This window comes from Gopherus evgoodei, chromosome 1 (assembly GCF_007399415.2).
Source record: "Gopherus evgoodei ecotype Sinaloan lineage chromosome 1, rGopEvg1_v1.p, whole genome shotgun sequence".
Lineage (NCBI taxonomy): Eukaryota > Metazoa > Chordata > Testudines > Testudinidae > Gopherus > Gopherus evgoodei.
In genome coordinates, this window is record NC_044322.1 from 203765640 (window position 1) to 203826587 (window position 60948).

The 60948-nt window shown below is 43.2% G+C and overlaps 2 protein-coding genes across 2 annotated transcripts; both read left to right on the forward strand.

Annotated features, from left to right (window-relative positions):
• Nucleotides 1-18765: 18765 nt before the first annotated feature.
• Nucleotides 18766-34312, forward strand: TIPRL (TOR signaling pathway regulator). The gene is made up of 7 exons (XM_030583379.1): nucleotides 18766-18953; nucleotides 21085-21264; nucleotides 22111-22210; nucleotides 25075-25206; nucleotides 26976-27071; nucleotides 29153-29215; nucleotides 31182-34312. The coding sequence occupies exons 1-7, from the start codon at nucleotides 18853-18855 to the stop codon at nucleotides 31329-31331; spliced, it is 822 nt and encodes a 273-aa protein (XP_030439239.1). The 5' UTR covers nucleotides 18766-18852; the 3' UTR covers nucleotides 31332-34312.
• Nucleotides 34313-37868: 3556 nt separating this feature from the next.
• Nucleotides 37869-55658, forward strand: SFT2D2 (SFT2 domain containing 2). The gene is made up of 8 exons (XM_030583393.1): nucleotides 37869-37997; nucleotides 40554-40640; nucleotides 42041-42126; nucleotides 44061-44142; nucleotides 45920-45955; nucleotides 46045-46103; nucleotides 47637-47666; nucleotides 49230-55658. The coding sequence occupies exons 1-8, from the start codon at nucleotides 37935-37937 to the stop codon at nucleotides 49267-49269; spliced, it is 483 nt and encodes a 160-aa protein (XP_030439253.1). The 5' UTR covers nucleotides 37869-37934; the 3' UTR covers nucleotides 49270-55658.
• Nucleotides 55659-60948: the final 5290 nt, after the last annotated feature.

A 60948-nucleotide genomic window follows, 5' to 3' on the forward strand; every position in this document is an offset into this window, starting at 1 on the left:
TACATACAGTAATGGCAAAGTTCTTAGTTCAGGCTTGTAGCAATGATGGAGTAAACTGCAGGTTTAAATCATGTCTCTGGAGAACATCCCCCGCTGGGATGGGTCATTCAGTCCTTTGTGCAGAGCTTCTGTTCGTAGCAAAGTCCCTCCAGAGGTAAGAAGCAGGATTGAAGACCAAATGGAGATGAGGCCTCCGCCTTATATAGGCTTTTCCAGGTGTAAGAACACTCCTTTGTTCCTGCTATGGAAAGTTACAGCAAAATGGAGTTTGCAGTCACATGGGCCAGTTTCTGCACACCCTGCTGAGTCACAGGGCGTAACTGCCTTCTCTTGATGGGACAATTGTGTAGGTGATGGTCCTTAATGGGCCATCAAGCAGGCTAAACAGAGCTGACATCAACTTGTCTGGGATCTTTCCCAGTAACACAACACAAGTTTGAAATACAGACAGCATACAGCCAATATTTATAACTTCAACTACCAAAATGATACAGACATACAGACAGCATAATCATAACCAGTAATCCGTAACCTGGTCTTAGACACCTTATATGACCCCCTTTACATAAGATTTGGTGCCACTACAGAACCTTGGTTGCAAACCATGTTCTATATGGTCCCAGTTTATATCAATAATGTCACACCCCCAACACAAAATTGATGCAGGAAGGGATGACACAGACATCACTGACTGCATCCCAAGAGATCCCCATCCCTGGGTCTGTCTCACTACAGCTAGTGTTGGGCTAGAGGCCGTACCAGTGTATAACAGAAATGGTTTATCAAAGTCATGTTCAATAACATGACTGAATCTCTTTACACACTCAAGGTAAAACTTAGTTTGAACAACAGTGGACTGGATCTGCTCTTGCCGCAGGATTCCTATATGTCTCATGTGATCTTGCCAAGAGCTGAAGAACATAGCTACTTTATCAGTACATACTCTGGCAAATGTTTGGAACCCAATTAACATTAAATCAACATAGATATTAATGTTGTTCACAGTAGAGGAATTCTGGCATTTAGCCATGAAAGCAATATGGTAGTGTGCCTCAGTTTCCCTTTTCCTAGTGCACGTTAGGTCTGGACTGTCTTTTCTCCAGTGAAAAGTTTCAGTACTGTTTACAGGCACTAGTCGTGAAACATCAGTATAACAAGGCCTTTTAACATAAAGTGTGTTCTCATGTACTGCTTTCAACACGTTCAAGGGACTTTCCAAAGGATTGGGCACATTGTACATTCTTACAATTCTTGGTAATAGCAACACATTAGTTACAAAAATCACCATTAGCAATAACAACGAATTCATTGCAGGTGTCCATGTACAATTCTGTTTGTCATGCCACACCCTTGGATTAATACCATTGGAGTTTGGGCATTTTAGGGTTAACCTGTTGCTTCTCTTTGCAAAATTCAGTTTTCTCTTTTCTCCTTGTCCTGCAGGATCAAAACCTGATTCCTCTTGCTTAACCAAATTTACTGGCTGATAGGGTGGGCTCTCTGTGCTAACAGCTATTAGCAAGTTCTTCTCCCTGCCAGCCAGGTAATTTGCATTAACACAAACACCAGCTTTTAACTTCTTAGCTGCCACCAATTCCAAGGCTGGACTCTGTCTTACAGAGATATCACACAAATCCAAAGGGTTTGAGAGTGAGAGTTTGTTTGCTCTCCCCTGCATCCTCAAGCCTTTATCCATAAAACCATTCTGCTTTGAAATACCAGTAACTCAATCTGTTCTCAGATTCTGAAGCACAGACTGCTCACTCACAGAATCAGCATGGAGACATTCCTGTTCCAACACCATTGTCTTCCCAACCAGCTAGTCAAACGCGGTTATATGGCTGCGCAGCTTCCTTAACAGCTTCTACTTCATCTGAGATCTTTTCAAAGCTACCCATATTGGATCTTTCAAAAGGAAAGTCAGTGGATCCATTCACAACAGAAAATTTCTGGCTATTAGGAACTGAAACTTCATTGATTAAATTACTTTTACACCCTTCCGTTACAGCGAACTGCTTGCACAGGCTACCATGAGGATTTCTTTCCTTAGCAGCTTCTCCAAGCAACAATTCACCCCTTACAGACATTCTGCTCTTATCTTCTTCACCTAGGGCTTGCTCTAAAGGAACACTTCTCTGAGCCCCCACAGATTCTTTCTGGGTCTCACTTACATCCAGAATTACCTCTGGTTCATCAGGCAGATTCCTACACAATCCCCTTTCAGGCAAACCTATAGACTCACTAGATAAAAGGTTAGAGGTAGTCTCCTTCCCTCTGCAACTTTCCTTATAGTCACTGGCAACTTGCAAGTTGTCAGGCTCAACACACACAAGTTTAGGAATCATTTCCTCCTTGTTACCAGTTGTTAAACTGTCAGTAGGTAACACAATTAAATCACCTTTCTGCTCTCCTTGTGCCCTGGTTAGGGTATTACCCTGATCAGACAGAGTTGCTACACCCTTTTCCAACCACACATTAGCAACTGGCAAATTACAGGCACCAGAATTGTCTGGTCTCTGGGATTTTGCTACGACACTAACTGGATGCAACGTAGTTACAGTGCCATTCTCCCCAGCAGACACAAACTTAGGACCATTCCCTTCCTGGGCTTTAGCTGTATTTACAGCCAACTCAGAGACAACTGAATTACCCTCAACCATCACAGGCTGAAAGGCACCTTCTGTCTGCTGCACAGATACAGAAGAGTCGGAGACACATTCTCCTTTACCAGACACACAGCTTGGGATCTCACTTCCCTTGTCCCAGCACACAGGCCTGTTCACAGACAACTGCTTGGAGACTGGGGCAGCTTCCTCCTTAGGCAAGTCAATACCCCTGACAGACACAGGCACATTCCCTTCTCTGTCACATTTCTCCACACAGGAAACAGGTAAGGGATAGGGACACTCATCTTCCACTATCCTTGTTTTCCCACACTGCTGACTAGACAAAGCCATCAGCTCACAAGGCTGCCTAGGCTTATTCAGACTTTCCCTACCAGGCACATTGCCACGTCCAACAGATAAGCTGCTGCTTTTTTCACCACACTGAACTACTTCCAGCAAATCACAGTTACCCATTTCAGGTTCACTTTTACAAGGGCACTAGCCACCAATCCATCACCAATCACAAATTTACCCTTTCCTCCCTCAGTTAGGGCTTCCACCTGACCATCTACTTTAATCTGCTCCTGAGAAACATTTTCCTCCCCAATGAGATCTTTTTGCTCTTGATCTAACTCCAGATTCACTTCTGAGACATTAGACAGACATTCAGAAACTCCATTCATAGACACATTGCTTTCTTGCACAGACAAACCTTTGGAGCAACCCTCCTCAGGCAAACCATTGCCCACAATAGACACAGGTGTAAGATCATTCCTGTCCTGTGACTGGCTACCTGAACTGAACAAAGCTTTAACATTTTCCCCAGTTAAAAGATCTTTAGGCAATAACTTCCTTACCCCAGCTATAACTTCATGCTTAGCCCCATTCCATTCGAGGTGGATTTTGGCTAAAGGCACACAGACAGTAAACTCATAGAGGATCACAACATTCACACTCTGATTTGGTAAATAATCTTCCTCTTTGACCAGATCTGCTTTAACAAGAGTGATGTTAGATGCCATCATTAGCCCTAAACAGCTTTTACCATTGACTTTTACACACACTCTGTGAATTTTTCATTACCCTTCTCATACATAGCATTGGCACAATTTATGGACCCACCTTCTACTGAACCCACCGTAACAGCATTGACATAAAAGGTGGCAGTGTTGGGATACATTTGGTTACACCCAGACAACTGCTCAGAGTTATACAACATACCAACATTGTTATAAACTGGACTTTCAAGAGGATACAGTTTCTGCTGCTCTTCCCTTTCTTTTTTGACTTGGAGCTGAAGTCTGGCAGTTTCTTGTTCCATCTTCTGTTGCCTCTGTCGAGCTTTCTCCTCAGCAGCCAGCAGTTCCAGACGCCCCTTACGAACTCTTTCTTCTCTCTCATCAGCTTCTTTCTCTCGTTCAGCAGCTTCTCTCTCTCGTTCAGCAGCCTCTTCCTCCAGCTGGGCCAAGGCTAGCTTCTCTCTCATTCGAATTTCTGCCAGTTTTCGCTCATATTCAAACTGCAGTCTGTCCATCAGGGCTTGCAGTTTCATTGCTTTTGCTGATGCTTTCTGGCTCATTGTCACTGATCTTTAACCAACCAAACTCTCAATTCCAAAATTCAAATTTGGATAGCGTGGGGTTCTGACCCAAAGCTTAATTGACCTGGTTCTGTGGATCCTGCCGACTACGCCACTGTGACGATGTGGTACTGGTGGGACCCAACTGAGAGTGCCAATTCAGGACCAATTGCTCAAACAGGGCAGTTACAGCCCTAGGCTGGGGTTTTTCCACCTCTAAGGCAAGCCAAACCAGCCAGACAAAAAGGACTTTGGTTTTACCCCACTGGCTAACCACAAGTCACACAAGCAATTTCCTTAGACACTCCAGTCTCCCAGTGTCACCACCAGTGCCACCCATCCTGGGGATGAATGGTTATGAAAACCAACACCCCAGTAAAAGAAAAAGGTTCTCTCGATCCCAAAGGATCAAGCCCCAGACCCAGCTCAATATACACATCAGATCTTACCCACAAATCACGCTGTTGCCAATCCTTTAGAATCTAAAATCTAAAGGTTTATTCATAAAGGAAAAAAGGTAGAGATGAGAGCTAGAATTGGTTAAATGGAATCAATTACATACAGTAATGGAAAAGTTCTTAGTTCAGGCTTGTAGCAGTGATGGAGTAAACTGCAGGTTTAAATCAAGTCTCTGGAGAACATCCCCCGCTGGGATGGGTCATTCAGTCCTTTGTGCAGAGCTTCTGTTCGTAGCAAAGTCCCTCCAGAGGTAAGAAGCAGGATTGAAGACCAAATGGAGATGAGGCCTCCGCCTTATATAGGCTTTTCCAGGTGTAAGAACACTCCTTTGTTCCTGCTATGGAAAGTTACAGCAAAATGGAGTTTGCAGTCACATGGGCCAGTTTCTGCACACCCTGCTGAGTCACAGGGCGTAACTGCCTTCTCTTGATGGGACAATTGTGTAGGTGATGGTCCTTAATGGGCCATCAAGCAGGCTAAACAGAGCTGACATCAACTTGTCTGGGATCTTTCCCAGTAACACAACACAAGTTTGAAATACAGACAGCGTACAGCCAATATTTATAACTTCAACTACCAAAATGATACAGACATACAGACAGCATAATCATAAGCAGTAATCCGTAACCTGGTCTTAGACACCTTATATGACCCCCTTTACATAAGATTTGGTGCCACTACAGAACCTTGGTTGCAAACCATGTTCTATATGGTCCCAGTTTATATCAATAACGTCACACCATCCAAGAACTGTTCCATTTGTATGAGGAGGTGCAGTTCGTTTATGGATTTAACATTGGTTCCTGATATCCAGGCCTCATAATTTTTCCCAACGTAGTAGGCATGTCTGGGGAATGACACATCTGGTTTCCACTTTTGGGTTCTGAAACGCCGACAGACATGATCCGGGGTTATCCCCCTTCTTAATCTGGCCTTGTTTTGAAACAGTTTATAATTGTTCATTCGGTCCTTTGGCATTTCAGCCGCCACATCTGCTAAAGGTCCACTGAGCTGTGGCCTCAGTACTACCATGTACTGGTCTTCACGGATGCTGTACCCAAGGCAGGCCCTTTCAAAATTTTCTAAGAAGGCCTCAGTGTCATCACCTGCCTTGTAGGTGGAAAATTTCTTGGGATGTGGAACCATAATTGGCAAAGGGTTGTTAGGATTGGCTGGAGCATGCTGCCCAGCCTGCGCTAACTCCAGTTCATGTTTTCTCTGTTTTTCCCTCTCTTCCCTTTCTTGTTGTTGTTTTTCCATTTCTGGGCAGTAGGCTGCCTCTTCTTCTTGTAGTTTTCTGTGGTGGGCTGCATTTTTGGCGTCTTCTTATTTTTGTAGCCTTTCCATCTCTTGTTTGTGAGTTGCCTCATCTCTGGCCATTTGTGTTCTTAGTAGCTCTATCTGTTTTTCCATTGCTTCCAGCTGTACTGCTTCTGGTTTTCGTGTCATTCTGGTTCCCGTTTTCTTGTGTTGGGGTGCCCTCCGGTGTTTATTGTCTGAACTGCTGGCTCTGTTGTCTCCTGGGGTCTGCCTAGCAACAGTGCCTTTTTTTTTCTTCCTCTAGCTAATCTTTTAAATGTAAAGTAAACTAGAAAAAACACTTTGTTTGCATGTGTATTGTGCTGGGTACTTGACTCTCAATCGGAGTGCTACTGTATAACAAAAGACCCTTTGTCACAGCTTGATAGTTTCTTGCTTAATATGCAAGCTACTGCCAGGAGAGAACAGAAAAAAAAATTTCTCTCTGGTTCCTTTTAAAACCAAACCCTCTCTGCTCAAAAACCCCTAGCAGAGAAAAGAAAAATATAATATTCCGACTGGCTTCTGGATTCTATCTTTCCCACAACACTGCACACCATGTCATAACATTTCTTCCCAGATCTGGACCTTAGCGTCTAAAATATGGGTGTTAGCATGAAAACCTCTGAGCTTAGTTACCAGCTTGGACCTGGTATCACTGCCACCAGCTAGGAATTATACAGTGCCTAGCTCACTGTGGTCTCCCCAAAACCTTCCCTGGGGGACCCCCAGACTCAGATGCCTTGAGTCTTACAACAAAGAGAAATAACCCCCTCCCCTTGTTTCCTGGTTACTTCCTCCCAGACTCCCCTCCCTGGACGACCCTAGGAGATTCCCTGCTTCCAGTCCTGGAAACACAAGTACCGAGAGATCTAATCTCTCTTCCCCCTCACCCAGAGGGTATGCAAAGTCAGGCTTAGTAAATCTAACACAAAGAGATTTTCCCCCGACTTCTTCCTCCCACCAATTCCCTGGTGAGCTGCAGACTCAATTCCCTGGAGTCCCCACTAAAGAAAAACTCCAACAGGTCTTAAAAAGAAAGCTTTATATAAAAAAGAGAGAAAAGACATTAAAAATAGTCTCTTTATTAAGGTGACAATATACAGGGTCAATTGCTTAAGAAAAAAGTGAATAAACAGCCTTATTCCAAAAGAATACAATTTAACACATTCCGGCAACTACACACATGTAAATACAAAAGAAAAACAATATAAACCTATTGTCTTACTATCCTTGTACTTACAACTTGGAAACAGAAGATTAGAAAGCCAGGAGATAGAAAGATCACTCTCAGAGACGAGAAAAGGAACAGACCAAGAACAAAGGACCCACACCCAAAACTTCCCTCCCCCCAGATTTGAAAAAGTCTTGTTTCCTGATTGGTCCTCTGGTCAGGTGTTTCAGGTTACTGATGTTACCCCTTTACAGGTAAAAGAATATTAACCCTTAGCTATCTGTTTATGACAGGATCTCATCCCAGAATTCCAATAGGCAGGGGAGATTGCAGAAACTATGGGATAGCTACGGGATAGCTACTCACAGTGCAACACTCCGGAAATCAACGCTAGCCTCGGTCCATGGACGCACACCACTGAATTAATGTGCTTAGTGTGGCCGTGTGCACTCGACTTTATACAATCTGTTTTACAAAACCGGTTTATGTAAAATCAGAATAATCCTATAGTGTAGACGTACCCTAAGGTTGGTGCACAACTGGTTGGAAAACCATTCCCAGAAAGTAGTTATCAGTGGTTCACAGTCATGCTGGAAGGGCATAACAAGTGGGTACCCGCAAGGATCAGTTCTGGGTCCGGTTCTGTTCAATATCTTCATCAATGATTCAGATAATGGCATAGAGTACACTTATAAAGTTTGCGGACAATACCAAGCTCGGAGGGGTCGCAAGTGCTTTAGAGGATAGGATTAAAATTCAAAATGATCTGGACAAACTGGAGAAATGGTCTGAAGTAAATAGTATTAAATTCAATAAGGACAAATGCAAAGTATTCCACTTAGGAATGAACTATCAGTTGTACACATACAAAATAGGAAATGACTGCCTAGGAAGGAGTACTGCGAAAAGGGATCTAGGGCGGTCATAGTGGACCACAGGCTAAATATAAGTCAACACTGTAACGCTGTTGCAAAAAAAACCAAACATCTTTCTGGGATGTATTAGCAGGAGTGTTGTAAGCAAGACCCGAGAAGTAATTCTTCCGCTCTACTCCGTGCTGATTAGGCCTCAACTGGTGTATTGTGTCCAGTTCTGGACACCACATTTTAGGAAGGATATGGACAAATTGGAGAGTGTCCAGAGAATAGCAAAAAAAAATGATTAAAGGTCTAGAAAACATGACCTAGGAGGGAAGATTGAAAAAAATTGGGTTTGTTTAGTCTGGAAAAGAGAAGACTGAGAGGGGATATGATAGCAGTTTTCATGTACGTAAAAGATTATTATAAGGAGGAGGGAGAAAATTTGTTTTTCTTAACCTCTGAGGGTAGGACAAGAAGCAATGGGCTTAAATTGCAGCAAGGGAGGTTTAGGTTGGACATTAAGAAAAACTTCCTAACTGTTAGAGTGGTTAAGCACTGGAATAAATTGCTCAGAGAGCTTGTGGAGTCTCTATCATTAGAGATTTTTAAGGGCAGGTTAGACAAACAACTGTCAGGGATGGTCTAGATAATACTAAGCCCTGGTCTACACTATGAGTTTAGATCGAATTTTGCAGCATTAGATCGATTTAACCCTGTACCCGTCCACATGACAACGCCATTTTTGTAATCTTAAAGGGCTCCTAAAATTGATTTCTGTACTCCTCCCTGACAAGGGGATTAGCGCTGAAATCGATCCTGATGGGTCAAATTTGGGGTAGTGTGGACGCAATTCGACGGTATTGGCCTCCGGGAACTAGCACAGAGTGCTCCATTGTGACTGCTCTGGACAGCACTCCCAACTCAGATGCACTGGCCAGATAGACAGGAAAAGCCCCACAAACTTTTCAATTTCATTTCCTGTTTGGCCAGCGTAGCGAGCTGATCAGCACAGGTGACCATAGAGTCCCAGAATCACAAAAGAGCTCCAGCATGGACCGAATGGGAGGTCCTGCATCTAATTGCTGTATGGGAAGACAAATCCGTGCTATCTGAACTCTGATCCAAAAGACAAAAGCCAGAATATTTGAAAAAATCTCCAAGGGCACGAAGGACAGGGGTTATAACAGGGACCTTCAGCAATGCCATGTGAAGCCTACCAAAGAATCAGAGAGGCAAACGGCTGCTCCGGGTCAGAGCCGCAGACATGCCGCTTCTATGATGAGCTGCATGCCATTCTAGGGGGTGCCCCTACAACTATCCCACCCCTGAGCTTCCGTCCTCCCCCATCTCTCCCAGGCTACCTTGGCAGTTATCCCCCCCTTTGGGTGACGAATTAATAAAGACTGCATGAATTTGAAACAACACTGACTTTATTGTCTCTGCAAGCAGAGATCAAAGGGGGGAGAGGAGGGCGGTTGGCTTACAGGGAAGTAGAGTGAACCAAGGGGATGGGTTTTTGTCAAGGAGAAACAAACAGAACTTTCACACCATAGCCTGGCCAGTCATTAAACTGGTTTTCAAAGCTTCTCTGATGCACAGCATGCCCTGCTGTGCTCTTCTAACTGCCCTGGTGTCTGGCTGTGCGTAATCAGCGGCCAGGTGATTTGCCTCAACCTCCCACTCTACCATAGACATCTCCCCCTTACTCTCACAGATATTACGGCACACACAGCAAGCAGTTATAATGATGGGAATATTGGTTTTGCTGAGGTCTAACCGAGTCAGTAAACTGTGCCAGCGCACTTTTAAATGTACAAAGGCACATTCTACTACCATTATGCACTTGCTCAGCCTACAGTTGAACTGCTCCTTACCACTGTCCAGGCTTCATGAGCCATGGGAGCAAAGGGTAGTCTAGGGTAGGTGTGACCGCGCAGTGCTGCCGACTGGGAGAGCAGCCTAAGGCAGGAGCCTCCATCTGGCATGATATTCCAGGCAGGACTGAATCTCCATTAGACAAAACTTAAGAAGTGAATGACCTGGAGTCATTCCCATTTTTGTCCAGGCATCCCCGACAGACCGCATCGAGGCCAGCCAGGAGCACCCATGTCTGTCCAGGCATCCCCGACCAACCTAACCAAGGTTGGCCAGGAGCACCCACGGGGGGACGACTACAGCTAGCAGTCGTATTGCACCGTCTGCTGTCTGCAAGACAAGGGGATGCTTCTGTGTAGCACTGCAGTACCATGTCTGACAGCAGCACCCAGGAGACATACAGTGACAGTGAGCTGAGCAGGCTCCATGCTTGCCATGGTATGTCGTCTGCACAGGTAACCCAGGAAAAAAGGCGAAAAAAGATTTTTTTGCCATTGCTTTCACAGAGGCAGCGAAGGGGGGCATGACGACACGTACCCAGGACCACCCATGACAATGTGTTTGTCCCATCAGGCATTGGGAGCTCAACCCAGAAGTCAAATGGGGGGGTGGAGACTGTGGGAACTGTGGGATAGCTACCCACAGTGCAACGCTCCGAAAGTCAATGCTAGCCTAGGTACTGTGGATGCACTCCCCCGACTTAATGCGCTTAGTGGGGACACACACAATCAACTGTATCAAATCGATTTCTAAAAAATCAACTTTTATTAAATCAACCTAATTTCATAGTGTAGACATACCCTTAGGCCTGCCTTGAGTGCAGAAGACTGGACTAGATGACCTCGTGAGGTCCCCTCCGGTTCTATGATTCTATGGAGCAAAGGGGAGCTGGGAACTTCTGTAATGCTGCAAGCAGAGCAGTGAAGCCCAGGTGCGAAAGCAGGGCGGCTGCTGAGCTAACCCTGCAGCGTAGGTCTGAGCCCGGCCCCGGGAGCCGAGGGACCTGGGATGCAGGCTCCTGCTGCAGGCCGATCAGCCGGGGAAGACCAGCACGGAGTGGCAGAGGAGCTGCGAGCCTCCTGGCACAGGCCCATTGTCCCATCAGAATAACACTTCCCTCCTTTCCTTCGCCTGCTGCTCTAGTCGGGCCCCCTGGCGTCCGAGTGAGGCACAAGCTCAGGTCCCGCGTGGCCCGAGCCTGCTGCAGCGAGCTCCGCTCCTGCCCCAGCTCGCCCGCGCCGCACGGAGGCACGGAGGCAAGGGAAATCGCAGCGCCTGTCCCGGGCCCAGCGGCCCCGATCGGGACCTGGCCAGCTCGCAGGGCTCGCGAGCAGCAGGAGACGCCCCCCCCCCCCGCAGCTGGCTGCCCCCCCCCCCCCGGCTCTGCCATCAGGGATGCAGCGCTCTGCTGCTTCTCTGCCCTAAAATCCAGCCTCCCTCCCGGCATGGGCTTGTCCCTCCTCCGCACACAAAGGCTGGTGCGGGAGGCAAAGTCTCGGGAAAGGGTGGGGCCCGGGAGGCCGCAGGAGCTGGGGGCAGCGAGAGCCCACCCGGGGCCGGGAGAGCTCCGCAAAGGAGGCACAACATACACCCCCTGCAGCTGCCATAAGCGCCAGTGAACAAACCGGAGCGCTCCCCCCTTGGTGTGGGACACACTCACCGCCGGGCCGGGCCGGGCCGGGCCGAGCCGAGCCGCTTCCTCCTTCCTCAGCTGCACTCAGGGGCGGGAGGTTTCGGGTTACAGCGCCCGGGACCCCCCACAGCTGCCGCCAAGAGAGAGGCCCGGAGCAACTGCCCCACCCACCTCCCTCCATCCCTCCTCCTAACCTCCTCTCTCCATCCCCCTCAATCCCTCCTCCTAACCTCTTTCCTCCCTCCATCCTCCTTCACATTCCTCCACCTAACCTCCTTCCTCCATCCCCCTTTCCTCCTCTCTCCGTTCACATCCCTTCTCCCCTCCTCCCTCTATGCCCCTTCCACACATTCCTCTTCCTCCCTCCATCCACCCTTTCCTCCTTCCACATTCCTCCTCTGCCTAGCCTAGTCCCTCTATGGGCTTGTCTACATCAGAAAGTTGCAGCGCTGGTGAGGGAGTTACAGCGCTGCAACTTTGAAGGTATACACATCTGCAGGGCATCACCAGCGCTGCAACTCCCTGTTTGCAGCGCTGGCCGTACTCCCGTTTTGTCTCGGGTGTAGAGGATCCAGCGCTGGTGATCCAGCGCTGGTAATCCAATGTAGACACTTACCAGCGCTTTTCTTGACCTCCGTGGAAGGAGGAAGCCTCTGGTAATCAAGCTGGTCTCCTTTCCCGGTTTGCTCTCTCGTTCCCGGAACCCCGAGCAAGCAGGTCTCCTTCCCTGCGGTTTGCAGGGTGGCTCCGGGAACGAGAGAGCAAACCGCGGCGAAGCTGGTCTCCTTTCCCGGTTTGCTCTCTCGTTCCCCGAACCGCCGAGCAAGCGGTTCTCCTTCCCTGCGGTTTGCAGGGTGGCTCCGGGAACGCGAGAGCAAACCGTGGCGAAGCTGGTCTCCTTTCCCGGTTTGCTCTCTCGTTCCCGGAGCCACCCTGCAAACCACAGGGAAGGAGAACCGCTTGCTCGGCGGTTCGGGGAACGAGAGAGCAAACCGGGAAAGGAGACCAGCTTCGCCGCGGTTTGCTCTCTCGTTCCCCGAACCGCCGAGCAAGCGGTTCTCCTTCCCTGCGGTTTGCAGGGTGGCTCCGGGAACGAGAGAGCAAACCGCGGCGAAGCTGGTCTCCTTTCCCGGTTTGCTCTCTCGTTCCCGGAGCCACCCTGCAAACCGCAGGGAAGGAGAACCGCTTGCTCGGCGGTTCGGGGAACGAGAGAGCAAACCGGGAAAGGAGACCAGCTTCGCCGCGGTTTGCTCTCGCGTTCCCGGAGCCACCCTGCAAACCGCAGGGAAGGAGACCTGCTTGCTCGGGGTTCCGGGAACGAGAGAGCAAACCGCGGCGAAGCTGGTCTCCTTTCCCGGTTTGCTCTCTCGTTCCCGGAACCCCGAGCAAGCAGGTCTCCTTCCCTGCAGTTTGCAGGGTGGCTCCGGGAACGAGAGAGCAAACCGCGGCGAAGCTGGTCTCCTTTCCCGGTTTGCTCTCTCGTTCCGGAACCCCGAGCAAGCAGGTCTCCTTCCCTGCGGTTTGCAGGGTGGCTCCGGGAACGCGAGAGCAAACCGCGGCGAAGCTGGTCTCCTTCCCCGGTTTGCTCTCGCGTTCCCGGAACCCCCCTTGAATCCGCCCAACAGCGCTGCAGTGTGGCCACATCTAACACCACTTGCAGCGCTGGTTGCTGTAAGTGTGGCCGCTCTGCAGCGCTGGCCCTATACAGCTGTACTAATACAGCTGTAACAACCAGCGCTGCAAAATTTTAGATGTAGACATGGCCTATGTCAGTGATTCTCAAACTTTTGTACTGGTGACCCCTTTCACATAGCAAGCCTCTGAGTGTGACCCCCCCCTTAAACATATTAAAAAGTGTTTTTAATTAATAACACCATTATAAATGCTGGAGGCAAAGCGGGGTTTGGGGTGGAGGCTGACAGCTCACGACCCCCCATGTAATAACCTCATGACCCCCTGAGGGGTCCCGACCTCTGTGTCAACTTTCACAACCCTCCTCCTAACCTTCTCCTTCTAGCCCCCTTTCCATATCTCCTCCTAATCTCCACCATCCATTTCCCTTTCACATTTTTTCCATCCAGCCTCCTGTCCACATCCTTCTTTTTCCACCACCTCTATTCATCTCTTTCCATCCCCTTCCTCTTCTATCCCTCTTCCCAGATCTTCTCCTCAACATCCTGTTTTCCACGCCCTCGTTCCTCCATTTCTTTTGCGTCCCTCCCTTCTCTTTCCCACCTTCCCTTCTCTCCTCTATCAGTTTCCAATTCTCTTCCCATGTTTCTCCAATCAGCCATCCCCCTGTTCACTTTCTTTCCTGACAGGTATCTTTTCTTTCCACCTCCCCATCTGCCACAACCCCTTTCCTCCTATTCCTTTGACCCTCTGTCTACCCTCTCACCTTCTCTGCGATTCTTTTCTCCCTGTTCCCCTTCATAATCACAGGTCCAAATTCAGAGGAGATATGTAACTTAGATTCCAGTACCCTAATTTAGACTCTTGTAGACATTGGTATAAGTAACTTTAAGTGTGTGTGGGGGGAAGGGGGTATCTATATGAGCATAAAGGAGTCTTGCTGTATGAAAGGGGCTGCCAGTATAAAAAGTTTGAGAACTACTGAATTACAGCACCCCCGCAGGCTGCTCTCACATACTACAGCAGAGGTGGGCAAACTACAGCCTGCGGGCCACATTTGGCCCACAGGACCATCCTGCCCGGCCCCTGAGCTCCCAGCTGGGGAGGCTAGCCTCTGGCCCCTCCCCCGCTGTCTCCCCTCCCCTGCAGCCATGCTCCCGCATAGGCAGCATTCTGGATGTTAGGGTTTCGTGCTCCTGCAGAGCAGCGCGGCAGCGTGTCTGGCTCTGGCTAGGTGATGCAGCTGCCAGACATGCTGCTCTGAGCGGCATGGTAAGGGGGCCAGGCCCGTGGGGTTGGATAAGGGGCAGAGATTTGGTAGGGTGTCAGGGGATGGGAAACTGGGGGGGGGGGAGGTTGGAGAAGCATGGGAGTTCCAAGTGGCCTATGAGGAGGCGGGGGTGTGGATAGGGGTTGGGGGTAGTCAGGGGACTAGGAGAAGGGGGATTGGATAGGGGGTGGGGTTTTGGGGGGCAGTTAAAGGTGGGGGGTCCTGGGAGGGGGCAGTTAGGGGACAAAGAGCAGTGGGGGTTGGATGGGTCAGGGGTCCTGAGGGGGCAGTCAGGAGGCGGGAAGTGAGAGGGGGTGGATGGGGGCAGGGGCCAAGCTATTTGAGGAGGCATAGCCTTTGCTACCCGGCCCTCCATACAGTTTTGCAACCCCACTGTGGCCCTCAGGTCAAAAAGTTTGCCCACCCCTGTACTACAGCCTCATGAAACTATTAGCTGATCTACAGTTTAGAACAGATAGAGCCCTTTGCATTTGGCCACTGCTCCTCTCCCCAAGATGTGCTTTCACCTGTCTCACCCCTACACTATAGTTTGTATGGAAGGACATACAAGGCTGTGCAAACTCTATGCTTCCCTTGTGCTGGAGAATTTCCAGGACGATTCTGGCCCATTTATGCTACAGAGCAGCCTAGAGTGGCCACATTTTGATCCAGCATCTAATCATCTCATTTTATTCAGTTGACGATCTAACATTTTCATCTAATCTTACCAATCCTATCAATCAATATGTTGGCACTGCATATTTTAGGTTCACTACACTATCATAGATATTTTGCTCAACCTTCAAAACAATGTCAGCTTGGGACAGAGTCCAAGTGCCAGATTCTCTGCTGCTGAGATCCATTCAGTGCGTGTGTGTGTGTGTGTGTGTGTGTGTGTGTTTGAGTGAGACAGAGAGAGAGAGAGAGAGTGTGCAAACTGATTAAAGGTTAAATTTGGTTAAAGCTTCCTATGGGGATAGCTATACCAGTATAAGCACTTTTGTACTGGTACAACTTCATCCATTCTAGTCTAGAGGATGTATATTGCTTAATCTATACTGTTATAATTATAGTTAAGGCTATGATTTTAGTGCAGAGGTCACAGTGTTCATGATAATTGTGAACTTGAATCAAGTCGGTGAACCTGCAGCCATGGCTCCTGTCCCATGGACCTGGGCCTCCCCACCCTGGGCATTGTGACATGGCCTGTGTGGTTGCAGCTGTTACAGCTCAGAGCAACTGCACCTTTATTCCCTGCTGTAGAACAGCATGGGCACCTCCTCTAGGCTTCTGGTTCCCCAGCCATTGCCTCTGTTAAGTGGAGACACCCGTCCCTCTCCTTTCTGACTGGAGTATTTCCTGGCTGCACAATCCTGTGATTCTCCTGTGATTTTCTCAGCAAAAGACAGGCTGCTTAAGCAGGCTTCTTTTGCCTTGTCTTTGGAGGTGGGTAACAGTGTACTTGCCACAGTTCTAAGTTACCACACAGCTCTTTCTAAGGAAGTACATTTGTAGAAGCAAGAAGTGTGTGAGGCAAGTGGAAAAGAACTGTGTAAAAAGTTGTTGCAACCTTGTGTAAATAAATATGAAATGTAGACTAAAGTCTAAATAAGTAAGAAAAATAAAATATCAAAATAACCTATGTAAAAACAAAATGCAGCTGTTGCCTATTATTGTATGTAACAAAAGGTATAAATGCTTGCTGTAATTGTTTACCTGAGAGACCTGCCTAGAAGGGGGAAACCCTGTGTTCTAGTGCACTCTCTCCCTCTATGCAATTGCTTGAAAATAAAGTATCTGACTTTGCTGCACCCAACCACAGAGTTGAGAACTATGTTTTTCTCCGACAACATGGAAAAAATATTAAAACAATAAAAGAAACTTTATGCATGCTAATAAATTTACCAAAGATTACGCCAACTCCAACATGGGCTCTGGGAGATGAGCAATCCTTCAGACTCCCACACAGGAATTTACAAGTTTATAACATCCTTTTGCCCAGAACAAAAACATTCATGAATTTGTGAGGCACTCATTTATCCAGTTTGGGCCTTTGAAGAAACCATGAATAGGTAATCTGCCAGACAGAGTTTAAGAGGTGGGTCATTTACATTCCCTCACCCAGGGCTTAAATTCTCAAAAGTTATTTCCCGGAGCTCCCCTCCCCCATTCCAAACTCCAGGCTTTAGCCCCATGGTGCCTCCTGTGGGGCTGAAGCCCTGAACTGCAGTGCATGCCAATGCTGAAGCCCTGAGCCACAGCGCCTCCCGTAGTGGGAAAGCCCTGAGCCCTGGTGCCTCTTGTGGGGCTGAAGCTCTGAGCCCTGGCACACGCCATGGGGCTGACCCTGATGCCATCAATGGGTTTGAAAATATTTAACGGAGCTCTGCTCTGGTGGGCTCCAGCTGAATTTAAGCCCTGCCCTCACCCCTCATGCATTTCCTAGGAAACCTGATCAATTAACAGTTTACACTGTTGCAAAAAGTTCTTTAAAGTTCCTAACCATGATAATCACGGTCCAGACACCCCAAGGGGAGAACACAGGGTTCCCAGCCGCTGGGTGACACAGCAGCTGCGTGGAAATTGTTCAGCTCTGCACTTCTGCGGCAGCCACCTACCGCACCTATAGCCACAAGTATTTTTCAAGTCTCCTCATTACAGTCACAGTTAAAATCATAGCAAAAGGAAAAAGACAGGAGGCCAGCCTAATCCCTGTCTGCTTTTTTCTCTTTCTTGCCCCTTGACCAGCTGCCACTCCATTAGGCTGGGTGATTGTCCTCATGTCCCTGGTCAGAGTATTTCCTTCTATGACTCTGAAATGGGCAGGTCTTGAAGCTGGGCCCAGTGGCAGAAGGTGATGTACAGGCTTTTGCTAGGGCAAGCAGGTGCGGGTGTTGTAGGCTTCTTGTTTCTCTAGAGGTGAAAATCAGCAGTGCGGGGTGTAAATGGAAGTTGCCATAGAGGGAAGAAATGAGCTGGCTGAGTAAAGTATTTTTTTCCTCCCCCCTTTAGAAGGCATTACCCTCCCCACTGGGGAATCAAACCTCAATCTCCTGCGTGATATGTACGGATACTAACCACAATAGCAACAAGGAAGGGGGCATAGTCTTGAACAAGACACCAGCTACAGGCAGCTTACACCACACAGGCCCCACCAAGCAACACCACCCCAGCTCTCTTTTCATTCCTAAAGGCTTTGGCTGCAGCAACAGCCCTGGGAAAAGACCTGGCCCTTCTTACATGCTCTTGCCCAACAGGCCTTTGGGGGCTATACAGCTCCTCCCACAACACCTGTCTCGGACTTTGTCCTCACTGACAAGCTACTCAGCACCTTCTTCCTCTCACAACTGTTTCTTTCTTCCCTCACATAAAAACATGGATTTTTTTATCAGAAAATTTGGGTTTTTTTTACCATAGAAAACTAGGATCCCTGGTTATAAGTTTATTTTACATGTAACCATTAATTTCTGATACTTTGACTTGCTACTTCTACACCAAGGGTTCTCAAACTGGGGGTTGGGACCCCTCAGGGGGTCACAAGGTTCTTACACGGGGGGGGGGTAGTGAGCTGTCAGCCTGCACCCCAAATCCCCCTTTTCCTCCAGTATTTATAATGGTATTAAATATATAAAAAATGTGTTTTTTATTTATAAGGAGGGGTCACACTTAGAGGCTTTCTATGTGAAAGGGGTCACCGGAACAAACGTTTGAGAACCACCACTCTACACTTGTTTTCACAACAGAGAAGTGCCATGTGTGAAACAGAGCGGGCATCTGAAGTGGAACTGGTAAGCTAGCGTGTGCTGCTTCTTTGGGTGCAGCAGATCTATGAATTCTGGATGTCCAGCGGAAGACGGGCTGGTCAGTCCAGGGGGAGGCTGGAGGGTTGAAGCACATGTGATGCCAATGGAGATGGGGAGCTGACCCCTGCCAGCAGGTACAGACAGCGCTAAGGGCAGGTGGTGGCGAGGTGCCTCAGCCTTGGGGACCCCAGGAAGCGCTGCAGTCCCCAGGGAGGGAGGGATGTGCCAACCCGGGGCGGAGCTGCAAGCACCTTGGCCAGGTCACAACACCCGGAGCAGGACCCAGCCCCGCAGGACCGCCCCCGCCTCCCTGCTCTGAGGGTTGGTTGGCACCGCAGAGCCTCGCACCGCCCATAGCGCGCGCGGCTGGGGCAGGGCCCCACCCAGCAGCACAGATTCCCAGCGCGCGCCCAGGTCGCTGGGAGACGTTAGTTCCCGGCTCCCCTGGGCCTTTGTCACGTGACCCGCCCTCTCCCCGCCTCTTTTTCATCTTCCCATCTCCCTTGCTCCGTCCGCGGTGCGAGTTTTCCTGGCACGCAGCCAGGTGAGTGACCCCGGAAGCGGAAGTGCAGGGGGTGGGTTCCGGTTCCGGTGGTGCTGTTGCTGCGGAGAGGCCGGCAACCGCCTTTTCCTTCTCCTCCCGCCCCTTCCCCGGCCCCGCCATGTACCCCGTGTTCCAAAGCACCAGCCGCGACTTCGCCTTCGGGCCCTGGAGACTCAACGCCGCTCGGACCCACATCATGAAATCGGCCCAGGCCGAGAGGTGGGGTCGCGGGGCGGGGGGTCGTGGCCGGTGATTGCGTTTCTGGGCGGGAAGGGGGTTACAGACCCGGCTCGGGTTTCACCAATCGGGCCCTCCCTGGATGGGGACCAGGTCCTGCCTGTGCTCAGTCAGCGGGTCCGGTGGGGCCGGGGAGCGCCTCCGACAGGTCTGCCTTGTAAACCTGGGCTCAGGCTGTGATTTGAGCCCAAATCCCCCTGCTGCCCACACACAAGGAGAGAGCTCGCCCGTTGGTATAATTATACCACTCTCAACCAGCGGCGGTAGCAATGTTGGCGGGAGAGCGTCTCCCGAGGACATAGCGCTGTCCACACTGGCGCTTTTGTTGGTAAAACTTATGTCCGTCATCAGTTCGGATTTTTTTTTATACCTCTGACCGACAAAAGTGCTAATGTACACATAGCCTGAGTCCCCAAGCATGGGTCCTACAAACCTGGGTTTATAATGCTGCGTAGGCTTATCATTACTGAGCAAGAGCTGAGTTTCTGCGAAGGTAATCTCCTAAAGAGGCACTGCAGAAAGAATTATTATTAAAAAAGAACTCCAATAAATGTAAGTCCCAAATGGCCATCAGCTGGGATCAAGAGTTTCTTTTGCATCCCTTGTGTGATACTGTGGAACATCTTTTGGTTTGAGAGGCAGGGATGTTTTTGCTTTCCTCTTCCTAAGGCATTCAGGGCTCTTGTGGACTCCTCAACTCAGGTTTTCTTATAAATGAACCGCTCGCCTGTTCACACGTGGCGACAGTTTCTGTTTCTATAAAGCGATGGGGGAAACTGCTTCCTTCAAACCTAACATTTGGGTTTCAAACAAACTTTAAAGTAAATATAAATATTTCAGACACATCAAGAGCAGATAGAATGAGCAAGGTGCCATTTTTGCAGTCACTCTTCAAAGTAGAAGTGCATTGCATTTGTACGGTGCCCTGCACAATGGGTCTGTACCATGATGCGGTAAATTCTGAGCTTGTTTAGCAGCAGCTGTCTTTGATAGGAGTTGAGATCCACAGATATCAAACTATGGTAAATTAAATGTCAGACTTACTTCAGCTCTTTTCAGTCTCTCGCCAATACGTGACTTTCAGTTTGTGTTGCATTTATTTTTGTGTGATTCATTTGTTTGTCATAAACTTATTTCTTAAAAAGCTCTTTTATATAAGACTGTCATGTTGAAAAAATGTTTGTTTTTTTGTGAAGTCCTGAATGGACTGTTTTGTTTTATTTAAATTTTGTAGCAAAGTGTATATTAAATACAGGCAGATGAAATCATAAAGTTTGGACACTATTTATCATAGTACCTAGGAGCCCTAGTCATAAAGCTGGACCCCATTGTGCAGGGCACTGTACAAATGCAATACCCCTGTACTTTGAAAAGTTACTGCAAAAATGGCACCTGGCTCATTCTATCTGCTCCTGATCTGTCTTAACTTATGGCTGCTTGCTTTAGTGACTAAAATAACTTTTACTGCATTTTTCACCTGATAGCTCTGCTCAATGATCACAATTACAGAAGAGAGAGAGAGATGAATTCTTGTCTTTCTAATCCTTTTGTCTGCAGAGCAGATTCACCAGAGATAGTAGTAGCTTGTCAGCTTGAGTGCTTCAATGTAGACACTTACTAAGGTGACAGGAGGGGTTCTCCAGCCACTATAGTAACCTAAACTGAAAGGCAGTAGTGGTGTCAGTGGAATAATACTTCTGTTGATCTAGCTCTTTCTACACGGGGACTTAGATCAGCTTAAATACGTTGCTCAGGGGTGATGATCTAATTAGATCCAGGGCTTTGGAGCTGTGCTCTGGCTCTGCTCTAGCTCCAGGCAAAAACCTGCAGTTCCACTGCTCCAGAGCTGCTCTGCGCTCCAGGTGCTGCTCCAAAGCCCTGATTAGGCCAATCAGAAGTCGACAGCTATGGCTGGTCTACTGTAGAAAATTTGAACTTCTCCATGTTTAAGAGATCTTCTGACAGTGTTGAGGAAGAGAGGAAACTATTGGAATGTTCTGTAGTGTGAAGGGACAATGATCACTCAAATTAAACTATGCTTTTGGGCACAGTTACAAAGTCCTGCAAATGTACATTGCAACCTTATTGATTTAACTTCTTTGTTCACATGCAGATTAGCTGATGAATTGCACATGCCTTCCCTCCCAGAAATGATGTTTGGAGACAACATCCTAAGAATTCAGCATGATTATGGCTTTGGAATTGAGTTCAATGCAACAGATGCTTTAAAATGTGTAAATAACTATCAAGGTATGATTAAAGTGGCATGTGCAGAGGAATGGCAAGAGAGCAGGTGAGCACTGCAGTATTACCACAATACCAGGGTGAGCATTAATGTGATGGGGGATGGAGTGTGATATGGTGGCTAATACAGAAGACTGGCAGTCAAGGCTCGGTCACTTAAGTTTTCTGTGCTTCAGTCTCCCCATCTGTAAAAGTGGGATAGTTATACTTTCCTGCTTCTCAGGAGTATAGTGGTTTACTTAACACTTGTAAAGGACTTGAGTTTGATTCTGCTTCCATTATAGTCAACAGAAAAATTCCTGTTGTGATTTGAATGTTGCGAGATCATGCCCTTTGACATCTTAAGGTGAAAGGTGCTGTGCAAGTACAAAATGTTGCTATTGGAGGTTCCTTTTTGTAGTGCATTTAGTCTTGAAACAGAATTCTACTGTATATTTAGCAGGTTAGCAGTGATGCTGGCAGTATATGAAGCGAGGCACAGAAGAATCAAAACTGTCCAAATGCCTAAGATGAAGTGGAGTATCGGTTTAATATCAGATATATTCTGCTAGCAGAATCCTTGGGCTGAGTAGGCAAACTTAAACTGTACAACACTTGACAACATTAAACTAAAGACTTCTGTCTAAAATCATATGAACGAAGCACTTATGCTGTGAGAGTTGATGCTTGGAATGGTCTTCAAAATTACTAGATAAGCATGGATATTGTCAACGAGAAGCAGTACTATATCGATGTGGCCTAACACTAGAGTCTTTGCACAGGCAAAACACTATTTCTGGGAAGTTTTGGCTGTTTAAGGACTTCAGTGTTGAGACCAGGGTATATGTCTCTTGTATGTAGTATTGTAATGTTAAACACTTGTTAAAAGTGTGGTGTTTTGTCTTCCTTTGTTGAGGACTGAGGCTGAACACACGAAAGAAGTCGTTAAACCATATGATTGGACCTATACGACAGACTACAAAGGAACACTATTAGGAGATACTGTAAAGTTAAAAGTGAGTCTTATTTCATGAAATGCTCATTGCATCACATTGTGTATAGATTTACTGAAAAACAAAGCATGCCTTCCAAAATAAGATTGCATAATTTTGAAGAAATCTGCTTTCAAAGTATAATTGGGGTTTATTGAGTCTTCAGTATTTTTTTAAGCAAATCACAGTTCACTTTGAGTGATGTAATGTTGAGATTTTCTTTTTTACATTTCTGAATTACATATAAAAATGCCCCCAAAGTCCCTTGTATTTGGAATATACTGCTGTGTGTGGGGGTTCTTAATGCTTATTGGGTTGCCACTGAAGTCCTGAACTCCGCAGATACATGAGGACCGAAGGTCTCATGTAATTCTGTAGTACCCTAAGCATGCAGCGTGCCGGTTGGCTGTGATGTTGTACCCCAGATTTGGCTGTTAATCAGTGGTGCTGTGTTTACATACAGTAATAACTGTGTTCATACCTCATTTGTGACAACCTCTCCCCAGTCATAACTAGCCATTTTAAAGTAGCCCTGAAATATCCAGTGCATCTGCTTGATGTTAACAATTTAAAAAAAAAAATCCCTCAACCCCCTACCTCTACTAGGCAGATGAATTCTAGTTAATCCCCTAGCATTACTATAGTTATTTAAAAACCCTCAAACTCTTAGGTCCCTTTGAAATGAATTGTGCTATATAAATATAAAACTTCTCTTGTTGGCCAAATGGCACTTGGCTGATACCTTTTCAGAGAGGGTAAGAATGATAGCTTTGAGTGTGTTCCTAGAATGAGAGGACCTGGGAAGTGAGAAGGATGCCCAAGTTTTCTGTGCCGTTAAGAAGGAGAAGCATTTTTTATTATCTGTCTATAAAAGATATTGGTGTTCCATATAAATTATGGAAGCTAACAATATTTATAACCAAAATACTATTCAGAAATATTGATTAATACATGTCCCACTATTTGGCCTGGCTATGATTGTGAATGCCAACCTCAGGGCAGACTGACAAAAACAGACCACCATTTTGGGATGTGTGTCATGTTTTATAAATAGATTTCACCAAGCCAGTGACAAGTATGAACTCCTAGATAACTATACCAGTCTTACAATGGAGTCACAGACAGTCCTCTTGGACTCTTCAGTCTATCTTGCCATCCAGTTAAGCTGGACTTAGTGATACATGGTCATTTACACCAAAAATCACAAAATATTCAGTTTGCTTCCAGTCCCAAGAGGCCAGTCATTTACCACAGATCAATTGGTGCCCTAGATCTTACACCAAAGACTAGGCGTGTAGCCAATCCTGTAAAAACTATCTAAAGGTTTAAAAAAAATGAGTTAGTTACAGGTTAAAGCAAGGAAACATACACGCATAAATAAGTTGCAATAAAAATCCCAAGAGTGACAGAGTTGTGATCTGTCAATTCAAAACAGGGCTTTGGAGCGGAGCACGGATCTGGAGCGCGGAGCAGCTCCAGAACAGTGGAGCTGCAGGTTTTTACCTGGAGCTGGAGCGGAGCCGGAGCACAGCTCCAAAGCCCTGGTTCAAAATGTGTTTCAGGGCAGATCTAGAGGTAACCCCTGGTGATCTCTGGCTTCAGTTTAGTGTCCCTGACCCTGTGAGAGTTCAAACAGCAAAGAGATAGAAAGTTTTCATGTGTCTTTGGGCTTGTCTTCATGTATAGTGCTACAGTGACGCAGCTGCAGCGCGTTAGTGAAGATGCTACTGCATTGACAGGAGAGCTTTGCCTATTGGCATAGTTACTTCCTGAGAGACAGTAGCTGTGTCAGTGGGTCGGTATCACTGCATTGCTCAGGGGTTTTTATTGCTAAAGTTATACCATTATAGGTCTGTAGTGTCTACCTGGCCTTTATTTTATTTTATTTCCTTCGTCTGGCCTGCAAGTTCATTGAATGACCTTCCTTGCATATGGCATTTCCAAGATGTGAGAGGGCCATTCACCAATCCTTTGTATTGCAATGTTCCTTGATGGCCCATCTGATTTTGATGGTTCTTCTGGACACACTGGAGGGATCACTCTTCCCATCTGAGTTCACAAGATTAGAGCAAACATTTTCAAAGTTATAAAGCAAAACTTACATACTTCCTGATAGCATGGAATGCAGACATTACAAATATGATGAATTCATGCAGCAACTTACAAACAATCTATAGAATCTAAACACTAAATACATTCTTATAAGACTCATACCTATTTTAAGCAACACTAACACATAAATGAGCTGGTCTTGTCTCCAGCTATGAGTTTTAGTTCTTCGCTAATGCCTGCAGTCTTGGCAAGAGCTGGCAGCTGGTGGCCAGCATCACAAATACACTCAGTACTTCCCTGACTTTGAAATCTAGAACTCCAGTCAAAACTGTTTGCAGATACTTTTTTTTTTTCAAGTGAAATTTAGCAAGACCCATGCTCAGCCAGCCCCAATCTGCAAGATGACAGCTCATGAGAAATCCTAAACTTTGGGTTTCTTGTCTTGTTTGTCCATGTTTCCTCTTGCAATATTTAGCTTTTAGCAATTTTTTTCTATGAGAAGCTCAGAGACCTTTGGCTGAGCAACACAGAAGTAAAGCTGTATTAAACCAGGGAGTTGAAGAGTACAAGGTTTTCAGCAGAAGACATAGTCTGCAGATATCTTATGCCAAATTATGCTAGCGAGATGAGGTGGGTGAGAATATCTTTTGTTTGAACAACTTCTGTTGGTGAGAAGAGCTCTGTGTAAGCTTGAAAGCTTGTCTCTCTCACCAAGAGAAATTGGTCCAGTAAAAGTAGTTACCTCACCCACCTTGTCTCACTAATATCCTGGAACTGACACTGCTACAACAACACTGCCAAATTTTGCTAACTGTTCTTAAACTTAATTTTCCTAGGTTGTTCCTACAACTGATCACATCGATACAGAGAAATTGAAAGCCCGGGAACAGATTATGTTTTTTGAAGAAGTTCTGCTGTTTGAAGATGAGCTTCATGATCATGGCGTTTCAAGCCTGAGTGTAAAAATAGTGAGTTTAATCACTTCCTATGTACATCATCTCCCCCTGCGCCCCCCCCCCCAATCATCTCTAAGTTGAAGTTAAGGTAAAGTAAAAAGCAGACTTAATGTGTTGTTATAGGTTTGGTTAAAACTCATTAAATTGAATTGAGCAGCAGGCCTTCTTTCAGGTTAAATGTAAGACAATTGTGGCCTCCAAGACAAAGGCACCCCCAAGGTCACACAGGAATTCTAACGATGTTGGTGGAGGGGGTTTTTTTTTAAACTGAGTACTGTTTTTGGAGTAAGAGAGGAGTGCTTTGTGGATGCGGGGAGAGGGCGAGACACACACGCAGAAGCAGAGAGAGAGTGGTGAGCAGACATAGCCTGGAACCACATTAGTGTGGCTCTGCGACATGCTGAGAGGAGAGGTTTTGGGTCAGAGTACTGGCTGAAAGTTTGGTTTTGTGAGCAAAGAAGCCGTCTCCTTTCTTGTTTCTGTGGATTTTTTTGTTTTGTTTTTTGTTCCTCCTGCATTTGAAGAAACAGGACTTTGTACATTCTTTGTAAATAAACAAAAATACCAGACTCCATCATGAGTGTTTTCTCCCAACGGGAACAACCCACAGGTCCCTGAACTTTCACAAGCTGTTTGGGTCCAGAGTGGTAATAGTGCAATAAATTAATTTAAAAATTCCTTCAGTGTAAATAATCAAGGTGGTTTTAGTATTACAGGTAAGGAACATTTCTAAAGGGGATTTACCTTGACTCTGTCCCTCTGTAATAACAGCTTGCTTCTGCAGTTTCTCACCTGCTTCACAAGGGGAGTTGAGGATTAATTGGCTGAAATTTGTAAAGCACTTTGTGAATGCTGTAGAAGCGTGTATCGATTACTATCAACATCCTAGTGTTCATTCTTTTGTTACAAAATCCTGGGAGCCCCTTAAATGAATAGAACAGGATCTGTCCCCACTGCTGGTTTCAAGGGGTGTGTCTACACTGCAGTTGGTGGTGTGCTGGCTAGCCCAGGTAGAGAGAGAGACACACTTGCCCACTAAAAACAATAGAATGGCAATGGCAGCATGAGCAGTAGCTTGGGCTAGCCACCAGAGCACGTACTCAGAGGGCTGGGTGTGACTGTACTTGTGTGGCTGGCTCAAACTGCTGTCCATATCACTGCAGCCACACTGCTATTTTTAGCATGCTAATATAAACCGAGCTAGTGCATGTCTCTCTACTGCTGGGAAGCACGCTCACAACTGCAATGTTGAATTACCGTTGGGAGTGAGGCCTGTCTTAGGTGATGGCCAGGATCAGAATATTGAGGAGTTATGTCTGTTTAGGAGACATTTAATGCCCCAACTGGCCAATATATTTAAAATATAAGGTCTTTTTGTATTTCTTTCTGAAAACATAATCTTGTAGAAGAAAAGGATATTGGTATCAGAGGTTACAAGGAACAGTCTTTCCCCATGTTGCTGCACTGGGCAGGGCAGGATCATTATAAATGTTATGTAACAATCTGAGTGATGTTTGTTATGTACATTGGTATTTTCTCAAATCTTTTGAGGCAGCTATAGCAAATCATTAGGCACAGACCTTAACTGCACCATTTAAAAATCACTGGGTCCTATTCAGTTGTGCAGCTCCAGTGGAACTTATACTTTTCACAAGACCATGGCTTGGAACAGTCTGAGTGCTCCTAGCACTAGTGGTTCTGAATTTCTGGGCTAAATAGCTGCATATTTTACAGTAAAATGTCATAATGTGTTCAGTTAAACATCTGGTTTTTTTTTACAGAGAGTAATGCCTTCCAGCTTCTTTGTGTTGTTGAGGTTTTTCTTGCGAGTTGATGGTGTACTTATCAGGATGAATGATACAAGACTTTACCATGAGGTAAATATCCCTGAGGTCTGTTTTCATGTTTCATGTTCCACGTGGCAGAATATGGCCTGTACAGTGTTACTGTCATTGTATGCAGTGATGTTGTAGTGGTGTCCATCCCAGGACATTAGAGAAATCAAGTGGGTGAGGTAATATCTTTTATTGGACCAGTTTATCTTGGTGAGAGGCAAGCTTTTGAGCTTACACAGAGCTCTTCTGCAGGACTGAGAAACTAACTCAGAGTGGCACAGCTAAAATGAGTAAGTTTCCCAGACTTGCAGAAGAGCTCTGTGTGAGCTTAAATGCTTCTCTCTCACCAACAGAAGTTGATATGATGAAAGATATCACCTCACCTACCTTGTCTCTCTAGTGTTACCTTCTGTCGGAAGAATTGCAGAAGTCATAGCAATGCTGCCTGATGTTGGGTTAGGGAAAGTAGAGGCTAGCTGAACTGAATTTCAAATTTATTATTTTATGCATGTTTATTATGGTAATGCCCAAGGACCCACTAGGAGTGGAGCCCCATTGTGCTAGGCACGGTACAAATACAGTAGCAGACAGTCCTTGACCTGAAGAGCTTACAGTCTAAACAGACAAGACAGACAAAGGGTAAGGGAAGGAAGTAGAACATACAAAGTGAATAATATGATTTTGTTCTCTATGCTAATTGCTCCTAACTTCCAGGCATCTCCTGGTGACTTGTTGTGGCTCACAGCAGCATTTACTTATCTCATTTGTTTGTGTATCTTACATACTTTTCCAGTTTTTGAGGAGGGACTAAATTTTAGTGACTTGCATATAGAACTGAGTCAGAATTCCCAGTTCTCTGTCTGACTCATGCTGTGATTTTGGGGAAGTTGGTTTTTTTCTGCTTTAGTTTTCCATCTCTAAAATGTGGATAACTTATCGAATAAATGATATTGAATCTTTATTACTGTCTATAAAGCACTGTGAGGTGCTTGGATAGTATGTGCTTTAGAGGTCTCTTTTTCCTTTACTACTTCGTTAAACCAGGTCGAAAGCTATATGACTACCGGGACTGGCTAGCTCATGGATTCTCAAACTGGGGATCAGGACCCCTCAGGGGGTCGTGAGGTTATTACATGGGGGGTCACGAGTTGTCAGCCTCCACCCCAAACCCCACTTTGCCTCCAGCATTTATAACGGTGTTAAATATAAAAAGTGTTTTTAATGTATAAGGGGGGTCACACTCAGAGGCTTGCTATGTGAAAGGGGTCGCCAGTACAAAAGTTTGAGAACCACTGGGCTAACTGTTGCTGCAAAGGTACTGGTTATATGTGTACTGCTCAGTACAAGACATAATTCAGCATTATTTTGTGCAGCCATTTGAGTCACATGCACATAGTGACTGGGCAGGCAGATCATTTTGGAATAAAAGACAGCCTGCTGTGGAAGTCAAAATCCACTGTACTGTAGCTGCAAATTGAGATATTGCCTTGAAGTCTGAATTTTCTGCTTCTCAAGCCATACAGCTCCTCAGACCTGTAACCATGCATTTGGAGGAGAAGGAAACTTGCGATGGTGAGGCACCTGAGGCATCTAAATTTGACCCCTTCCTCAGTATTTAAAAGTAGGCTGCCATATTCTGCTGCTTCTTCCCTGTCTCTGTTGTTGAAAAATATCCTGTTGCCTTGTTGCTCTATGGCTGACTTCTGGAGAGTGCAATGTTTGTGATGCTGTTGCCAGACCAAGGTGCTCAAAACTCCTAAGATTGCACTTGACCCGCAGCATCCCATGAAACGAGATCAGGGCACTTCTGGGATGAACAGGAGGTATTGTTTGTTCCTCTCTTCAGTGCCATTGATGATGCCAATAATTGGGCTTCAACTGAGCAGAGATTAACAGATATATTAAATCATAGTTCTTGTTTTGCAGATAAATGACTGCTGGGAGATAGATTGAAATGGCTAAATTTCATTTTTTTTCCCCACAGTAAACTTAAATCCTAGTCTCTACACTGAAAAATCTTTAGCCAACAAAATCCAGATGTATTCAAATTCAGTTTATTTACAAGGTTCAGTTCATGGAATAGTAGAGAATATATTTTTTGTAACTGTTTTCTCTCTTATTAGGCTGACAAGCCCTACATGTTACGGGAATACACATCTAAAGAAAGCAAAATTTCAGGCTTAATGGTAATGCATTTTAAACATGTTTTCCATGTATACTAGCTTCAGTGTCTTATGTCTAGTATAGAAAATACCATATCCGGTCAGAGCTCTGCTTGTTTAACCTGGACCTGAAGAGAGGCAATACTCCTCCTGACTATTGTGCAATGCGATTTGGAGGAAGATTGATTCTTGGCCCTTGTCGATAATCAGTGCATAAGGTGACACGTGGTACTAGATTACTCTTCATCTTTGTTTGAATAGTTATAAATATTAGGTTATTAATAGGATTATTCATGCACAATTTAAGACCCCTTGATCTCATGTGGCAATTAATTCTGCTGGCTAGTGGTTGCCTACCCTGCTAGCAATATTTGAGGTCTATTTACTAGCATAGACTGATGCAGACTGGCTGATGCAACTACTATAATTGGCCTTTAAAACTGAAAGGCCTATGGTCTTATGCTACTAAAGTGCATTTGTACAGTAGTATAAGCGTTCAGAGAGAGCTGCAAGACTGAGCTCTTAGAGGCAGGAACTAAGAGTTGGGACTACTGAGTTCTATTCTTGACTCCACCACTGACTCATTGTGGGACCTGGGACAAATCACTTAATGTGTCTCTGCCTCATTTTCCCCATCTGTAAAATGAGGCTAATGCCGCACTAATTTCTGGGGGGATTTCTGGGGCTTTGTTTGTAAAACATTGGATATCCTTAAAAGTAGGGGATTATGCTATAAGAATGACCCTTTTTATTCAGCATACAGTATATGATCCCTGCATATCTGAATTAAATCTGTTTTAATGACAGAATCTTAGTTTGGATTGTAGAGTCCACATAGCTAGCGGACTGAGCTGGATACTGTTCTGCCACATGCTTCAAAATGATCATCTAAGCTACAGAATCTTTATTGCTGGTCATGATAAAGGGACAGAGCACAAATGGATTTCTCTCATTGAGTTTGCAAAGTTATACCTGTTCGGAAAAAATCGGCTTTTGACTTGTAAATTGGGAACATCAGATCTAAAATGCATTCAGAGATAGTATGAACCCCAGCATGTTACATTAAGAGCCAGTTTCAAAATTCAACAGCACTGTGCTTTGATAAAAGCCTGAACAGGTTGCAATGTGGGCTGCATTCTAGCAACTTTTGAGTAATCTTCCCGGTTGTAAGTTACTTTATAAGGCTTGAAGTCAGTGTTCTCAGAATAACTCTTCAAATGTCTGTAAGTAACGAGGCAGTGTAGTCTCTGGAAGCACCTATTGAGAAGAGAGAGTTTGTAAAATGCCCCTTTCGTTGAATTATCTGGTTTTAATTTAAGATGCTTGAATGCAACACTTCTTAACACTTAGAATTAATGCATTTCTACTCTGAAAATGCAGGGGTTTTTGGTAGTTCCGTTTACTGAACAGATAGAATTCTGAATACACACAGGGAATCAATCTGCTGACTTCAGTGTCTAAAACTTTTACTTGTAGCTGTATTGGGCTCTTCAGAGCTAAGAGGAAGTGCATTGACATCAACAGAATTGTTGATGTGCTAGTCTGTTACACCTGAGCTATTCTATTGAAGATGTTGGAGTCATTGGGAGACATTAAACATAGGACTCCACAGTACCATTTTCAGCCACTTTTTGGAGCACAAATTCAATTTAAAAATACAATCAGTTTAAAAAAGTGAAATGTAGTTTTGAGTACCCCGCACTTGCCCCTGACTGTCCCTGCCAATTTTTGTGGTCTTAGTTATATTTTTCTGTTAAATGTTTTTGTTCTGAAAGACTCACAGGGAGAAGGAAAACTGAGTGTACACAACATGCAGTTAAATGCATAAAGTACATTGAATGAATAGCTGTCTGATCTTGTGTGTTTTAACTGTAGTCAGTGAGTATTTCGTACAGATGGGAGTTTAAGTTGACTGGTTCCCTGTAAACGTTGCTTTGAAAATCTTCCTTTGTCTCTTGATTTATTTCTAACTAAAATATTTGCTCCGTAGCATGTTCCACCCTCCCTGTTCACGGAGCCTAATGAGATCGCTCAGTATTTACCTGTAAAGGAGACTGTTTGTGAGAAGCTAGAATTCCCAGAGAAGTTGGATCCTGAACCTACAGCCTCATCAGAAAGCACATGCATGGAATCTAAATAAATGTGACTTTATATGGACTTGAAATGGGCCCTCTTCTGAAGATCATATGATCACTTGACCATTACCACTGGGGTAGTTTCACTATTTATGGGCTAAAGATCATTTGTTTGGCTAATTTTTCTGTAGCCTTGAGGGGGCAAAAAGCTCATTTCAGAAAGATTTCACTAATGTATATATTGTCCTTTTTTTAATTATTATTATTTCAAACCTGTGTTTGGAATTAATGATAGACTGGTAACAAACAGGAGAATTGCCTTGGAGAATAAATCTCTCCCATGAATAGCTGTTTTTGTTCTGTTTTGAGCATTTGGCAGCTATATTGCCTAAACCGTCAACCCACTAGCACCCTGGATCAAGAATTTTGGCTCTTGGTACCTAGAAGCTAGTGTAATCCACAAAACTGAGCAGTTCTTAACAACTCTATGTAGAATTCTTCTACAATAAAAGGTTTTGTTCCCTGTAATGTATATGATGATTGACCTTCTGTTGTACATTAGAAATTTTGCTTGGCTCCCTTTGGTATAAGCTAATATACAAGTTAGGTAATTTCTCTGAATTTTAATTCCAGACATTTTATTGGAGGATATTTATTATTCCCTCATGAATAGCTTTAAAAAGCATTACAATTTCAGACACATTATAAGGATATCACCTTGTTTGGGAGCCATTAACTCAGAGCAGGGAAATGGCTTGAAGTTAACAGAGGCCCACACAATGGTAAGTTTGTTATCAAGTACCAATTCACCTGATATCTAGTGGGGCTGGACTGTCTGACAACACTAATCTGGCTCATACTTGGATTAGGTGTGCTGCTAATGTAGTATCTAGTCATTAAAATGCATTGTACTGCATTCACTTCCCAGCTAGCACCCCATTTCGTTGGTTGTGGCCTGACAATCAAACTGCTAAGTCCCAGGTATTTCAATTCCTAAAGGGTTGAGGTATTGGTTTTTTGAGACTGAAGTTTCCCTAGCTTTAAAGGGACACTGTCAAATATGCTAGGCCTGAAATTTAGGTTTTATTTCTTAAATCCTACAAATCCTAATACATTAAAAGTGTATTAGTGTGTATATTCATGCTTCTGTTCCAACACAATTTACACCTTTGTGGATTTAAACATTTACTCTATGTAGTCATGAAACCTAAACACATCAATGTGATTATAGCATGAGAACCAAGAACCTAAAGTGACAAATCTGGTTTCGTGCCCATATTGAATGAAGTGCAAGAATTAAGTGCAGGTGATAACACTTTTTTGTCAAACTGACTTAATATTCCATGATGGTGGCAATAGTTCAGATGAGGGAAGAAAACTTTTAATCTTATTAAGAAATGTATATATTCTAATTCTTCTCCGCATCAAAATATGCAATTTAGAGTTGATGGATAGTGATAAAGTGTTTTACAAAAAATTACGAAAACTATTGAGACTTGAAAGAATGAAAGCTGTTTTGGTTTAAGATGACACTGAATTTTAGAGAGAGCTTCTGCCATGATAGTGATGGCAGGTGTCTTTCTGAAGACTGGCTTCACTAGTGCAGTGAGGCAGTATGGTCTAATGGAGTGGGTATGGGGCTGAAAGACAGGAACTCCTAAGCAGTAGTCCTGCCTCTGCCACAGATTCACTGTATAACTATGGGTAAGCCACCTAACCTTTCTGTGCCTCTGTTTCCCATCTATAACATGGGGGTAATACATTCCTACCTCACTGGATTTGTGAGGATTCATTTGTAAAGTATTATATCAGTGCAAAGTATTCCTGAATCACCTGCAGCCTTACGTTTGGAAAAGACTAGCATGCAACACAAACATATTAAATGGTTTACTATCAGTTTGATTCAACTAGAGAAGGGGGCTGAGTTTAAAATATAACTAACTACTCAAAGAGCTAGCTAATTTCCAGGTAGATGTTACCCAGAGACATCTAGAGGGTGGGATGACTGAATATGTGACCACCGAGAGGCAGGTAAACCCTCATGCAAAAATGCCAATTTATTCTTTCTCCAGCACCAGGCCCCAGCTACCTCCAAGCTGCTTCTCCCCGCACTTGGTTCCTAGTCAAGCCCCCCATATCTAGATAGAGTGAATCTGGCAGGGAAGGAATTTGACATGGAAGCAGGCACAGTAAATTAATTTGGGGAAACACATTCAGGTCTCATTCAGTGAGGGGGAAAAAGAAAGCAAAAGATGGGAACCACAGCAAGCAAAGAGGGAGGGCCATTGTGCGGGTAAGTAAATCTTACTGCATCCTTTTATTTAAGGCGTATACCATTTTAGATGCCTCTTAAGAGGCTTAAAAAAATCAGACATTTTGGTGTTGTGGTTAGGAGTGATGGAGAGGAGAGTTGGGATGCTGATAACATTGGAAACATACCTGTGTCCTGGCTCAAAATACTATGATTCAGGTTTGGTCAGTGATTATGTTCAGCTCCATCACACTGAGGCAGGATGGAGGAGAAAAATCCACATAGTCCATGTCTAGTATTGAGAAGGGGCGTATTGCATGTTTAGCATATATTGTGTGTTATAGCCCTTCCATTACTGCTTCTAGTGTTTTTGTGATTTGTTTAAAACAGAGCTGTGGAGTTCGCACTTATCTCTGAATATGTACACATCTGAGATCCATCTTTTTTGACTACCATGCATTTAAATGGAACGTGCACCTTGGAGAAATCACAGGATCCTATTAGAAAGTTATACTTCCCTGCAAAATAAAATGCTGTATGGGGTGTTTTTTCTTGTCACTCTAAATGTTATGTTGTGTAAATACACAAAAGGCTGTGAAATCGGTGTATTGGATACTGCTCAGATACAAGCTTCCCAGAGGAAAGAAGCCAGTGCCAGTCTTATGTGATGTGCACAGGTTGTATGCCTCAGAGGGATGGAGGAAGTGCTTCTCTGGCAATTTTGTGGTCAGTTTAATATGTGATGGTCTATATTTGTAGTTGTCTATCACTAAATAAAATGTATGCAACATTTTATAGTTCTGTCTAAGTCTGAGTTTTATTAGAAAAATAAATGTAAAAAGAATAACCATATATTTGGATAATGTATATTAGACCTTTTTTCAGATACTTGTATTTCATGATACACCACTTTAGATATGAAAACAAATAGGGGAGCAATTTCCAAAGTGCTGCTATGTAGGGAGGGGAACCCAAAGGCCTAGTTGGAGGGGCAAGAAAGATGTATAAACTAAGATAGCTAGACCTCTAACAGCCCATGGCGGGTTGAAGGCAGGATGTAATTGGTTTAATTTTTCTAAAGCAAGTGCATGGGCTCAGGTTTCAAAAGTTTGGGAAGTACTGTATTAGAGCATAACTTTCAGAGGTGATGAACACTCCTGGCTTCCTTAGAAATCAGTCTGAGCTGGAATTCTTAGCACATCTGACTCTTTCCACTCTCCAAGAACTGATGCAAATTGTGTATACGTGTTGAAATTTAAAACTCATTTTAGTGCTAAATGTTCAGGGATAACGCTGAAACTAAAGCAGTCTAAAGAATCACAGTACTGCATCTCTCAGTGAATCTTGAAAAAATTAGGGCTGTCAAACAGTTAAAGAAATTAATTGTGAGATTTAAAAAAATGTAATTAATTGCAGTGTTAAACAATAGTAGAATATCATTTATTTAAATGTGGATGTTTTTCTACATTTTCAAATATATTGACTTCAATTACAACAATGCAAAGTGCACAGTGCTCACTTTATTACAAATATTTGTAGCGTAAAACATAAAAGAAATAGTATTTTTCGATTAATCTCATAGAAATACTGTAGTGCAATCTCTTTATGGTGAAAGTGCAATTTACAAATGTAGATTTTTTTTTTACATAACTGCACTTGAAAACAAAATAATGTAAATCTTTAAAGCCTACAAGTCCACTCTGTCCTCTTCCTTGTTCAGCCAATTGCTAGGACAAACAAGTTTGTTTACATCTATGGGAGATAATGCTGCCCGATTATTTACAGTGTCACCTGAAAGTGAGAACAGGCATGTTCAGAATATCTAGCACGTAAATACCTTGCAATGCTGGCCACAAAAGTTCCATACAAACATCTGTTCTCGCTTTCAGGTGAAATAAATAAGAAGTGGGCAGCATTATCGCCCATAAATGTAAACAAACTTGTGTGTCTTAGCGATTGGCTCAACAAAAAGTAGAACTGAGTGGGCTTATTGGCTCTAAAGTTTTACTTTGTTTTGGAGTGCAGTTAGATTACCAAAAATCTACATTTGTAAGTTGCAGTTTCAGAATAAAGAGATTGCACTGAAGTATTTGTATGAGGTGAATAGACAAATACAGTTTTTCATTTTTGCAAATATTTCTAATCACAAATAATATAAAGTGAGCACTGTACACTTTGTATTGTGTTGTAACTGAAATCAATACATTTGAAAATGTAAAAATATCCAAAAATATTTATAATAAATTTAAACTGGTATTCTATTATTGTTTAACAGTGTGATTAAAACTGCAATTGTGATTAATTTTTTTAATTGAGTTAATTTGTTTTGCATTAATCGCCTGAGTTACCTACTGCAATTAGTTAATAACTCTTAAAAAAAAAAAATCCAAACAAAACACTGCCTGTCTACTGCTGGCTTCATGTCTGAAGAAAATTACTGGATGGTAATTAAATTTAAAAAAAAAACAGGAAGTCCATGAGGGCTCTGAAAAAGCAACACAGTACTGAAGATACAGTTCTTGCTTTACATGTCTATGGATGTACTTTCATGTCTGTGCAGATCATGAATGTTTGAAGCTAGTTTGTCTGGCACAATGTTGTCACTTATACATGCCCTGTTTTGTTGCCCTAGTTGAATTTCCCAGTGCCACAAACCATTTTTAGAACGGGTAGAATATCCAATGAGCTGTTTGAAGAATGAGTCCAAAGTCTTGGAAGATAAGGTATAATTGTTTAAAAAATGAAAAATGAATGTTTTCATCAGAATATACCTATACTTACTGCGCAGAAACTGGATCTGCACTTCCATGAGTGTAATCTTACTTATTTCTGTCCAGAGCTATGAAGAAATTGCTTATTGCACTGGTGTTTTGGTGGGTTCTTAAACTGATGTTAGTACAGACCATAAAATAATTTATTTGGTGTAATTGAAGTTATTAAATGCTTTGACATTTTAAAGTCATGTATGTGTTAAAATAGTGCAACTTGACATTTTCAAAGTTTAGCATTGTGGAATATTCTTAATGGAATTTACAGTTCCAAATTGAAGAAATGTTTCCAAATGCATTATTTGCAAAACAGAGAGGAGAGAGCAGTGTCATGAAAGCTTGTATATTGCTGTTCTTGTATTAATAGCTTACAGCAGCATACTTGGTAACTAAGTGCCTGATCTTGTGCTCTTGAAATCAATGGAAATTTTATGATTGACTTCACTGGGTGCAGGAGCTAGCCCTATGTGTTACCATCTTTTGCATACTAGGGCCTGATCCTGCAAACACTTCTGCACATCTATATGCATGTGAATAGTGCATAAAGCATGTACTAAAAATTTTGCTGGAACAGGCCAAGAAGGCAACTATGGTTGCGTATAGTCTCAATGTTTCAAGTCTTCAATGATCTTGCTATATAAAGAATTGATATTCTGGAAGCTCAATAAACAACCTTCTTAAGCATTAGCTAAATGAAAGGAAGGCAAATATGTACCCAAAAAAGTAGTGAAGAAATGACTAACAGAACACTGTTTTTTGGAGTTTTTTAAAGTTGGTTAGAAATAAGACATTATGTACAATGGTGGTTTTTAAACAATAGTGGATCAGGGAGAAAACTAAAAAAGGTGAATATGCTCCATTTTAAGAAAAATAATAAAATAGAACTTGCCTTTATATAGGTACTTGGCATGCTATTTATATTATTTTGTAGTAATAGATCACCTTAAATATGGCTGAAGAAATGTCAGCGGACCCTCTTGTGCAGGAGAATGACTTAAGAAATGTTGCCAAAACCAAGCATTCAAAAATCATGATGCAGGTGCCCTAAACCAGTGAGATTGACTTTAAAAATACGGTATTAAACATAATGAATGTTTGCTGCTTTTTTCATTTGTGTTCTGTTTTTTGAGCCTTTGGATTAGACTTCAGTCCCATTCCCCAGCATTTCTCCACAATGCTAATGTCTAGAAACTTTTTAAATGAAAGTTTAGATTCTCACAATTCCGGGAGCTGGGGCTTTAGGGAAAGCGCCAAATATTGGGAGATTTGCCATATAAGCATGAGCTGGCAATGCTGTGTTGGAGGCTGCTCTGATTGGCACTCTGAGTGTGTAAAAAGGAGCAGCATGCCACAAGTGAAGGCTAATGCCTCGCTACTAGCTGCCTTGACCTAGGAACCAAGTGCCACGGGCGTCTAGCAACACTTTTGAGCAGAGAGGCCAATACAGACTACAGCTCCCAGCACGCACCGCGCGAGCGGGTCGGGACTACATCTCCCATCATGCACTGCGCCGGATGACCCGCGGGGTTGGCTAGAAACCGGTGTCTTCCTGGCCGCGTTGTACGCTGGGAGTTGTAGTCCCGGGGGCGGACGGGGCTCTCCAGCAGTAAGGTAGTCGGGCCACGGACGCTGGTGGTGGGCCGGGCAGGATGGACAAGCTCAAGCGGGTTCTGAACGGGCAGGACGCGGAGGAGCAGGGCGGCCTGAGCGAGGTAACGAGCCCCCCGGTCCCTCCTGCTGGCCGGGCCACCGCGGCTTGTCCCTGCTGCGAGCCCGGGCGGGGTGGGGGCCCCCCGCGGGGTTGGGAGGCTCGTGTCAGGGGCGGGCGAACCCCGCGCCCCCCCCGGGAACGCTCTGGAGGGGGAGCGGTGCCCGGCCTGCCCCGGGGAGCTCGGCAGTGCAGCGCGCTCCGGCTACTGTCCGAGGGGCTGGGAAGCGAGCCCCGATCCCACATGCGAGCTTTACAGGGTCGCTCGCCGCCTAGTCCGGTGGTTCTCAGCCAGGGATAGCGGTACCTCCGGGGGTACCTTAGCTCCTCGGGATAGTTGTCTCGTTTGCAACAGGCTACAGAAAAAGTGCCAGTGAAGTCAGTACAAACTCAAATTTCATACGATGACTTGTTTATGCTGCTCTGTATCCTGAAATGTAATTACAAGATTTATATTCCAATTGATTTATAATTACTCGGTGAAAATGCGAAGGGAGGCAAGGTTTCAGTAACAGTGCGCTGTGACAGTTTTGTATTTTTAGGTCTGATTTTGTGAATAAGTGGTTTTGAAGTGGGGTGACTCTTAGGGGTACACAAATCAGACGCCTGAAAGGGATATATAGCCTGGAAAGGTTGAGAGCACTGACCCAGGGTACGCCTTCACTGCAGAGTAACCCTGAGCTCAGACTCAAACCTAACTCCCGTTCCAGCCACACAGATATTGTGCTAACCAAGATCAGAGCTCATGTTGTAAACAAATGTTATCTGCACTATCAATAACTTTAAACATTGTCAGAGTGTTTAAAGGGAAAGAATTTTAGCCACCTAGTGTATCTCTCACTGTTTGTGCTCTTTGTTGACTCTCTGCATTTCTTTCCTCTTAGACAATGTAAATCAGTTCCTCCTTGGTTTTATGGTTTTGTTTTCAGGTTCTGAGTGCTACATTGTTTGGGTTTCAAACACTGCAAGGGAATGGTTATTTGTTTCTTTTAAACAAATTGGTTTGTTTTTACAAAAATAGTGTAAACATTTTTGTTCTTGAATTTTAGAAAAAGCTACTTCCTGCAAAGCTTAAATCTTGAGCCAAATTTGATGCCATGCAACTTTTAAAATAAAGAGGCTTAATTTTTTAAGAGTGTTTTATATGCGGAAAGTTGACTCAACTCACTAGAAACTAGTCTGGTATCATATATTTAAATGATTTCCAACTGAATGCATGAAAACAACTTCATAGTTGCATCCAACTTCTTTCCCTCACCTTCATCCCATGTCTCTAAAAGTAAATACACTCTAGTGTGTAAAGGGCTAACATCCTCATGTATTCATAAATTTTAGAGTTCAGTAACTTCTTGCTGTTCAGTGTATCCAAATGGATGTTTGTGGGTGGGTAGGAAATATGTTGCAAGGACTTAACTCTAACAAGGATGAAATAGCAGCATTATAGTTCTGGTCCATTTTTTAGATGAATGCAACACAGAAAACAAAACAAATTGTGGTGCTTTTTATAAACTGCTTTTTCTTTGAAAATTTTGAATGCAATCTGCCTGATTTCCCGTCCAGTGAATATCGAAATTAAGGGTGGTAGAGGGGAAATTGATGAATAATAACCAAGAGGATGGCTACATTACAAGTGCTGTAATGTCACAGCTGTGGTGCTGCAACCTCTCTGCTGCTGTGTTGTAGTGTAGACACTTGTTACGGTAATGAGACAGGTTTTTCCACCACTGTAGTAAATCCACCCCCCACAAAAGGCAACAGCTAATTCTATGGAAGAATCTTCTGTCGACCTAGCAGCTTCTGCACCAGAGCTTAGGTCGGCTTAACTACATTTTTCAGGTTGTGGATATTTTTGCACACCTGAGTGAGGTAGTTCGGTTGACCTAACTTTTAGGTGTAGGACCAGGCCTTGATGTGGAGGTGAAGAACCTGTGCTCGCTGAGGGGATATGTGTCTGCTAATAGAAGAGCAGGAAAGGTTAGGTATGTAGGTATGAATATAGCAGAACGAACAGACTATATAGTATTGTGGCAAGCTATTCACTTATCGTAGGTGTCTAGGACTTGATAGGGGCCTCATTCTGTAGGTAATAACATACAGCTCTTGTTTACTTCAGTGGGAATTCTGTTTGCAGTGTAGTTTCAAAACTGAGCTCTCTGTTAGCAATATTGCTGTTGTATACGGATTCATTTTTTATTTATTTTGTGTTCTAATGGAATATTTTTCACATGGTGGTTAAGCTGCTGATGGAAATAGAGCTATAAAGTGTGTTTTGTTATGTTGGGACATAAGTTGATGTGTTAAAACAGAGATTCTCAAACTGGGGGTTGTGACCCCTCAGGGGGTTGCAAGGTTATTACTTGGGGGTCGCGAGCTGTCAGCCTCCACCCCAAATACTGTTTCGCCTTCAGCATTTATAATAGGGTAAATATAAAAAAATGCATTTTTAATTTATAAGAGGTGTCACACTTAGAGGCTTTCTGTGTGAAAGGGGTCATCAGTACAAAAGTTTGAGAATCACTTTGTTAAAGGATATGTGTCTTTATTTGTTTTTGGCTTCCAGATAGTTGATGCAACTTCATTAAGCTGGGGCACAAGAGTGAAAGGCTTCATCGCTTGTTTTGCCCTAGGAGTTCTGTGTTCTGTCCTGGTAAGTTCTTCTTTGTTTGTCAACTTCTGCTCTAGGAGGAGGCTTGTGATTCGAGCACTACAATTACTTTTTATAGCACCCCCAAGGGGATAACAAAATGACTACAAACTGACCCTAGTTCTGCTAATTGCTTGGGATTTTGATTAGGCATCTGGACTGGGAAGGGAACACTTTGAAATGCAGCTATAACATTAAACTAAACATAAACTAAAAATCAAGAAGATGATCAGTTCACTTCCTCTTTGATTTTTGGAGGAGTGGGTGATGTGTGGATCAATATGCAACTTGTATGGAACGTGATTCTCAAGTACCAAGAGGAATGATGTGAAATTGGCTACATAGGATGGGACTGGTAAACTAGTGCTGGGGTTCAGGAAGGGAATAGGATTCAGGCCAGGCAGGAGGACTGAGCCAGGCAATACTAAGGATTCATCTACATAGGTAAGTTGAGGGATTGTGTGGTAATGTGATTTAATCAGTCTATGAAGGTCAGATCAAACTGTTATAACGGAGTCAGAAGGTGCACTTTTGTTATGAACATAGTCCCTGACATGGTAAAACTGGCCTTGTAGATGGAACTACATCCTTTTGTACTATATCCATGTATTGGATATTCCTGCTTTTGCTTAAATAATATTTGCACAAATATGGCAAAATTGCCTATTTGTGCAGAAATTGATTTCAATTTCAGGGATTGTTCCATCTCTGATGAAAGCAAAAAATTCCCAAACCCTTTTTATATAAAAGGAAGCTGGATTCTATCAGAAACTGTAATGCTCTGATCACTATAAAGAATGTGAACAAACACAAACCAACTTTTGTAACTGCCATTTGGGTTTAAACTTTTTAGTGCTTCTTCAGTGCCACTAAAAACACTGTTTGGGGGCTATTTTTGTTTCCACATGAAACGATCTTCATCCAGTCAGGTCTATAAAATCATGACTGGTCTAGAGAAAGTAGATAAGGAAGTGTTCACTACTTCTCATAACACAAGAACTAGGGGTCACCAAATGAAATTACTAGGCAGCAGGTTTAAAACAAACAAAAGGAAGTATTTCTTCGCACAATGCACAGTCAACCTGTGGAACTCCTTGACAGAGGATGTTGTGAAGGCCAAGACCATAACGGGGTTTTAAAAAAAACACAACCCTAGATAAGTACATGGAGGATAGGTCCATAAATGGCTATTAGCCAGGATGGGCAGGAATTGTGTCCCTAGCCTCTGTTTGCCAGAAGCTGGAAATGAGTGACGGGATGGATCACTTGATGATTACCTGTTCTGTTCATTCCCTCTGGGACACCTGACACTGGCCACTGTCAGAAGACTGGATACGGGGCTAGATGGATCTTTGGTCTGACCCAGTATGGTCATTCTTATGTTCTCTTATCTTCCTTTTCAGGGTACTTGCCTGCTATGGGTGCCAAGGAAAGGACTAGTTCTCTTTGCAGTATTTTACACTCTGGGGAATATTGCATCCCTTGGAAGGTAACATTTCTGTAAATTAGCTACCTGATACAAAGGCAGAAAAAGGGAACAGAATGAGGGTGTGTGAATGTATACATGCTTGTCTGAGTGGTGGAAATGATGGGACGTGAGGCTGAATGTTCACTTCTATGTACGGATCTGTAAAATTAAGAAATAATAGAAGAGGAACAAACATGACTGATTTAAACAGTCCAGTTCTTGGGAAATGAAGAGGTTTCAACTGGTATTTTGTCTTTACTCTTTGAATCAAATATTGTCTGGATATACTTGCTGAAATAAGAAGAATCAAATCTCATGCTTCCTGCAGAGGTCAGGAAAACATTGTGGCTTTCTACACTTTCCTCTGAACCGTCAGCTATTAGTCCATGCTGGAGGCATATCTATGTAGCTAGTCTCGCTGGCCTCACAAGAGACCCTGGCCATCATTGGGAAGAGGTCTTCATTGAGCTATTTACAATGTGCAGCTGACATAAAAAACAAACAAGATTTTTAGATATGTAAGGAATGGGGTGGCAAATAATATGGAGACTGCTGTAATGCCATTACATAAATCAAAGGTGCAGCCTCATCTGTGATGCTGTGTGCCATGGTGGTCACCCCATCTCAGACAGCATATTACAAATTCGAGCTAGAACGCTTGGTTTTTTAAAGTGGGACACGAGTTGATATGTTCAAGGATATGTGGGTCCTTAATTTTTTTTAACCTGGACTTTGCAATATTTATTATGTAGAGATTTCTTTTTCATTTAAGAAGAGCTATGAGAATGATCAAAAGCATGGAAAAACTTAAGACTGAAGATTGAAAAGACTGGAATTCTTTACCTTAGAAAGAGAGAATGTGATACAAGTACTAAGTAATGAATTTTCTAGACAGGTTAGCACGGGAAAGCCTGTTCTCCTTGTCTCGTAACATAAGAATCAGAGGACACTTAAGTAAAATTAAAAGTTGGGAAATTCAAAGCCAGTAAAAGGAAGTACTTTTTCATGCAGTGTGTAATTTGACTGTAACTCATTGCCACATGACTGGGAGGGAGGGGAGACTAGTGAAACTCCCATCATCCCTGGCATGCAGTAGAATTAAGCATGCCAATGGCTGTGTGGCTGTCCTGGGTATATGCCATCTGGCTGATCTTCACAGAAATACTCTACTTGACTACTCCTCTCTCATCATCTGTGGCTGGCTTGGGATTGCTTTCTTCTCTCTTCCACCACCCCATCTCCTCCATTATATTGTATCTTGGGCTGCTCTTGACTGAAGCAATGGCAGCCCGTTGTCAGCAACAGGTGGGAGTAGAGGAGTCATCTTAGAACCAGAGAGAAAATGTGTAAATTAGCTGGACCAAACAAGCTAAGATTTAAAATAAATAAATGAAAATTTGATCAATTTAATCTGAGCCTTACTGTTCTACAAAGTCAGCCGAGTCCGATAGCACTTTAAGACTGTGTCTAGCACATTGGTAGGAAGTTAACTCATTGACTTGTCTGTGTAAATGCAGTCCAGGTATCTCAGGGATCACTTTCATCAAATCAGAATGGAGACCTGGAATGGGACCCATTGACCTCCACCAAGCTTGTCCCTACACCCCTTTTGGAATGTTTAGACTCCATCTCTGTTCAAATCCAGATTACAAATGTCAGCAATTGCTTCTTCTCAAGATTCTTAGTTTGTTTGGTGCCCAGTTCTTGGTATGTATCTGCCTCATTGTCAGTAGGAAACTGATTTTTATTTTATAGTACTGCCTGGCTGTCTTTGCTATACAGATAGCACCAATCACCATAATAACATAGGCACTGGTATCTAGTACAGTAGTGACCCTCTATGACAGAACATCAATTTATGACAGCACAGTAAGCATGCTTGATTAGGGCATCTTACAATCTAATTTTGTTGCTGTATGTAGATGTTTTACGTGTCTGTGTTTTGCTTGTTACAGCACTTTTTTCCTTATGGGACCTATGAGACAATTGAAAAGGATGTTTGAGCCTACTCGTTTGATAGCTACTATTGTTATGCTAGTAAGTATCAAAGGATCTTGTTTTAACTAGTCTCATTCAGTGCAAAATTCCAGTACAAAGTCATCAATACTGCTTTGATGTAGTTAGGTTTCACTGTGCTGCTTTTATTCCCGTTTTTATAGCACTGGAGATATATATAGTTATAGAGAAAACTGAAAAAGACAGATCCCCTGTTCTGAAGAGCGTAGCCTAAATCAGGGCAATACAGTACAGGGGGCAGTGGTTTAAGTGCATGAAGAAGTAGAATCATCATCACTGGGGATTGATAGATGTTGCTGAAGTGGTTTTGGAGAAATCTCGCACACACGCAACATGAAAGAAAATGTGAAGGCAGGAGGGGGACTGGGATTTATTTAGAAGAGGGTTTGGGATGAAACAAGTGGAGATGTAGGCAGACAGAAATGTAACGTTAGCGTGTCAGCCCTCTTATTTTTATCTCTTATTTCTACTTACCCTAGCTGCAGGTTTCACTCTTTCTTAAAATGCCTGTAGATGATGTTTCATAACAAGGTACTTGGAGACTCTAGTCATCCTCAGTTGACTTACAGCTTCATGTATAATTGAATTTTTGTGGGATCTTTGCAGCTTAACCTAATGCATCTAGTTAGTGGTGTTCAGCCTTTTTTCATTTGTGGACCCCTAAAAGATTTCAAATGGAGGTGTGGATCCCTTTGGAAATCTTAGGTGTAGTCGGCGGATCCTGAGAGAGTCTGCAGACCACAGGTTGAAAACCACTGTTCTATGGTAATGACAACCTTTTGTGGACCCCTTAGACACAGATTGAAAACCACTGATCTAAGTGGTTACTAGTCTGTAGGCTCTTTCATCTTTGAAGCGCCTCAACAGAGGGCTTATTTTCACGTACAGCGGTGCAGCTGCAGCGCTTTAGCGACGATGCTGTCCCATGGTGTATTAATCCGTCTCCCTGAGGCAGTAGCTCTGTTGACTGGAGAAGCTCTCCCATCTACAGAGCATCATCTACACGGAGGTTTAAGTCAGAATAACTACATCACTCAAGGGTGTGGATTTTTTACACCCCTGAGCCAATGTAGTTGTACCGATTGGCTGGGTCTATACTACAGACCTGTAAGTGAAAGTGTCAGTCTTCAGCTGTAAATTTAAGGAGTCTAGCAAAAAGGCCCTCCAGAAGTGTCATAACCGTGCAGCTCCTATTTTATAGTAGATATAGGTTGTAGGCATTACAGATACCTGAAGTGGATGGATCATTCCTACATTCAGGCCTTGTAACATTTTAAAATAAATAAATATAATAGTAGCTAAAAAGTACTTGAACATTTTTCATAATCTCAATAGATATGAACTGGGTAGCTGTGTAATACCCCAGGGCTGCTGTTTTAGTGATTTCAGCAGGAAGCAGATTCATGGCATGTTCAGAGCTGCAGCCAGAGACAGAGAGCAGCTGGAAAGTTCTATGTTTCTATTTAGATAAGAAAGTGAAGTAGTATACGTGAATGAGTACACTAACTAATAAAACTGGCCTGGGAAAAAGTAGGAACCTACAGAAATTGCCACAAGCTGTGCAAGCCTTCTGCTGTTCCTTGATTGCTGCTGCGATCTTCCTTTTGGGACGTTCACCAGCTTGCTGCTTTATTTCATATTCAGAAATAGTATAGATAGGGCATTTTAAATAGCATTTTTTACATTGGATCAGGTAAAATATTGCATTTCCCTTCAGTCTTCCTTTATATGTGCAAAAAATAAATATATTTTAACTGTGGAGTAATCTCTCTAACTGAAATTTTCTTTTCTCTTCTAGTTGTGTCTCATTCTAACATTATGTTCTGCTTTCTGGGTGAGTATTTGGATCTTGTATATAGCCAGTGCACACTAACAAATATATGTGCTCATTATTTGATTGCATTATTGTCTGTTTTCTTTCAGTGGCACAACAAGGGCCTTGCTCTCATCTTCTGCATTTTGCAATTTTTTGCCTTGGCATGGTAGGTAATCTCTCTCTCTCTCTCTCTCTCTCTCTCTCTCTCTCTCTCTCTCTCTCTCTCTCTCTCTCTCTCTCTCACCCACACCATCTGAATTCAATGGGTATGCTATACTAAACTCTTCTAGGAGATGGATTTTGAGTTATAGTCAAGGGGGCACCAGCCATCTGCAGCAGCACCCTTTCCCCTGGCACTGCAACCGTAATCCTGGCCTGGTGGAGAGGGGTAGGAGAGTGCAAGCCTGCACCACAATAGCAGCTCCGGGGCCTGGCTGCAGTTTCAGGCATTTCAACCTGGCGCACAGGGCTGCAGCGTCACTCGTGTTTGGCACCATTGATTTGATAATTTCTGTGAGTGCAACTGAACCCATGAACCCCTGCTAAAGTTGCCTCCACATCCCCCACCCAGTAACCTGGATTAAAACTATCTTTAGTTGCTAGAATGTCAGAGGACTGTGAAGTTGTACGAATTATGGTAGGGGAGTTCTCCCTTTCCTCTTGCCACCCAAACACTAACCATCTACCCAAATTAATCCTAATAACCTGATCTTCATGAGTGACTGTCCTACAAGGCATTTGACATCAGGTGGCTTGTCCCTGCTCTCTGCTCTAGAGTTCTACTTGGAATAGGCTGGGGAAGAGCACTTCTACTGCAGAATCTCTCGCTGGAACTGCCTCCCAGAGTGTGTCTTGCTCTCTTTGGAACCAGCAGCAAGGTTCCCTTGTTTGGATCAGTTTGCCTTTGCCCATTCAGTCTTCCCTTTTACACTAGCTCTTCCTTTCTGGATTATATTGTTCTTGACTGTTCCCTTTACTTTGTGTGGTTTAGATCAGGATTGCTTAGGGCCAGTTTTCTTTTCATTATTATAACTTTTGTACAACTTCCCAGGTTCATTGCTACAGATGCTATAGAAATAGAAGGTTGACTGGGTGTCCTTATCCAATTCACTCAGTACATGACTAGCCAGATGACCAATCCTACTTGCCCCAGGGCTTGGTGCATGTAGGGTTTCAGAGAGAGGAGGATTATTGTTAATAAACACTTTTATAGTGAGTCATAGCTTTGCTGTGGCTCTTCGTGGATTCCACAAAGTTGTTTTCAGGAGTCTTTTGTCTTTATGTACACTTGGCCCAGGTCTGCATTAGCGGGGGAGGGGGAGTCGACCTAAGATACTCAACTTCAGCTATGCGAATAGTGTAGCTGAAGTTGGCGTATCTTAGGTCGACTTACCTGGCCGTGAGGATGGCAGCGAGTCAACCGCTGCCGCTCCCCAGTCGACTCAGCTTCTGCCTCTCACGAGCTGGAGCTCTGGAGTCGACGGGGGGCACGATTGGGGATCAAGTGTAGATGCGATAAATCAACCCCTGATAGATCGATCGCTTCCCGCCAATCCAGCGGGTTATGAAGACCTGCCCTGAGACACTTCTATCTCTGTTTCAGTATGGTGTGGGGAGGAGTTGTTACTTTTATGTGTGACTCTAATGTAATCTGAAGTAGATGGTAACTCAATTTTGTTTAATGTTCTCTTCCTCTTAGGTACAGCATTTCTTTCATACCGTTTGCAAGGTAAGCTTGATTTTTTTTCCCTTCTTATATTAGTGAATATCTATTAAACTCTATCTTACAATTAACTCCCCCATAAACTGTATGACTTCAAAATGGTTATGTGCTGCCATTTTTTCTGAATAACCTTAGAGTTGATTACAAACTAAACACCTAAGAATTTTTTATCTGTGACTGAAATGCAGCTGTTTCTGGGGTGGGACATGGCAGCAGGGGGTTAGGAGTTCTTACCATCCCCCTCCTTCCTCTTTTCTCCTCCTCCCAGTAAATTCTTCAGGGAACATCAGAGTTCCCAGCATGTTTGCTGGCTTTTTTGCTGAAACTCATCCACTACATTTTTTTTTCAAATGTTGCGTGCACTGAAAGGCACACTGCATTCTGAGGCATGTAAAATGCATGGAACTGTATGAATATGCTGTCAAATAAATCTCACAAGTTTATTAAACTCCCGCATGTCCTCAAACACTGTTGCCCTCCAGAATATTGATGACAAGCTTGTCCTGTCAGTTGCCAAATCCCCCCTGGTCCCCTGTGACAAACTCAATGGCCTTCACACCTGCAGAAATCATCCCACGCTGCCCAATGAAATGTAGGCCCATCACTTGAGAGAGATGTCCTTTGTCCTCCAACCGCAGAGGTGTTAAATATCTGCTTCACCTGGAATGATCTCTTGCAACATTTCCTAGCTCCTATGCTTACCAATCTGTTCTACTTAGTGCATGTCTACACGTAAAACGCTGCATCGGCACAGCTGCAGCACTTTAATGATGACACTCTAAGCCAACAGGGGAGAGCTCTCCCATCGGTGTAGTTAATCCACCTTCCTGAGAGGCACTAGCTATGTTGGCAGGAGAAGCTCTCCCGTTGACCTAACCGCTTGTGTAGAAAGCATTAGGTTGGTGGATTTTTCACACCCCCGAGCGACAGTTATACCAATATAGGCCTGTGGTGCAGAGCTGGCCTTCATCTCAGTGAACTAAAGCCACTTTACCCCTGAATGAGAGCATCCACACGGGTGTTTAGCATGGTTTCATTTCTGTGCATTTACTTCACACCTTTAGTTGATTTGCCATAACTTTGCTGAGTGTTCCCAAGTAGTCAAGTCCTTAGCTATGTGGTACATAATCTGCAATGAAATCCTAAGAATTGCCTTTTGAAAACATAAGCAATAATCCAAATTATTGCAGACGAACAGTGGAGCTAAATTAACTGTCCTGTGGGAACCTTAATTTAGATTTTCTTGTATGCATTTAAGATTTATTTTAATACTTTTTTTAGTGTATATGCATACAAACGTGTGTCCAATTCTGGCATCCTTCCCTCCTTCCCCACCCCCTGACAAGTACATAGGTGCATCTCATTTAAACAAAACTTAAAGTTGTCTCCACTATGTACATATCATCACACAGGTTGCATACACATATGTTATGCAGGGGGAATGCTGCAGCCTTATATATGGAAATGTACATTGTGCAGGAATAAATGTCTAAGTCTTCAAGCAGTGTTACTGCAATGAAATCTTTGGGGAAGCAGCCCAGTCACGTCAGTATTTCTCTCTCTCCACAGGGATGCTGTGAAGAAATGCTTTACTGTTTGTCTGTCATAACAGGTATATGTGCTGTTTTGTGACACTCTAGGAAGTACAGTGGAATTACGCTAACCATTTTGTATGTACCTTCCTACTTGTGTCTTAAATATATGCCTTGCAACTTGTAGTGGTTGGCTTGTATTAAAATCCAGCATATGTGGTTATTTGTAAACAATAATAGCAGAATAATGAAGTGGTGCTTTCTGTAACATTTAGCCCAGCTGGACTGACATCTAGAATTCAGTTTTTTTGTTGTAGATAAATTACAGAAGTCACGCAGAATGAAACAAAAATAACATTTAAAGAGACACTGTTAGCCTAAAAATATTAGAGTAGATCCTACACTGGTGTAAAACAGCACAGTTCGATTGTCTTCAATGGAATTATGTCAGTTTACACCAGCTGAGGATCTGTTGCATAGTAAGACACCAAGCCTGCGCTTTCTGACCTCCTCCTAGCTTTGAAATAACTCTTAAAGCCCTAATGTCTCACCATTTAGATTTGTTTAATTTTTTCACTGGACAATGAAACTCTCCTGGTCCATTCTTACTTCCAGGCTCTCTTGCAAGAGCTCAGTGCTGCATGGTGGGATTTATAACCCTACCAGGGAAGGTTTCAGTCTAAACGGGAAAACTGTTTTGGTTGAATATTTTAAAAAGTTTCATTTCTTTACTCCACTACTAACTTTTGGGTTTAAACTACTGACAGTGTCTCTGTAAAATAATAACTCAAAAAGAGCATTGATCACCATGGGGAAAAGTGCTAGGAATTCAGTGCAACCAAGGTAAATTAAGGGGCCCTTTACCGTCTATGGACCTGATTTCTGCAACTTGCCTGCAGCAGCTAGCAGTGTCACAGGGCAGGAAGCTGCATTCCTCACATCAGGTTAGGTGCCCATCCTGTTCCCAGCTCTAGTATGGGAGAAACACAGAACCCAGGGCTTGATAGGTAAGCAAAGGAAAAACTAAGCTTCAGTTAGTTTTCTGGGCACAGATTCTATCAGAGATTCTTTCTAAATGGTCCATGTGTCTTTCTTTAAAGTAGGAAAGCATTTCTATACACCCTTTAAAATGAAAAATCCTCTACAGAGGGTGGCAGAATTAGTGTTCAAAAAGGAAGAGACACTATTCTTCTGACTTACTGCTCTCATCGGTTCATAACATTTCTCACTTCTCTGCACAGAGGTGAGAGATCGTTAAATCCCCCTACTGTTCAAATATCAGTCTGTGGACCAGAAGAAATTCACAAGCGTATGATCTTTAAGTGTCTATATTCTGAGAAGAGTGATAGTAAGCTGTACTTGCTATTGCTAAGGAAATGTATGCAGGATTAAGTTGCCAACTTTGAACAAATTCTACCTAGTGGCTGGGATTTTTATGATGCCCACAAGTTCCAAGGACCACCTTAGCATCCTCTTTCTCTGAATCCTTAGCCAAGTTCTTGTGTGAGCTCAATACAGAGTCATCCGGCTCCAAGTTGTACAGGCTCATTGGCAAACTTGGTATAAGTTCAGCCCTTGCACACTCTTATGCTGTGTGAGATACTGCTTTACCGCTTCTCCTTTTAATGCATCTTTACCTTACTAGTACAAATGGTTATCTTTCCCATTATGGGCTAGGACCAAAGTCTGGTAAGATGATAATCAGTGAGGCTTTGTAGACGAGCGTTTGCAAAATCTTGGTGTTTTTTGCAGGTTCATCCTTTGTTCTTTAAGGCCCTACCTGCCTCCCAAAGACTACCACATCAGGGAGCCCGGTCACAACTTGTAACCTAGGGGCAAACGTGGTTCCGATTTGTAGCATAGCTGGGACCTTACCCATGGCTCATAACCAAACTAGGCCAGCAACAAAACAGTGCATCAGTTGCACAGTTTCCTTTTCAGATTCTAATAAACTTTCTGGATGCCATGAGTTATTTAAAAAACAAACCTTTTTGTCCTTCAGTCGTTCTAGATCGCTTAGTGCATTCCATTGTCACAGGATTCTTTTCAAAGCCCATCATCCAGTTTAACAGGATATCTATGGGCTTCTTGTGGCTAAAGTTACTTCCTTAGAAATTCATTAGGAACAGAACTGACCTTAAAAATATGCTCCAGGTATGCTTGAAAGTGTGGGAGAGCTATAGAGAACAGGTTCCTCCATAAAATAATCTGTGTTTGTGAATGAAAGGGAATGGGGGAATTAACATTGAAATTAATATGCTGACGCCATTATTTTTTCCACGCTTATTCCTTGAAAGGAAGGAGCAGTGAAGGACCCAAGAGACACTTTCCTGTTTGTACCTCCATGGTTTTTAAAATCCGATTTCATGATACCTTAAAGCAGTAGCCTCCCTGGGCCACCTAGGTTTTAACAAATAGCGTTCATCTCTCTCCTTCCCCAGGAAGAGGCTCTGCAGCCTGGGCAGATGCCCTGATCTGTTGTCTTACTCTGTGTTGCAGTCCTGTTGGGTGGAGACTGTGGAACATTCCTCTAACAACAACCTTGCTGCTGTCCTCTATATGCACACCAGCTCTCCAGGGGTCCTGGCCACAAGATATTACTAAACTATTCCACTTCCACTATGAAAGCAATTCTGGCTTCAGCTCTATGCTACTAAGGTCCTGAAGCCTCTGTTCCACCACCTGAAGTCTAGATCCTAGGGACTAGAGGGGTGTAGAAGTGCGACTGCTGACTTTTCGAACCACAGTAGCCTCCTGATTTGATCCAGAATCTATACATAACTGTAACCTCTGACTGTAGTCTCTAGTTAGTGGGCAGTGTGGTGCTGAGCAGACAGCCTCTCAGGGTTGAAGCAGATTCCCGTAGACACTGAGAGATGCAGCAGCAGGCACTCATTAAATATCCATCGGGGATGGCAAGTGTAATCTTCCAGGCTCTGTTCAGTTAGGGTCCCCCCTCACAAATCATGTGCAAGTGGAGAGCTTGGGGAAAACTAGGGACAGTTGCCCCATTCACATTGTCTCCTGTTGGTGTTCTTGAAGCTGCTGCTTGACTGGTCGTTTTGTAACTCTGTTAGAATGCCAAGTTCCCCCTCTTTGGAGGTGATGAAATCCCACTTTTCATATGATTTGCAGACAGGTGGACACCAGTCATTGTCCAGCAGTTGAGTTTTCTCTGGGGAGATGATTCTCAATTGCTTTCAGGCTGCAAGAAAGCCTAACTCTGTTTACACACATACAAAGCCTTGTCCGTCTCTCACAAATGCATCACATTTTGGTTTGAGCAGTTTGGCTTCCTTTGGTGGCTTTGTTATTTCAGCTGCTTCTGAGCTCTGGTTTCCAGGGAGCTGCATTTTTTAATATGGCTCTCTGGTTTATTATGCCTCCTTAAGGCTGCATGATATAGTGGTTAAGGTTTTTTTTTGTTTTGTTTTTTTTCCTGGCTAGGACAAGTCACTTACACTGAGGCACACAGGTTAACTGGGGACTGAGCCACCTCCCAGTCTATATCCTGCTAAAGGATCCTATCCAGGTTTTTTGTAAGAGTCTTTGCAATGTTTACAAAATGCCTCTGTAAGAGGCGCAATTAGAAAATCTATCCCTTAATGCCTTGCTCAAGCCCAAGTTTATATTAGCACTAGCATCTCTGTGGGAATTCTTGGAAAGCTCTATGTAAGTAGCATATGCTTCCTTTCCCCCCCAAAAGTGCTGTTAACCAAGTCCATCATTGTAGGAGCGTAAGCAATTAAATCCTGCCATTCTGGATTGCTTGTTCCTGTACTTCAGATCACTCATTTCTTGACTGTCACTGTCTTCATAAAGGGCTAGCACTTGCACTGGAATGTTGCACCAGAGCACACAGCTTTCTAAGCCAATCAGAAGCACTAGAATCAAACCTCAGCTTTATACACTGGATAGAACTTTTGTATCTGCATATTAGCTACTTAGAACCTTCATGCTAACTTTTTGGCAGAATGGTTAATTTTATAAATAGGGAATTTAGGGTTTGGAGCTGTACAGTAATTTTTTGCCAGCACACAAATTGTCTGGGTGTCTTAAATTTCAGGTCCACAAGCTAATTATTTTAAATGGCCAGTTTCAGCCCTACAGTTCTCGAGTCAATAAGTTTAGTAAACTGTATTTCATATAGGGTTGTTGAATGTCCTTAATGGAGGGAGGTATGGGAGGGGGACTCAGAACTTTGAAAGAAAGGGGAGGGCAGAGGGAATGGAGGCATAATAACTACTTTAGTGACAATAGTGTTCATATTATCCTCCAGCATTGCAAAAATTTTCCATGAATGAATCATACTCTTGTGGTTGGGGGGCTAACTGGGTAGGAAAGACTCCACCCAGACTGTCTCCAATATGAGAAACACTCAGGTTTGTGGGTTCACCTCCAAATGGCTTTGCCTAATAAAACCACTTCATTCTACTGAAACAAAGGCTTGTGACTTCTACTTGCTCGTTAGCACCTCTGTTCAGATTGCTGCTATGTTTGATTGCAACTGAACACTTGCCTTGTTACTGAAATATGTCGCATTCCCATATTTGTGCCTGTAATTCACCTGTCCTCTTTGTATGCCTGCGTATTACAGTAGTCACTGTATTCTACCTGCCTTGCATACACACCTCATCCACTATGGTATCAAACAACATAATAGTGTAGTTAATGTGGAAATAATGAAACTGGACAGTAGAATACATTCCATGTGAACTCATTTGCACTGAAAAGGCAGTTATTTTTGTAGTGAAACAAGCTTCCTTGTGTTTTCTGTTCTGGTGGCTGGTTACTTATTGATGGGTGGGTAGGTAAGTAGGTGACTTAAAGCCACCAGATTCCTGTATACAATTCCCCACATTCAGCACCTTTCTGCTGAGTGTGTAGTACATCAAGAACACATAGAAAATAGTCTTTCATTCATTTAAAAAAAAATCATGTGTTGGATCTCAAAGCTTCTTCCCCTTGCCAAGCTCCTTCCTAACTTTACAGAACACACAACCACAAGGGCTGAGATTTTCAAAGAAGCTTAAGGGACATGGGTACCATACTCAATGGGATTCAAGCATCTAGCTCCCTTAGGCAGGCTTGAAAGTCTCAAACCAGCTTGTCTTTCATTTGCTGAAGCTGCCGTACATGTTAATGCAATGCTACTTTAACCAAAAAAGGCCTTAAAATGCAATTCTAGCCTGGAAAATAACTTAAAAAAAAAATGCCTGACTTGTCAGATTCAGTAGGAACAGAAATTAGAAAAACCTTTTCGCCTGGAAAGAAAGCACATTAGTTCTGGAGTGTCTGGGGCACATTAAATAGAAAAGGCTATATGCAATTTTTAATCACTCTTCTGAGTGGAACCTGACTTTAATGACACATAATGAAGTGCACTTTGAATACTGACACTGCCTGAGGCTTTTTTAGTGATAACAGCATTTTAGAAAAAGAAGCAAAATATCCAGTCTTGTTAGTAATTTTATTATTATTGAATATTAAAGACAAGTTGGATGGGCAATCTTGAAAACCAAGGAGGTGTGTTTTGTACTCTGTACCAGGTCTTAGATACAGAAAGTATCTTGTGAAAATTACTTTTTAAATTTCACATGATGTCGGTATAGATATTCCTGGAGAATACTGCAAAGCTACCAGAATTCTTCGCTGCATCCTGGGGCAGGTTTCGTTCAGGGAATTGAAGCTCTGTGCCAAATTTGTGCAAATTGGGAGCAGATTGCGTTTATTTTATTTTATCTTTAATGCAGATGTATGACCCACTGTTCCCAGCATGCAGTTTACTATGGTCCACATTTTTCTATTAAAAATCATGGCCATAAACTGTATTGTAGAACTCTAGCGGAGGAACGCATTTGGCTAATCTTCATGTACTAAGAGATGACACTTCCTTGTATGTGATTGCAATCTGTCATTTTAACTAGTTTAATTTCTAAAAATAGTTTGCAATCAGTTCAGTTGCCTTATTTTCATCATGTTAATACCTTCTTTTCAAGATCAACACCATTGGTATCTGTAATATTCTTGTTATAGGGTCTAAAAACTATTCAGTAAAAAACTCATGTTTTTGTCCTAAAGGCAAATGTGTCCATGTTAAGACCATAGTAAATCTTAACCAGATTGTGAAGGGAAGCAAAGCCGCTAAATATGGGGGTATTCCATTTTTAAAATCTCGTGCCGAGCTTTGAAATGTAAATGTGATTTTTTTTAAAAAATAGCTTTATCAACTGAGGGAGTTTTGTAAAACAAACAAACATTTTTGTGAAATTCTCCACTACAATAACTGTTTTGTATTATATGCTGCTTCTGGACATTTTATATATATATCCTGGTTGCTTTGTCTGACTTCATAATTGTTCAGTAAATGTTTTTAACTTATTGCAAAAAATTTCTGTAATGAAGCTAGATCCTAAAATGTGTGAACATAATTGTTTTTCAGTAAAGTTGACACTGCAGTAAATGATCTGTTGCTTTTAATTTTTAATTTAAATGATGCAGAGTTTTCAGGTGAAACTAGAAAACAGAACAGTACAAAAGGGCTTCTTTTATTTTAAAGTCAGCTTGTGTGTGTGTGTGTGTGTGTGTGTGTGTGTGTGTGTGTGTGTGTGAGAGAGAGAGAGAGAGAAAAATATAATAGGGGAATATCAGGTGAGGTGCTATAGAGTGAATATAGACCTGGGAGCCAGGAACATTTGGTCTAATCCTCTGACACTTTCTTTCTCTGATTTTGGTCAAATCCCTTGATCAAAAAGCAGAGACCGTTTTTGAAAATGCTGATATGCCCTCATATTTTGGTCTGCTTGTAGTTACTCACACTCTTAAAGAATTGTATACAATTCTTTAGAATAAAAGAAACAGTTACATGTCTGGTTGCACCCACAATGTTCTAGGCTCTATTCTGTATAGGTTCTTGTACTGCATACTGTAATATGAGTGCATTTCAGTAGTATATTAAGCAAGATGGCTAATATGTCGTATGTGTTCTCTCATCTCTCCCCAGGGGGAGAATTGTATGCAGTAAAGTGTTTTGTTTTATATTGACTAATATACGCTGGTTAGCATACCTGTGTATTAATCTGATAATACTATCTGCAACATATATTCCAAGCATTTAAGTTTATATTATTAAGCATTAGTACAGAAGTTATAGAGGCCAAATTGGCCTGTACCTTTTGTTATAGTCCTGTACACACATGCTAAGTATCCCATAACACCTTGAAGTGAGCTTGGCCTCGAGTAGATAAGAAAACTGTCGGTATCAGTACATACAATTATTTCCTCACGGCAACAGGAAAGGCATTACCCACAGAAACCTAGAAGGTGTCTTCATGCCTCTTAGTACTTGGAATGCATGTGCTCAGAAGAAAGATAGGGGTGCATAATGACCTGGAATGCGTGGGCTCAGAACAAAAGATAAACTGGTTACATCATAGTGCCAGAAACAAACAAGGTAAACAGTGATTGATTAAATTCAGTTTCAGGAGACAAATGTAGTACCTTTTTTACTGGTAAACAAGTAGTGTATAAAATGATGGCTTTAGAAATGTAGCTTCTTGGAGCACACTTGTGTAAGGTGAATGTAACATCATTTCACAGGATTGCTGTTCAGAGACTGGTGTATAGAACCTTTTTCCTGTACTGTTTTAATAAATCTGATTGACATTGACATTGATTATTGGGTCTCCTGAGTATATTTCACAACAAACCACCATGTGCTCAAGCAAGTGACTACAATTGATCCACATTTAGCATTTTTAATATATACACATGTGGCTATGTTGGATAAGGCAATGTCAAAGAAATGCACCTTGCACTTACAGCAGAAGGTGGTGAGGTTTGTGATGGTCCTTAGTTCCTGGAGGAATTCATTCCACAGTCTTTTTGGTGAGCCCTTGAACCCTGGTAACTAGAATTCCCGTGCTGTGGGAAATTCTGAAATTTCAAAAAATATTTTTTTTCCAAAATGAACAAAAAATGGAAATTTCCTGCAGTACACGAACTCTGTTATTTGGTTTCAACATTTTCAAAATGTTTCTGAGGGTCCCTGCGCTGCCAGGAGCCCTGGGAGGTAGGTTGAGGAGCTGGAAGCCCTGGCAGTCCCCAGTCTGGGACAATCAGCCTGGAAGACTGCCCTGGAGCCAAAGAGCCTGCAAACCCGAGCTCCCCAGCATCCCTCTAGGCAGGCTGCCAAGCAGCAGGGGAGCTGCAGAGCTGAGAACAATTTTTCCAGTGGAAAATCAGAGATTTCCAACAGCATTGACATTTTTCTGCAGAAAATGTTGATTTGTCCAGAAAGTGAATTTTTCTTGTTGGAAAATCAGACAGCTAGGGCCCAAACAACTCTGTCTCTAAGTGTTATCTCAACACACATGAAGACCCAGGCCTAAAGAATTTACTGTCTGTCAAGTCCCTAGATTAAGTACAGAAGGGTCCAATATGATCATCTAGTCTGATTTCCTACATAACACAGTCCAGAGAACATCACCAAGCAATTCCTGCATCAAGCCTATGATGTCTGGTTGAGCAGGAGCATGTTTTCTGAAAATGTATCTAGTCTTAATGTCAAGACTTTGAGCTATGGAGACTCAAACACATCCCTAGGTAAGTTTGTTTCAATGGTTAATTACCCTCACTGTTAAATTGAAGGCTAGACATGAGCAAATTATCTAGCTTCAGCTTCCAGTCAGTGGAATCTTGTTATGCCTTTCTTAAGTTCTGGGGCAGAGACTGTGTCTCCTTTTTATAGATGGTGGGCTGGTAGCATATTTCCTGTTGAGGATGACAGACTCAGAGAAGAGTGATTTGCCTCTGTCCCCAACTCCCTCTGCGCCCTCCCCCTTGTGTTTTTTTTTGTTAAGATTTTGATTTACTCAAGGGGAGTTCCATGTGGTGTGAGAAATTCAGTGTCAGGGAGAGGTTAGGATCTGAGAGGTTTAATTTCTGTGTGTGCCTTCTTCATTGTTCCAGTCTGTGTAGCAGCAGCCCGAGGTTTAGTGTATGATGGTGATTGCCCATCCAACAAGTACAGGAGATGCTTAAGAAATAGGGTTCTGCTCCTTTTTTCTTTCTACTCCCGGGAGACTTTATCATGTGAGAGAGGGAGTGAATACACTGAGAACTGGAGCACTTGCTGTAGGTATGATTGAGGGGAAGATTTGGAATGGGGATATTTTAGTTCTTTTGGCAGCCTGCTGGAGGTGCTCTCTCAGGCAGGTGGATGAAGGGGTAGCTTTGAGGACTTGGGCTTTTGATTTTTGTGGTAGCAAGCATTGGACGATGATGACATGGCAGAAATAAAGTGCATAAGAGTTGTAGGCTGGAGCAGCTGTTTCAAGACTGTCCCTGTGGCTTTGTCTTAGCTACCTCTCCGGATGACAGGATTGTAGGGGGACAAAAGCTCTGGCTTTCTTTCATGCTTTTTAGTGCAAGGTTGGAGCTTAAGGTACCTACTATACACAATTTATTGAAAACTGACCCCTCAACTTTGTAAGTTCACCATGATGGATGCTGCTGGGCCTATTTTGCATAGTCGTTTCTGGCGTAATCTTTGGTGCAGGGTAAAACAAAGGTGCAGGATGTGCACCTGTGATTGCATTTGGGTTTAAATGTACAAGGGCTCCTACACGCATCCCCCTATCTCTTCAGACTGCATCTAATACAATATTGTCCACCTTGCCTAGCCAGGGTGTGGGTCCGTCTCCTATAGGAGGCATCATGAGGTGGATTCTCTTCCACTGCTGCTAAACCACCATCAGCACCTGCTAATTCTCCACATCCTGCCTGAACAGGATCCGACTCTTATGAGGAGGGCATTTTCCAAAGCTTCTGAGTCTGCCATATTGGGATAGGGGCAAGAAGTAAAAATGATTATTTTTCAAAGATGATGCTCTCCTGCAGCTTCTGTTTGCTTTGAATAGGATTTGGGGGACTCAGTCCTTCTGCAGAATCAGTCCACTTCAATTTAAGTGCCCCGCGTATGGATTTAGTGCCTTAACTGTATCCAGGCCAAAATCCAAACTCTTCTTTCCCAGTGTAAAAGATCCCACCGACTTTCACTTCTCAGAAGGCTCTGAAATCTAAGGGTTAAAAAAAATCCTTTAAAAAAGTAATTTTTAACCTCCGTTCCTCAGCTTTCCCATTGTAAAAGTGGGGCAATAATATAAATCCACCACAGAAGCGAGGTTGTGGAGAAAAATTCATGATTGTTTTAGAGCTTGGGGATCCTCAAAGCTAAAGAAGGGAGGGAAAGTACAATGATTACCTTACAAAATATTTTTAATCAGTCTAGTCAAATCAGATCTGTTTTCAATTTTCTTTTTCCCTCTCAAAATAGAAATAAGTAGTTCCATTTTCCTGTTGCCTGTGATCTCCACTGAAATTCCAGACAATCAGGTCCCAACAGCACAAGTTGTCTACATAGATATACTAGAAACACATTTGTTTGGCATTGCATGGGAACTAACCCCTCCCCAACAATAATGAAAAGACTAATCTTTCCTAAATCTCTTGTAGTCCAATAATCTCCTAGGGTGCTAGATTCATGATTAAAAACACAGCTGAAAGCAGCTGTCTTGTTCTTTTTTTAATTATAACTCCATACTTGGTGGGTGTTGATTTCCTGCTAGTGTCATGGCAAATGAGGTGTTCAATTTCCCGTGGCTGCTGGGACTGAATGTTCAGAGAGGCTTACTTATTCAGGTGGTTCAATGGATACTGGGGAGATGGAAAGAGTGACTCTCGTTCTCGTGGATTTCATTTTATCAAGAAGGGTTCTCTTTTATTTGCAAGCGTGGGCCTGAAGACAAAAACTAGCTATCGAATGTCAGATGGAGAACAAGCCTTGTTAATTATTTTTTCCTTCTATGTCTCAGCAGCTGTTGGCCAAAAAGGGTTTGAGTTTGAGTTTAATCAGACCGTCAAAGAAATAATCCAAGCAATGCCTAGGCGAGCATGCTTATTGTTGGAGCTCAGCAAAAAAAAGTCCTAGTGAATGTCTTTTTGTTTTTTTTAATGGATTTAGCCTCTTTCCCCTTTCTGTTTTTCCTGACTTTCTTGGGTCTATTCATTTAAAATTATTCACCAAATAATTATATAAATAAATTTTTGACTTGGCATTAGCTGTTCACTAGGACTGTCCAATAATTTGACATTTGAGCTGCATTGGTTAGTTTTTGATTGGATGCAAGTCACACAATATTGTTTCTGCTCCCTGGTTGGATGAATATAACTCCTAGAATTGGGTTTTCAATGCAGACTCAAATTTATAAGCTAAATATTAGCTTTTTGTGCATAGTCATTGTTTTGCCAAATATCTCTGGTGGTAAATTTGTGCACTGAAGTATTTACAGGAAATAAATGCAAAAAGTGTATGAATGTCACTCCTGCAGCCATCCTTTCCCTATGAATACATGAGGAAGATGGAGTTGACCAGTTTTATGTGTTTGATTGATGAACACAAATAATCAGTGTTCTGTGTTCCCTTACCAAGGAAGCTTCATATAGAAGCAAATACCAGGCATGGGGCCATTTTCATAGGTTTCCAGAGTTGGAAGGGACCTCAGGAGATCATCTAGTCCAACCCCCTGCTCAAAGCAGGACCAATCCCCAACTATTTTTTTTGCCCCAATCCCTAAATGGCCCCCTCAAAGTTGAGCTCACAACCCTGGTTTTAGCAGGCTTGTGATCTAACCACTGAGCTACTCCCCCCTAGAAATAAGACTCAGCAGAGGTTTGGAACAGGTCAGGGAATCAGT

What these genes read in the sequence shown, in the direction of transcription:
- SFT2D2 (XM_030583393.1), top strand. Translation starts at nt 37,935, where the DNA reads ATGGACAAGCTCAAGCGGGTTCTGAACGGGCAGGACGCGGAGGAGCAG. An exon ending in CATTATGTTCTGCTTTCTGG is followed by an intron (nt 45,956 to 46,044) that starts GTGAGTATTTGG and finishes GTTTTCTTTCAG; the next exon opens with TGGCACAACAAGGGCCTTGC. An exon ending in TCTTTCATACCGTTTGCAAG is followed by an intron (nt 47,667 to 49,229) that starts GTAAGCTTGATT and finishes CTCTCTCCACAG; the next exon opens with GGATGCTGTGAAGAAATGCT.
- TIPRL (XM_030583379.1), top strand. Translation starts at nt 18,853, where the DNA reads ATGTACCCCGTGTTCCAAAGCACCAGCCGCGACTTCGCCTTCGGGCCC. An exon ending in GAGATACTGTAAAGTTAAAA is followed by an intron (nt 22,211 to 25,074) that starts GTGAGTCTTATT and finishes TAATTTTCCTAG; the next exon opens with GTTGTTCCTACAACTGATCA. An exon ending in CAAGCCTGAGTGTAAAAATA is followed by an intron (nt 25,207 to 26,975) that starts GTGAGTTTAATC and finishes TTTTTTTTACAG; the next exon opens with AGAGTAATGCCTTCCAGCTT.